Source organism: Aplidium turbinatum, chromosome 2 (genome assembly GCF_918807975.1).
Source record: "Aplidium turbinatum chromosome 2, kaAplTurb1.1, whole genome shotgun sequence".
NCBI lineage: Eukaryota > Metazoa > Chordata > Ascidiacea > Aplousobranchia > Polyclinidae > Aplidium > Aplidium turbinatum.
This window is the reverse complement of record NC_137473.1, coordinates 46,400,065-46,472,153: the sequence shown is the minus strand read 5'-3', so window position 1 is coordinate 46,472,153 and position 72,089 is coordinate 46,400,065. Positions and strand designations below refer to the sequence as shown.

Below are 72,089 nucleotides of genomic sequence, written 5' to 3'. Positions count from 1 at the left end.
AATGTCCTTCACATCATTGAAATACTTATTTTATTACCTTGTCGTCATCGTCAACACATGTCGAACGTTATTTTTCGTTGCTAAAAAGAATTCTAGGGGAGTGGCAAACTTCTTTAAAATCAGCCACATTGGAGACACTCGAGCGAGTGTCGTTAGATAGTCCCGCAGTACTGGATTACAATCCCGATTAAGCAGTTATTGCGTGATGCAACGATTTTATTGTAGGACGTCGCCCAGACCCAGACTTCAACATCGATAAGTGATCATTTTAGCATTGTTGCAAGTTTAATTCTATTTACTTGTGCTATCATTATTTTTATTTTGTATTTTAGTCTCCAAGCACGCAGATTTAGCCGCCGAGAAGGAGCTCCGGTAGGCCACGATGGCTGCCGGAAAAAAAAAAGCGAGTTGTAAGGCCTGTACTGTGTTGCAAAATTTTGTGCCGTAAATATTATTTTGAGGCAAAAATGAAAGATCATAATTTGGCTAAAAGCAAATAGCAGAAATTGTTACATTGCAAAATGTGCAGTAGTTTACATGACTTTAAGAGGGCATCATTGCCCCCCTTGCCCCTCCATCTGCAGAAAAATTGAGGGCAGGGGGGGCATCCGCCCCCCCTGCCCCCCCGCTTCCGGCGCCCCTGATTCAGGTAAGCTTTAGCAAATTTAATACAACGGTGGACACTGGACAGCCTATCGTGTATGTAGTTTAAGAAGGCTAAATAACCCATTCATACGTTGGTGATCTGTGACGTGATGTGCCTATGCTGTGTCACAAATTGACAAAAAAAGGTAAAGATTGTTGAACAAAAATTTTCCAATGTTTATCAAATCAACGTTTTAAAACATTATATTGATGCAAATATAAGCGATGTGAGGGCGTTTAGTTTTACATTCTTTCAGGCGCCTTCTCCTTCCACTTTTGACACGGTTTGTTTTACAATAAATTGATTAAAGAATTTCAAACCTCATATCCCCCTTCAGTCTTGTAGGCGCTTTCTTCTTTTTGTTCCACCACCTCACACTTTTCAAGTTTTCAATTACATTATAACAACGTTTTCAATTGTAAACTGCATGGAATAGTATTTTCACAACGGATTGTCACTCATTCAAATTTCACTATGTCTCAGACCTTGTAAAAAGTGATACAGTATTCCAAGCTGCTGACGAAAGCAAGGGAATAAGATAGACGGCGTCAATTGTGCCGTCTATTGTCTAACTGCCATCCTATTACCACCATCGTCGTCAGCACCGGTCAGGCGGTCATTCAGCTCCATGAAAAGGTGTCCTCTTTCGTTTGTCAGTGGGCAGATTTGTGTCTCTTGTAACAAAAACCAATTATTTGCAAATCGACATTGTTTTAAAGCAAATTTTATCACATTCAGTTTAATGACTGATGATTAAATAATAATTATTAGTTTTAAGCGGACAGGAAGGAAAGAAAAAAAATCTTTGTGTCTTTTCTCCGGATTTTTCAATAAAAAAAAAACCCTTTTTGCATCATTAATTATTTTCAGACCAAAACTAAATTTTGTTTTTATAAAAATTCGATAGCCTGATCATCAACACTGCACAAGCCAATTTTACAAAGCCAACAAGATCAGTCCGCAATAAACATTCAATGAATGTAAAAACTGATCGTGATGGCGTGGAATTACCGTATTTTATGTTCTGTAAACCTGTGATTTTGAATGTTTCAAGCGTTGCTGTAGAGTTAAAGAACTTTGAGATGAGTGAGTTGAAGTCGGTTCATCAAGCGTTACGGAGTGAGGTATACCTTGGTGAATCCTATAACCAGGGACTATGGAGTCAGAATTAGAACATCGAAGAAATTTTTATGTTTTTGAAGTCAGCAGCTAAAACAATTGCAGAGTCGTAGTTCCGAAAATAAAATGTTGAAATGATTTCGTTACAATTTGTTAGGCAAGGCATTTAAAGATTGAGGCAAGGAAAAGATTTTTTAGCCTGGCTATTAATGCTGATCAACTGTTTTTTTGATTTTCAAGTAGGCTACGAATACGACAGCCTATTTGATGGAAAAGCTGTAAGGCCTCTATGAGTAGGCTTACCATACGTCCCGTTTTAGGCGGGACAGTCCCGTTTTTTAACGTCTTGTCCCGGCGTCCCGACCGGTCAGCCAAGCGTCCCACTTGGGCGTTCAGTCAGCCAGCATAATACACGAACATTACCAGTTAGCATGTTTTCGTTACTGTTGTTGCTGTGTAGCGTACAGGTAAAGCATACTTTGCAAAAAATACTTGAAATGTTTGAGGGATTGAAAAGTTACTTCAACTCCCAAGAAGGTTGTCCTACTCTCATCAAAAAATGCTTCGAAGAACTAACACAAGAGCTCTATTTGAAATTTGTTCATGGGCAGTTGAAATACTTCAATGAGTCTATTCTGGATTCGTATCTGGATCTTTATGATGGTTCTTATAAAGATGTGCTTCCGCATCTTTGGATCAACCTAAACAAAAAAATATCCTGGGTGCGAGTGTGTGAGTCTGCGGAAAAGATCAACATGATGTTTGGGAAGCAGGTGATCAACAGCGACTCTCTTTTCGACGAACAAGTACCAGTGAAATGGCACATGTCTGAACGTTGTAACGAAGAGAGCTGGCAAAATGCGTCTTTGGAACAAAAGTGGCTCGAGATGTTCAAAGAATTTGAAAAAAAAATACATTTCAAACTTTCAAAAGCTGATAGAGTTCATACTGTATTTTGTTTACCCGGAACATCCGCACCCGTTGAAAGAAATTTTTCCATCATGAAAAGCATGTGGTCTAAGAGCAGAAGCAGGATGCTGGAGCAGAACGTGAAAGCCGTTATCACATGTAAAATCAATACTGATTGGTCCTGCTCTGACTTTTACGAGAATGTAAAATTAAACAATGTCTTTTTGAAGAAAGTGTTATCTACAAAAAGGTATGATTGCGCGAATAAGTAAATTCGCATACGCAGTGTTGGGTAAATTCAGTGAAATTGGGAGTTATTTATCGACTTGAAAACCGCAGGTTATTTTATTATTCTTTCTTCCTTTTACTTTACAGAAAAAACCTAAATTCGAATTATTTTGTATCGTTAACGTCAATTCCTTTATATTTTTCGAACTGAAATCGATATTTAGACAGAGAATATGCGCATGAACTTTCGATGACAATACGATACGGTCAATGAAGACAGCCGGGATGGCTTTAAATGTAAGCCTATGTAATAATATCGGAAAATGTAAAGTTAAAAAATCACAGCTAAGTGGTCTTGGTCTTTGGAGGCGTCCCGTTTAAAAGTCACAAAAATATGGTAAGCCTATCTATGAGTGAACCTGATCTTTGGTCTTTTTCATCAACAAAACAAAAGCCTTATCGGCCTGTCGGCAATGTAACTACATGTTGCCACAAATAAAGAGATTGTGATTATGACTGTCATAATTTCACTTGTAAATATACTTATCGTTCTCTGGTGACATTGTGTGAGCAAATTTACAAAAAAATGGTTGGCTCTACATTCTACAACAACATAGTCAGGATATACGGCGGTATACGCAGTATACCCTCTGCTTTTTTGAACAACTATTAGTAGGCTATATCCTATGGTTTTCCAAAGAGAGTGCTTATGCTATTCTTACTGATTCTTGACAACTACTACCTAAGCGAGAGAGATGAGAGAGATGATTGTTTATTTGCCTTTCTAATACGAGTCGAGAAAAAGAAACACAATTACATACAAATCAAAATATAGCAATAGAAAGGTCTGGCAGCACCGAACAACCTTGCGGTTAACCAGTCAAGGTGCTGCCTATAATTGTCAAGGTGCTACCAGTCAAAGTCCTACCCAACTACTTAACCATTTGAGGACCAATGGTACACGGGTGTACAATAAAATTAACTCCGTACCGAGGTACAAAAACAGGTACATAAACAATTTTGTACCTCTCGTCCAATTTTGATGTTGATAATTCATGTTATGGTAGAATAAAGATAAGTATTTTGCACGTTGTGTATTTTTTATCAATTTGGCAAATCTGACAGTATATTCTGTGCTTTTTTTACGAATACAGCACTGAATATAGTGTAATGTTTTGGGGATTGGATGTTTTTGATTGGTAGGGATTTTACTTGCTATGTTCAAATTTAATGCAGCCTATGTGCACCCCCATTAGGGTTTGACGCAATCTTTCTCAAGAAACACTTGCAGTAGTCATGACAAAGCAATTAATACATTGTAGGATTAGTCAATGCGCAATAAAGCGGTGCTATAAACGGCATTCTGGTGAAAATCCGATACTTGCAGTGTTGACAGGATGTCATGACGTTAATGTGAAAAATTCACTTGACTTTCCTTCCACACTTTTAAAGTTGAAATTCATAATTTCAACACACATAGTCTATCCCAATAGTTTCATAATTAACCTATTGCTATTAGTAAAACAAAAGAATTAAGGATACCTAAGCTCTCCACCAGTGTGCTTGTGGTTGTGGATTTAAGAAAGTGACGAGGCGTTAACTTAGTAAATAGTAACCCAAGCAAATTGCAGCCTTGTTGGTTGAGCATCGTTGTCAAAGCTAAGTTTTTCGTTGTGAGATCTACACTTCCATTACTAAAGCTTCTCCTGTCTGACATCTACCGGAAGAAAGATTATTTTTCGGTTTCATCTGGAAATATGTGGCAAAAAGGGTGTTCCCTAAGTCTTAGGCTCATATCAAGTCCTCATATCTGCTGGTCTATAATTCGTAGTAAGTTGGTACCGTTTTAAATCTAAATTTATTCCCTTTTTTTTTAATGCGGGATGATAGTTTTTCCTGTCCTGGCCGCTCGGGTCTCCAGATTTCACATCCACTATTTCTTCTTGTGGGGAGTTGTGACAAAATTGGTAGGTTATAGTTTATGTGCCCACATTTTCTAAAAAAAAAGTGAAGATTCGAATAACAAAATATGTTGCAATGATTGACAACGCAATGTTGAAACGCGTTTGGCAAGAATTGGACTATTCATTGAATATTTCTCGTCGGACTGGAAAAGTCTCTTCTTTGAGAGCTTAATTATGGCAGTTTTGCATACTTGTAGAGGCTTTCAAGCCATGTCACCTAGATTGACAAAGTAAAGTTTCCACTTGTTGTTTGCGAACTACTCCGTCTACTTGTTGTCGCTGAATGGAGAGCAGTTCTAAAATGCGATGCTCAAGGCGCACACACCAGGAGTCGAACCACAGCAGCGACGCTTGATCTTGAGTGGGCTCTAAGCCACTGAGCTGACTGTCACTTAATGTTTGCTGTGTGACTAAAGGTGATCACATTGAACATCTTTGTACATTCCACAAAAAAGCTTGTCGCCTAAGTACAGGCTCTCAGAATGTAGCATATGCGTTTTAAATTTATGTCCTTATGATAGTTTTTGAAATAATCAGTGTCATAACGAGCCCAAATTTTTGGAACACCCTTTTCGATACGGTAATGTCATAATTCAAATTACTCTTGAACTAATTGACGTCTTAATGGAAAAATACGTTACGGTAACTGCACATGTGGCTTTGTCAGGGCTGTTGAAAATATATTTTAAGCCCAGTAGGAGAGTTGTGTGATTTTTAAACCAGTGGGACCTTTATAGCCTACAGGGTACAACCACCCGAATCTTTTTTAATTAAATGTTTTTGGGTCGAGATTGTGGCCACAGTGGAGATTGTAACGTATGATTTACAAAAGATCATATCAAAGAAAAACAAAAAAGTGATTTTTTTACGCTTTTCTGTTTTGAACAGCCAAAGCCTCAGCTCACCAGATTTTTGTTTTTTAACACTTCCTCAGTGCTTTTTTTGATTAGAAAGTTTTGAAAGGGGTGGGAATCGAACCCACGTCATGGAAATGTATTTCTTAGCCTTAACCCACTAGACCACGCTGGCTACGGCGGAACGTTAACTGATTTTTTTTCTATCAGAAATGTTTGCATATTTTCTCTAGCTATTACTTTTTGATTGGTTGAAGCGCTGTTCCTGTAGCCTAACTTCTGATTGGTCCAATGATTCATTTGTCTTACCAAAAATCATAAAAATGTTTATATTTAAATGCCTACCTACCGAAATGAATAAAGGGAGCTACTTTAACATGACAAAATTCTGTCACAGCCATTGAAATCTCTTGTCAGAAAATATTCTGTCTTCGGTTTGGGATAGGCTAATATTCAAAGACGTCGAGAACAAACAAGGTGATTAAGAAAATTTTAAGTTTCGAGAAAGAAAACTTTTTTTAATTTTCATTTTCAATTTCAATTTTCAATTTTATTTTTTGCTGCTGGTGCAAATATGTACAGAACGACAAAGTAAACATACGAATTTGACACTAACAAAAGGGAAAGATGGCAAAACCCAAAAGTTTAAAATATACATCGATAAAACAGTACTAGCTAAACTTAACTACCACTATCTTAAAATTGTACTCGAAGGAAACAACCCGTCCTGGAAACCTGAAAACATCCGTGTTTTGATGGAGCAAAGACTTTTTCAGAGGCGCTGCGAAAAGCGCAAAGAAGGCTTTGTCAGTACAGTGCGAGGATAAAGATTTAAAACCAATCAAATGTGTCTGGCAAGTGGCAACACTGGGTGGTTCAAAGCGCGCCATATCAGAAAATAAAGATTTGAGTTTTGAGGAGTTAGAGTACGGTAAGTTTTTAGGGAAGTTGTTAGTTGTCCCTAGATTGTCAATTTCATGCCTTACAAAGTTAGGGAAATTTCTTGTGGAAATTTGATAAAATGGACTTATTTTTGTACATCTTTTTGAACTGATCCATCTACGTCATTCTTCTGCAACATTTTCTCCAAAACCTGGACTGTTACCGGTATGCAGTAATATTTGGATTACAGTGGAGACTAGACCTGGAGCATTCTTATTGTCAAGCATAGATGTGATTAAGCATTTCTGACCTTTTAATCAATATTACGGCAACACTTCACCAAGTTCTTTTTGTAGTTTTTTTGATTTAGCCTAAGTAATTTTGAGCACATATTTTGGGCATTAAATTACATTTGCATTTGTGATAACACTGGACCATAGAGTTAGTTCAATTGGTTATATTTTAGGGATGAAGCATAGATTACTTCCGGTAGAAGTAGGCTACTGTAGAATTAGACATGCTGAGACAAAGTTCTGGACAGTAGGTCGATCATCCAGTCTTCTACGGTACTTGTGAGGAATATTTTTCTGTTCAATGTAACATTTTGTGTGAAAAGTATCTGCAGACTTTACTTGAAATAGCACCTGAATGACCAGGCGCCACAGTGCTCTACACCTAAATATCCTGACGCCACAGTGTGCGGGACGCAACTTAGTTCATACCCTGAACAGTTTGTACCCTCAGTTCGTACCCTGAAAAGATCGAGAGAAAAAATTAAAAAAAGCCGAAGTCGCTGATCGTAGTTTCCGCAAACATTTTTCCGCAGTTTTCGCTAACCCTAACCATAGACTAATCTATGCTGTAACCCAGGGGCGTGCAACTGTTTACAGGCCTCAAAATTCGTTTTTGTTAACGGCGAACAAACGTGTCCGGTCTGAGCAGCTGTCTCGGCGGACAAATTAAGTCTCACGGCGGACACACCAGTTTTAACGTCGATCGTCATACTTAATCACTTACTTAAATACTTAAAACTTCTACACTAACGCGTAACGCTACTATTTTCTGATGTGCAAAGCTTCACTACGCTTTTTTCTTTAGGTTTATTTTTGCGTGTCATGTGAGCGAAAGTGACGAAAAGAATAAACAAAACATTAGAAAAAGCGCAATTATTTTTTGCCCTCTCCGTGATGCGGTTGCCTCTCCAAAATAGCATCAGTATTTCACGAGATCACGGCAGGCTCGGGATTATAATCAGCGCAGTCGGGGCCTTCCAGGCATATGCGCATGAGAGCTTCTATAGTATCGTCCTTCAAAGACGTGCGCCAATCTCCACGCAATCATTGCTTGCCGTTAAAATACGTAATACCAAGATCTCCTCCGTGTCTTTTCTCCAGACTGGTTAATTGAGGGAAGAGCGTAAATGCGCACTCTTGTTTAGCGATAAAATATGCGATTTCAAACCTCTTCATTTTGATTTTTTTGTTGTCACTCATATTGTCGAGGGCCTTGATGATCGGAAATTAATGGCTTGTGGGGTAAACGATGTGTTGTGATTATTGACAGAACTAATCCTTACATTCGTTGTTCCTTTAATATGGTACATGCGTCTATCACCACTAAATTTCCTAGTAGTAGATTCATCGCCCTCATTCTCACTTTCAGAATTTTCCTTGGGCCTTTTCTTTCTTACTGTAATACCAAACCTTAAGTTTTGCTGCATCTTGCTGTAGTAGCCTACTCGTATAATCTAACTTTGTAACCAACCTTGCCTTATCAATATTACTCGGTCGGAAATCAAAGCCAGACATTGTGACATAAGACTTGAACTGTTGCCCGTGATTAGTGTAGAAGTACCGGTACTCCCACCCATGCTTAGGGAAGAATCCACCTTTGTTACGCTGATTCAATGTCATCAATCGTTGAAGCAACGTAAAAATCGAAAGTTTTTCTTCTCGCATGGAAGCTAAGGGATACACCGATACAGTATTAACTTTTTCTAGATGCGCGCTATGCGAATGCGATAATTTCGCATTCCCAGCGCAAATTATATTTTTGCAACAATTGTTAGTGCTATGCAATGACGATTTGTATCGCTAGTTCCTGCGTTATTTCTCGGCGGACAAATATGACCGATCTAGATAGTGCTTCCCGCGGACATCACATGCTGTGACGGCGGACATGTCCGCCGTGAATTTCGAGGCCTGTGTTTATCGCAATGGGCCACAACGTACAATTATAATGATGCTGAGGGCCAGTCTATCGAATAACACATGAATTTATATGAACAATTTATTTAATGGAATAGTACACACAATCAAGTTACACATTGAGTTTCAGATATCTTGAAGCTCAGTTTTGTAACAAGCTCAACGTCTTTCTTGTCACCGTGAAATACCTCTTGCTGTTTGCTCAAAGACTTTTTCAACTGCTGCATTTTGTCAACCCGTAATTGACCCACAATGCTATCATATTAGCAGAGTGTTTTGCACAATAGTGTCGCTTGATATTGTACTCTTTCATTACTGCTATAGTGTTTTGACAAATCAGGCAAACAACATCTTGATTGTGTTGAACAATGAAGTAATTTATACAGCACTCATTGTTGAACTTCCGCCTTTCATAATCAACCTTCCTTTTCTTACTTGTAGACATTTTTACTATGCTAAGCTTTTTGTAGAATAAATATTAATATATTCACCACACTGCACCCAAAAAGTAAGATTTATGTTACTGAATCATTGGTTCATTGCCAGAAGAACAAGGCGGTTTTCTACAACGCTTACTAATGACGCAACAATAATGCTAATGATGCAATAATGCTAAAGTCAATAATGCTAATGATGACGTTACAAATAACAACATCCTCCGATCTAACAGTGAAAAGTATTTAAAAGGCAGTGGCTATTTGACCGGCGCCGGTCTTTGAATCTAAAACACTATTTGACCGTCATTACGTCATTGTCCAGTCACTTTTTTTCTTTTTCTCTTTCAAAGCAAAAGATGAGAAGCGCGCATATAAGTTCTGAATCCAACCATTTTATTCAACTCGTTATGTGGCGCGTCTGGTACGTCGCCGCTTCCTGTTCTAGAGGGACTGAGTTCGATACTACCCAGAAGCGTTCCTTTTTTTTAACTAAATTTTGACCCAAAGTGCATTTTGTTGAGAGCAAAAATGTATTGCTTCGTTCGGCAAACACGGTCACATCAATCAATCATTTTATTTTTCGTCATTAACGCGTCCGGGACGAAAAAGATACTAACTACAAAAATCGATACATATAGACCTCCCAGCACGTTAATGAACGGGAAGACGTGGCAAAACCTTGAAAAGTTTAAAACGTGCCTGAATTGAAAAATTATGTAGGCTATATACCGTATCAGTAGTTAGCACGGCCACAATCGGAAAATTACCCAGAGAAATTCTCAAATTCCAACAAATTAAAAAAACTCTAACTTTATTACTCACATTTGAAAAGACATAAAAAATGATTAAAAACTGACTAAAAAATGCACTTCGTGTCAAAATTTAGTTAAAAAAAAATAAATAAAAAAAAAGAACGCTTCCGGGTAGTATCGAACTCAGTCCCTCTAGAGTCGGAGGCGGCGACGTATCGCATGCGCCACGTTACGAGTTGAGTGAGATGGTTGGATTTAGAACTTATATGCGCTTCTCGTCTTTTGCTTTGAAAGAGAAAAAGAAAAAAGTGACTGTATAGTGACGTCATGACCGGTCAAATAGTGTTTCAGATTCAAAGACCGGCGCCGGTTAAATAGCCACTGCCTATTTAAAAACAATGAGCTACTTGATGAAAAATGTGCGGGCCACGTAAATGGGTACCGCGGGCCGTGCTCTGGCCCGCGGGCCGTATGTTGCACGCCTCTGCTCTAACCCTAACCTTTGCTGACCGCAGTTTCCGCAAACATTTTTCCGCAGTTTCCACTAAACTTTACCCTAACCCTAATTCTAACCATAGAGTAATCTATGCTCTAACCCTCGCTGATCGCAGTTTCCGCAAACATTTTTCTGCAGTTTCCGCTTACCGTACCCTAACTCTAACAATCGAGTAATCTATGCTCTCTAACCCTAACCCTCGCTGATCGCAGTTTCCGCAAACATTTTTCTGCAGTTTCCGCTAACCTTTACCCTAACCATAGAGTAATCTATGCTCTAACCCTAACCCTCGCTGATTGCAGTTTCCGCAAACATTTTTACGCAGTTTTGCAGTTTGCGCTAACCGCAGTTTCCGCTAACCTTTACCCTAACCATAGAGTAATCTATGCTCTAACCCTCGCTGATTGCAGTTTCCGCAAATATTTTTCCGCAGTTTGCACTAACCCTAACCATCGAGCTTGTTTGCGGAAACTCCAATCAGCGAGTTCGGCTTTGTGCTATTAAACTGCAATCAGCGACTTCGGCTTTTTTTAATTTTTCTCTCGATCTTTTCAGGGTACGAACTGAGGGTACGAACTGTTCAGGGTACGAACTAGGTTGCACCCCAGTGTGTGCACCTATTTGACCGGCGTCTAACTAACTGAATTTTGCTAGTTTGTAGTGAATAATAAACTCTATAGGCTACATAAACAGCTACTGTAGGCATTTCGTGTGGTGAGTATGAAGTAATGGCTGCGTAGTTAGTTACAAGCAAACCTACTAGCTAGCTAGAGTATGAAAGAAAAATAATGAGGTCTCATAATCCCAGAAAAGATTTTATGTTGTACTTTCAAGAGACAGCACATACAGTAAATCAATCAATCATTATATTTTTCGTCATTAAATTTATTGAATCTATGTAGCTAGCTGTATATTAAATAGAGAAGGAGTTGGAAATGCATCTCTGATATGTTCCTTTTTCATTGTTAAATTAAGCTGTATCTTCCTTTGCTGTTCAAACTATAGCTTCTGGATCAAGATACAATCATTTAATGAGTTCCAACAGGTGTATTGGTGTCCCATGTCCTCCAGACAGGGTGTTATGTTGGATGACATCAATAGTTTTTAAATAATTTGTAAGACACATGTAAAGATATTTCTGGTATCCCGTGTTTGTTTACACACTCCATCTCAGATTTGCAATGTGATTTGCCTTTTGTGTATTCAGTGTGCTTCTCTGGAATTTCTCTTTTGATAATTGTACTTATAAAAGAATTTGCTTGCTATCAAGGTCTGAGCAAAATTATATAACTACAACTCCGTCCTTGGTATATAACTGGCCGACTCCGAACCTGAGTTTTTTTTTCTTGCTGAGACTTTTCGGTCATTTGTCCCAAATGACTTGAAAAAATTCGGTCATTTTTTCTGATGAAATTCATTCCTTTCAAGTAGCTGATTGGTCACAACGGTAAACCATAATCTCTTCGTGGGAAAATTGTAATATAAGATTCCCGGATCCTTTCGTCTGTATGTAATGACCGAAAGAAACACTCATCTGAAACGTCTATTCGAGAATTGTATTTCTGTAAAATTAGCCAACTGGTTGTCGAAATCGGGATGCAACACCGTACACCACTAAAACTTGTCACCACGATACAAACTACTTAGATAAAGACGGATATTTCGTCCAGCTGGCAAGCACCAAGCAAACAGTTAAATATGCAACCAACCTTCAAATCAACAATTTTAAAATGACGAGAATAATTTGCAATATTCCAAATCGCACGTAAGCAACTAAGCATCTTATGTAACGTAATAATGATAAGTAATGATAAACTATTCAATAGGGTGATTCAAAAAAAAAAATTTTTTTTTTCATCACTCTCACCCCTTAGATATGTGATGCATCATGCAAAAACATGTATTCCAAAAGATTTTTGAAATCAGACGTCATTTAGAGGTGGCACAGCCCATGCAAAATTTTCGTGGTTTTTCTATATGCGATACACTACAATCGTCTTGACCAAAACCACAGAAATTTTTAGTCAAGATGGTAAGTGTAGAATATGTCAAAAACTGGATAAATATTACAAGTACATGGTAATAATTTCGTAAACCAGAAGAAAGAGTGCCTAAAAAAGTCATCACTTAGTCTTGCAGCTGCGTTAGATCGCATAGGGGTCACTGACTGGAAAGCCGTGTATATATCAGCAGAAACAGTGGCGGGGGTAGGTGGAGACCCTGCTCAATTCAGGCTAAGTTCTTCTACCATAAGACGCCATCAACAAAAGTATCGACTAGACATTGTGAATGAAATAAAAGATCAGTTCCATTCTAAAATCCTAATGAATCATTAGCAGTGCATGGGATGGCAAGTTCCTTGAAGATCTGGTAGGCAATCAGCAGTGTGGACCGTTTACCAATTACCAGTTTCCGGCCACAGCATTTCCAAGCTTCACGGGGTATCAAAACTTGCTTCAGGAACTGGACACATGATGGCAACTGCTGTTTTTAATGCACTTGAAGAATGGGAAGTTAGTGGGAAAGTGAGGGCCCTGTGCTTTGACACAAACTGCCTCCAACACCGGCCAACACGCTGGTGTTAGCACTCTTTTGGAGCAGAAACTTGGAAAAAGTTTGCTTCACTTTGCTTACAGACATCACATTATGGAACTTATTTTAAAAAGTGCATTTGAAGCAAAGTTTGGTATGTCCTATGTTCCAGACATCAGCCTTTTTAAGCGGTTTCACGAAAAATGGAACTTTATTGATCAATCCAATTACCAGCCAGACCCAACTGATGCACATGTCAATAACTTCATCTAGCCAGTTTGTGCAGATCTGTTGACATTTGCAAATGAACAATTGTCTGCAAGACACCCACGGGATGATTACCGAGACCTGCTGGAATTGCTTATAACTTTTTTAAGAGAACAACCTCACAATGGGGTTGCCTTCCGCTGTCCAGGTGCATTCTACCACTCTGGATGTCCAAGCCCAAGGTATTGTACTGTTACAAAATTTGGCTTTTTCGCAGCCAATTTAAGCCAAGAAAGAAGAGACCGGACTTCGAGATCTACTGTATATATGCCTCTTTGCTTCATTAGTATATGTGAAAGCATAGATTACTTGCATTTTGCCAAGTGAGGCTCCATGACAAGATCTTAATTTAATGAAAGAGCTCTTAGGGTATAAACATATCTGCTCAGGTCTTTCAAAAGCTACTTTAAATAAACTTTCACACCACATATGGTACGTGTCAGAAGAATTAGTGGCTCTGGCTTTTTTGATACCTTGGTGAGCTTGGAAACTTAGAGGAAAATGATGAGCTCTCTCAGAATGGAACAAAACCTGGAGGGCAAGAAACAACCTCCGTCCAGAATCGTTGAAAAAGAGCTGCGGGACTTTGTGTCAAAAGACATTCTTAAACTTTTCCATAAGCTTGACATTCCACATGAGCTCCTTTCATTAGATTCGACTACTTGAGATGACAGAGATGATTATGCCAATGCTAAAACACAGGTGCTGGCTCTAAAAGTGTTTCATGATCATGCCGAACAAGGTGTGACCCTGGTACAGCGGTTTAACAAGCTGCTTTCGAAGACTGAAGAGCAATTTCAGTTTCTTCTTCAAGAGGTGACTGAGCAACAAAAAAAATTTCCAGACAGTGTAAGAATACCATTGTGAGCCAGATTGAAAAACAATAATGTGCATAAACTTTATGATAATGACTGAACACATATCTACATTACAAAATAACATTTCTGCATTCATTAAATCTTTGTAAATATTTGATGACTTTTAAAGACAGTGTTTTTGATATTTATCAAGTATTATTGATGCAACAAAAATGCCAATTTTTTGTTGTTTGTTTTGTGCGTGTTAATTTGTCAGGCTATATTCTAGCTTTACATAGTTTTTTTAGCATGTATTTGTGTTTTAGGTATTGTTGTTCCTTTGTGGAATATTGTGAATCAGTAAATCCACCATTTCAATGGTATAATAATAAATATGTTATTTTTTAACAAATTCATCCGATTTGCAAAAGTTGAAACTGGATGTGCCACCACTAATCCTTTGAGTAGGACAAAAATTTTTTTATGTATCATGTTATTGCTTTACTCATCACACTTTTAGGGGGTGAGAGTTAAAAATTTCAAAAAAAAATTTTTTTTCCTCAATTTTGAATCACCCTACTATTCAAGCACCTGTTTCAAGTTTGGCCAACATTTGTTCAAGTCTAGCTCACACCTGCTCAAGTTTGGCTTACACTTGTTCAAGTATAATTAAAGATTTAACGATGATGTAATGCTATGCCGCAGCTGTAAATTTTTTACACGTCTTCCAAACGATTCTGCAATCTGCTCATTTTTAGCAATAATCCATTACGTCAGACGCCAAGATTCAGTAGACCTGAACGGCTTTATATGACGTTTGATATGAAAATTGTCCGTAATACTGATACAACATTTTTTTTTCGGATATTTTAACCGAATTGACTATCTATTTTTTCGGACATTTTGACTGAATTGACTATTTTTTTCGGACATTTTGCTAAAAAATCAGTCAATGACCGATAAATGACCAAAAAAAAAACCCAGGCTCTGAACACACCAAAATTCTTCTGACTCCACAAATCCGACTTCACAGCCCTGATTAAGACTATGGTTTGATAGTTTGAACAAACCCGTTTGTTTCCTTTTTTGTGGCGGGATAAATAAAATATTGATCTTTTCCAATGTTTTGGCCATTCTAGTCAATGTGTGAAGTATTGAATTGAAAAATTTTCGGTTTAATCTAGAGTTGGATAATTTGTACAGAATTGTTATACTTAAACAACAATGCCAAAGAGAGGAAGAGTATGGTGGACACGTGAAGAAACAAGGAATATGTTATGCATTCTTCAAAGAATGAATCTGTTTGAAAAAATTGTTAATAAAATTTCAAAACCTCGTGACTTGTACAAAGAAGTGGAAAAACTGATGATCTTGAAAGGTCATACTAAAAGGTATAGTGAGCATTATATCTTACTCCTGTTCTATAATTTGCAAATGGTTCCAATTTGGAACCAGTTCTAAGGGATCCATGCTCTGAAATGATTACTGTTTCCTTATTACACTGTTGATTTTTGGGCCTGCCTGAACCGGTACACAATATCTGGGCATAACCCTCTTGGGCGAGACCATGTGGGCAACGGACTTAGGGGTGTTCAATTTCGATTATTTGAATATTCGAAATTCAATTTATTTTCAGACGTTAAATGCCATGACCAAAATTATGGGTACAGAATCTGTATGGCCGTAATGTTGGGCACTGTTGATGAAGATCTCGAGCTTCTCGAAGTTGGAGGACTTTCCCATGCAAGGTGGCTGACCTTGGCCTGTCGCATACCCCGTTTCTATGTTTCTATACAACGACCAACCACAACATTGACAACAATCGCAGAATTTTGCATTAGAGTTTACTTTCCGGCATAGTTTGAAATCAAGCACTACCACACGATCACAGATGGACCGAAAAACTTCTTCAATATGCTACAAAGAGTCGTCAAATTTCCGAACAATAAAGTCAAGGAGATTGCACTGGATGTCCTTAAGCGAAATGCATTCTTTGCGCACCAAGAAAACATTCTCTTGGGGACATAGGCGTCATTTCAGGGGTGCGAAGGGTGCTTGAGCACCCCAAAATGAAAATCTGAGGTAACAACATAAATGCGAGAGCACCCCTGGGCCCTGGTTTGCATACAAAATACACCGATTCGAATGGAAATTTGCATTGCTAAATAACGTTTTTTTTTTCTTTCTTGAAAGTCGTTTCACCAAAGCGCAATATTTTCAGTGTTTTACATTTGTGGGTGGCACGCAGCGCCACACATATCAAAGGCAGACATGATTGTACTATTGCGTAACAATTAAGCACAAACACGCGCACTGCGTCAAGAAGTGCTGTTTTCTACTCAAACGTCTACAAAAACATTCTGCAAACGGCGTCAGATGCAATCGTTAGCCGTTTCCCTTCTTCATCATACCGAATGGCAAACTTGCTACTAGAGCTGCTAGAGCAGTGGTTCTCAACGGGGGCGGTACCGCCCCCCAGGGGGCGTTTTGATTTTGTAGGGGGGCGGTATGATTATATCGGCTCAAGGGGGGCGTTTTGATCATTAAGGTGCATTCTGGTTTAACCCATCTACCGCCCAGCGTAACGATTTTGTCAAAGAGCTCGCATCTTCGTGGTAGCATTTCCTACTTAATACCTGGTGGAAAAATGGTTTAGCGGTGTTAATCTGCTACATACCAAACAGCGAAACCCACTTGACATATCCATAAGAGGTGATCTTCGAATGTTTCTCACTGGCTTTACCCCGGATGTGAAGAAACTGGCACTTTCTCACCAAGCCCAAAGTTCACACTGACTACCAGTAGCCTAGGCCTATAGCCTACTGTTTTCATGCTCGCAAATATATATTTGCTTTTCGTTAAATAAAGTCACTAGTCTCTAAAACCCTTACAGCCTGTTTCATCCTAAAAGGGGAATCATCAAAAGAGGAATCATCAAAAATCTATTTGAATAAGGACCTTCTGATAATCCCCCTTTTAGGGTAAAACAGGCTGTAAAGGTTTTAGAGATTGGTAACTAGCCTATGTTTGATGTAATTCGTTCTGCTTGGCTTTTTGCTTGGCATTGAGCACTTTTTGTAGTATTGATAGTAAGTTATTCATTGTTTTATATTTGCTTTTTGTAATTAATCGATTTTGTTGGGGGGTGGGGGGGCGGTAATATTTTGCCAGTTTATGAAGGTTGAGAATCACTGTGCTAGAGAATCCCACAATGAAAGAAGCCGATGTTACGAAAGTAAGCAAATTTTATGATGGTGACTGGGAACGCAAGGATTTGCTGCGTGAACGCAAACAGTGGTTCGCTTGTTGCAAACGTGACGGTGATGTTGTGACAGTGAATACGCTAAGTCAGAAATTCATTGCACAGCCGTCAATGGTCGATATAATGCCAAATATATATGCAGCTTTGGTAACTTACATTGTTATGCCGACTTCTTCCTGTGAAGCCGAACGTTCCTTTTCGTTATTACGACGCTTGAAGACCTACCTTCGCAGCACTCAAACGCAACAACGACCGAACAATTTGGCCGTTACAGGTAGTCATCGCGAATTGGCGGAGAAATTAAACATGGAAGAACTTGTCACGGAGTTTGTTTCCAAGACAACGACCCGCAGAAACAAATTTGGATGTGATTAATTTATAGCAAGCCGCATTATAAGGCAGACGTGAACAAATTAAAGTCGAATATATTTCAATATTCAATGTAAGATCACTTTCGCCTCGCATGTAATACTTGTTTTCATTTCTATCTGATCGTTTGACATACCGCTGCAGTCTATTCGATTACACATACGACAAAATTATCTTCTTTTATGTTGATTCGACGTTTCATGACGTAGGCTAAACATGGTTGAATTTACTATTAGATTGAGTCATTTGTTTTAACATTTTCCATCGGTCAGGTTTTCAATTGATTAGCCTATATTGACAATTTTCATAAGATAACTTAGAGCACCCCTAATTTCGTCAAATTTTTAAAAAAAATTACGCCAATGCTTGGGGATGTTGGCAGATGAAACAGTTCGTCATTTAGCTGTAAACAAAATCCTTAGTTTGAGAGGGGTCATTGAACAATTTTCAATCGAAAATGAAGTGCCTGAAAGCGAAGCAGCACCAGTCCAAAACGAGCCATCCGATGGGGAAGAATCCGTAGCTTCTGTCCATCTGAAAAAATTCAATGTTCCAGCAATCAACCTTCATGCTAAATCTTACTACAAACTTGTGAACTTAAATTCTGACCAAACCAACAAACCACCAGCAACTCGACACCTGAGTAACTGTGACATCGAAAAAATCGGAGAAGAGCAAACAAATGTAAAGATGGTTCGGGCATTGTAAATGCTTTAGATTAAAAGTTATGAAGACCCAAACATGGAGGAAAATGTACAATTGTACATGTGAACACATTTTGAGGGACCTTGGTAACTTTTGAAGGGCTGTAATTTCTAAACGTCTTGAGATAATGAGCTGAAATTTTTTTTGTGTTCATTATACATCAATATGAAACTTTAGTGTAAATTTCAAGAAAATCTAAGAGGGTCGAGCTTGCACACCCTGTTGAGTTGACAGGGAATGACCCATTTGTGTATTATGTGCAGCTTTCAAAGTCGGTAGCAACCTTAAAAATGCTTTCGATTGCCCTAAAAATTTGACAGGATTATTTTTTCAGCTATTGACACGATACAAGAGGGTGCCCCATTGAATTAAAAAAAAAAATCAATTTCTGAATCACCCTAGTGTGGCCTGTCATTTTAACGTCGCTAAACGTTGAAATCGTGTAGAAAAGAGAACTTTGATGACTAGGATACGTTCAGAAACTGAGAAACATTCACAGAAGCCCTTCGATACGTTGCATTTTTATAATAGCCTAATGTATTCAGACGTGGAATCAATGTACAAATGAACTGTTAGGCTAAATGGGTTCTTGGAACATATCGAGGGGCTTCTGTGAATGTTTCCCAGTTTCAACGTATCCTAGTCAGCAAAGTTCTCTTTTCTACACGATTTCAACGTTTAGCGATGTTAAAACGATGTAAAAACGGCAATTTCCGCTGGTTGGGATAACTAGGCTACGGTACCTGATAATTTCCTTTCAATCCAAGCTGTAGGCCACACATTTGTTGATCCAAACTAATCATTTTAACTATTCAAAAGTACTAACTTAAAGACATTAAACATTTTTTTTTTTTTGTATTATTTTCTTTTTTTTTATTTTCCCTTCATTTCTTAAATTTTTCTGAAGGTGTTGCGACCGTGCCAAATTTCTTTCAACTCAATAACTTACTTCGGTCACAAGCACGTTTTAACGTTCGCGTTTTGTCGCTTCTACCTTTTTCTACACCTTTACTATGTTGACGTGTATTGTTTTTGGTATCATGATCAAAAATAAAAACAATTGAACTGACATGACGAATTCAAGCACGTTTTAACGTCCGCGTTTTGTCGCTTCTACCTTTGCTATGTTGTTTTTCATATGATGGTCAAAAATAAAAACAACTCAACTGAACTGACATAACGAATTTTAATGTAATAGTTCAAACATTTTATTTTTATTCGTTTCTGCACGATTTCAACGTTTAACGATGTAAAAACGGCAATTATAATTAGGCTACGGTACCCGATAATTCCCTTTCAAAAACAAATTTCAAAAACTCGCCGAATAGGGCACTCGCCGAAAAAGGCTCTCGCCGAATAAGGAACTCGCCTAATAGTAGCAGACCCGTGTTCTGTATACTGCTGATGCGCCTACGTAGCGTTAAGAGCATTCGGATTCAGTAGGCATAAGTCATAATTTCAGTAGGCACAAGTCATAATTTTAACGTGGGCATTCGAAATAAAATTATTTACTGCAGTAATAGCTACTGATTTGCATGTGGTTAGTACAACAAGCTGTGTCCTCTGCTACTGAATTTTAACTGACATTTTTAAATGGCAAAGCCAATTAGTAATAACCAGGGCAACCAAAAGTCAATAAAGTCAAAATTTTTCTGCCTTGTTCAAAGTTTATAAAACGTCCATAAACTAAATTTCAGGCTGACACGATGAGAGGTTTCAAAGTTATTAAGTAAAAAAAAGTCAAGTTTCATGGTTAGGTCAAAATTTTCTTTCAACGTAATTTTTCTTCTATCTATTGATATTTTATTAAACCTACACAGATACTGATTTCTTGTTGCTATTCTGCCGTAATAATCCATTTGTTACAATTTCTGAGGTAATAATCTTGTTTCGCCCACTACTGACAATAGGCGTGGAAGGCAGATAACGTGGTCTTTGCTCTTGGCTAGGTGAATGCTCAAACCATTATACACATAGTAGGCTATTGAGTTTTAGCTTCCTGATGTTCTCAAATTTGTCTTTAGCAAGCCAATAAATATGCCTAAGGTTACACAACCAAGTTCTTCTAAAGTTCGCAATACACTGCTTAATCAGATAATTACACTTCTGAGTTGACCTCAACACCTAAAGGTGAATGACAGAAGAAGACAGGAACTTCAAAGGCGATAATGCGAAACATTACTTGGTGTTGAAGTATAATACTGCAGAACCCTCTCAGTAATGTCGGGATATTTAAAGACACTCCATATTTATCTTTTGCAGTTTTTCGAGTTACTTTCATTACCTGTTCGTTAGCTGTGGACTGTGGTGTTGAGTCTTCCACATTTTTTTTTATATTTCATTAGAAAAAGAAGATATCCTTACCTAACGGTTTGATTTCTAATATGCTTTGTATTTCGCATCTGGGTTACAAACGCAGAAAGTTATTGGTCAAAATTAGGTCAAAATTTGTAAATTATAAAGTCAAAATTTCAAGTTTTAAGGTCAAAAAATTGGTTGCCCTAGTAATAACACCTTCAGAAATCCACATACAGCAACTTTACATGGAGATTGAATGCCACTCTCAAAGAATACAAAGTAAAGTTTCTTTGTTTTAAAGACAAGTGTGAAATTTATTCTTAGTTTCTCGTGCAAATCCCCTAATATTTGGCTGCACACGTCACAAAGCCATCTTCATTTTTTTCTTGTACATGTAGCTTTTGTATTGTTTGCTTTAATGTTTTCCAAAACAAAAAATCCAATCTCGCATAGGTATGATGTGGAAAACTGTAGTAAAATTACTACTGATGCTTTTTATTCAATGCATGAATACTTGATTTCAAATTTTTATCGAGAATTCATCGAGTGGCACCTTCCTATATAGCCTAACAGCTTCATGTTGCCATCGTTAAGTATGTCCATTAGTTCTTCCTCTTTAAGGTTCAAAATTAGAGTCTGGTGGTAAAAATGGATCTCCCACCTACGTTTTTATTTTTTTCTACCAAAGATTCGAGATCAATGGAATTATTTCTTTGTTTTTTCGAAAATTTAAGGCTGATAAAAAGTGAATATGGAAAATAGTTTACTTCACTCCCAGAGTATTGTTAATGTTAGGGATGTTCGATTAAGGTGATATTCGAAATTCGTTTTTCGTATCGGCCATATTCGAAATTATAGCCGCCCTTTCAGCTGAACGCGGTTGAAAGTAACTCGAGTGGCGCGAAATCTGTCTTGTTACATTTTGCAAGCGAAAAAAGACTTCGACGCATGCGCATCGTCGATCACGTGACTATCACACGCTCTCGCGGGTCCAACGGCCAGTCCTGCACCAGGGATGCCAGATTGGCATTTTTAATGCCAAATTTCACAAATTTCTCTCAAGAATGAAGATAGCTAGGTTGTGCAATGGCAGAAAGTGTAAGCTGAGCTTTGTCGCAGTTTTATCCATTTTTTACCGAATCCATAGGCACCTAAGCCGTGGGGACAGGGCCGTAGCCAGACCGCAGAGCAAGGGGGGTCAACTTTTTTTTAGGGGGAGGCCGAAAAAATTTAAATGGTTAAAATCATTATAATTGTAGCTGTTGCTCGAGAATGTTGAGATTTTTCCAAGGGGGGGGGGCGAATTTTTTTTCAGGGGGGCGAGGCCCCCCTGGCCCCTGGCTGGCTACGGGCCTGCGTGGGAGCCAGGCCCCCACGCATATTTCTGTGTGGGGGCAACTTTTTATGCTGTATTGATACATAAAACAATAGATGAACTAGCGATCAGCAGCAGGAAAACACTTTTTGAATGCCAACCGCAACAGCTTCGCGATAAATAATCACTAGAACGAGTTGCGATGCTACAATCCAACAACAGACAACAAAATCTGTCATTTTTACATTGATTTAATGTCTGCAGACGTTGAATCAATGTAAAAATGACTGATTTTGCTGCCTGGGACATAGCAAAAATCTACCATTTCGTGTCGATTCAATGTCATCAGATGTTGAATACATCCAAAAGCAAAATAATTTGCTACGTAGACGGAGTGTGCGTTTAGCTTTATGCGCTTGAAAACATACTCGATGTCGCTTTCGAGTCGAAACCTCTGCAGTGAAATATCGCGGCAGTGAATCGCTCGCTGTGAAAATGAACTTGAAGTGTTTGGGATCCCAGCGACCTCGGCTTCAGCGGAGCGATCGTTTTCAAAAGCTGGCCTGACCGTCACGAAGCTGAGATCCCGACTGATGGGTGACCATGTCGCTTGTGTTTTTAAACACCAACATGGGCCTGGAGCTGTAGACGTTCTTTTGTGTTCTTTTTTCGCAAAACTTCATCGCATTTTTTCGCGTTTTCTAGCGAATTTTCATGTCGTTTCTTTCAATAAAATCACATTTTGCAGTATGGTGAATAGTTGTGATATTCGAAATTCGGAAATCGAAAATAAATTGAATTTCGAATATTTAAATAATCGAAATTGAACACCCCTAGTTAATGTCACCCCAGAGTGCCGCTATACTCTGGTTGGGAGCCACTGATATAGACTATGATGGATACCTTAAAACAATGAACATTTTCTTGGTGCATGTCATCACAGCAATAATCTCTATGGCCTTGAAAATCGTAGTCGATTTCGTTTTTATTTGTGAATATGCATTGTTTGTTTACCAAAGTACGGCTAGATGCTCTTCGTATAAAAGTTTAAACAGTTTTTTTTTTATCTTTAATTGATTCTGAAATGGTTAAATTCTGTTCTAATAAGTTGTTTTTTTTTTTGTCCAGTTTAAGCCAAATCAAGAGAAAAATAGAAAAAATGAGATGGGACTACTTTCGAAGATTTAAAAAAAATCATAAAAACGACACAATCCACAAAACAATAACACCTTATGACAATGAATTGCGACAGTTATTCGGCACCAAGGATAAAACACAAGTCAGTGATCGGTCTAATCCTGAAGATTCTCACCAAAACAGCTCAGGTACACATTAGATAGCAAAAATCGAATGCATGACCCATCCCTGATTTATCGTATGTAACATTTAGAGTAAAATATGTGAGACGAAATTTTATTTTACTTTTGAAAACACATCAAAAATTTAGTTTAATTAAAAGCTTATTTTTCAAAGCTTTGTGGTACATAATATGTTTATATCAAGACTCTTAGAGGTCAATTGGTTATAATTAATTAATTTAGGCATCATTCAAAAGCTTATTTTACTGTATATGGTAACTTTCCGGTAAGCTTTTTGTATGACGCAGAAAACAAGCACGGCTTTTTCCTCTTAGCTTATTATGACATAGAGTTGGTTGTTTGAGAGCCAACACATCAAAGCGTTTGCCATAATATTGTCATTAGCATGTTCAGCATCAAACATTTCAAATTAAAAAAAGCTTTTATGATGTTTACAGGTGATGAAGATGCATTAAATGTGGTGAATTTTGTCAAACCAGAACCAGTCTCATCATCGTCCGCTTTTGGAAGTAGGTGCAGTGAAAACCAAATAATGGAGATAGTTAATATCTTTTATTGTGTCACTAATACAACTTTGGTTCAATGCTGTCTTTTTTGGTTTGCAGATGAAGCGTACACTTCTCCTGTGCAAGACGAAAGTTCTTCTCCGCGCTCAAACACACAGTCTGCTATTGGTTAGTGGTTAGAGGTTTCTCGTTGTAAACTCAAAACATTACTTTCCACAAATCTTCAAGTCATACATACTTTTGTTATGAGGCGTTGCCAAGTTTTTAACTGATTGTCTTGTATCGGTCTCAAGCACATTAGAATATTCTTGATTTTTTGCTTCTACCTTTTTCTATACCTCTGCTATGTTTGGCATAACTGTTTTTGCTATGGCGATCAGAAATAAACAGAACTGTACCAAATGGCATATATTGTATATCAGAATTTTTTGGGTAATTTTTCACTTCTCTCTCTCCGTTTTGCTGCAAGGAAGCCTGGTCTTCACAACATCAGGATCGATGAGTTGTTTGCAGTGTTTTCACTTTGAGCCAGATAAAGCATTTAGGCTTGATAAAATCATATTTATAGGGCTTTAATAAGGTGGTCACCTTATTACTAAAGTTTCTACAATGCAATTGTGCTAGTGATGTACTTAGTCACTTAAAAACAAATTAATATGAAACGTAATTTCACGCATATAAAACATCGGCCTTACAAGCAACAAAAGTTAAGGCCCGACTCCTTACTTGCATTCTCTGGGGCTAGAAAAGTATCGAGAGATCTTTGTGTCTCTGCTAATCCTTTCTCATGTTCAGAATTCGATCTCCCCGAAGCTCCGGTCCAGTCTACCCTTAACCTGCAAGAAACGAACGACGTTGGTGAAGTAGGTTCGACAGTTTCAATTCCTCCTTCGCCGCATAGCACCAGTTCCTTAAGACAGTCAGACGAAGGTATTTTGTTTATAAAAAAGTCTATTTTAGTTGAAGATTCTTGAAGCAAAAAAAACTTGCCGCATGCCATTTACCGATTCTATTCGTAGCATAAACAAAAGATTAAAAAGATACTTCTAGCATCGGCCTCTCTTTTTTCTAACAATTTGCTTGAAAATTGTGCTCAGAAGGCCATTTTATGATCGACGTTTTTCTCCCGCCTACGTCACGACATTCTAATTGCTTTTTTTCGTTATTATCATCGTAACAAATACAAGTACAGCAGAGAAAACTTAGTTCACGGCATAAAACTTTGCCACCGACTGCAAATGTTCTGCCATAATGATACGCAGGATATGTAATTAATCGTAACTTTCTGGTGTCTTAGAATTAGACGAGCGGAAACGGAAAAAAGATGAAAAGAAGAGTTGGCAGCGGTTCTTTACAGAGCATCGAGCGTGGCAGGAACAACTCACGGAAAGAACGATAAAGAAACAAGAGAAAATATTAAAAGAAGCTATGGATCAGCAAAACGAAATGCTGTTGCAAATGACCAACACTATGTGTGTAACATTCTTACAAGGCTTGCAAATGGTCTTTGCGTCACAGCAAAATGATATCTCGAATCCAGCTACTGATTTATCTTCCCCGGAAGGAATTGAAAGGAATAATCCAGATGCAGAAAATTTAACTGACTTGGAAGCTTGAATTTTAACTTATTTGTTGTTTTCAACTTTACTGTATGTGCTTCGAAAAATATTTTTGTGGCATTCAGGTTTACGCCCAGTAGTTGCAGATTTAGGTGAAGTGGACTGGAAGGCAAGGAATCCAATCTTCATGTCCACCTTCAGGAATACCTTTATGTTTAAGTTTCTTGCCAAAGACACAGCCACATGCTCTTGAGTGGTGTGGAACCAGGACCTTCATGGACAAAGCCGAGCCTGGGCTCTCACTACTCGGCTATGCTTCAAAATGAAAGTTTTTGTATTCACTATGATCTAATTCAGTTAGGGAGTTGGTAAAGTTTGCATGAAATGGTAATAGTCATCAACTGTCGTTTTGTTTTGTAAGTTTCGCCAATTAAGTTTGATTTGTTGCATCTTGGGCAAAAGAGTGGCCTTTACATCACCATGTTAACCGTGATGTAACAGTTTTATAAGTCAAGGTGTATATTGTTTTACTTTCAAACATTTGTAAATTAGTTTCTTATTGATTTTGTCGTTTGTTCAAAACAGCGAGCTATATATTATACACAGGCCTTGACAACGTCCGAACTGGAGATCTGACTGAAAGCCGATGTAATTTCGGTTTTGAACTCGAAGCTAAATTTACTTTATATCCCTTTGAAACGACAGTTTTGAGATTCCTACACTTCCAAAGTGTGATCACTGAATCTCAAATCACTGCAAAACTCTTAATTTTGCGTTAAAAAATGATAAATATTTTCCTATTATCAGTGTTGCCAGACGCTTCAATAACAGGGAAAAAGAAACCAGGCACCATGAAACAAATGCTTGTAGAAATCACCCAAAAATCTTAATTCATGAACAGTCTTCCCTTTAAAAAAGCAATGAGTTGGTTTTTCATCCTTTTTGTGAGAGTCTATAAAGCCGTCGTTCTTTTGTTATAGACAACTGTCACTTGCGATGCTTATCAGCGTGGCAAGAATTTGTTGATTAACAACATTTTGCAGAACTTGCTTCGGCAGTAGATATACGGTACTAAAATTGAAACGATACAGAGAAGATTAGCATGGCCCCTGCCGGCCCGCGAAATTTTTTTTCCCACGAGATTTCTGTCTCATTGATTTTAGTCACTCTAAAAGTAAGATTTTCCGAAAGTGTTTTGAGAGATTGGTTGATTCAGATTGCGAAATAACTATTTGCTAATGAAATTCTGCAATGATAATAAAATATAAGCTTTCCCTAACCCTACTTTTTTTGAAAAGCTCTTGTGCACCGCAAAAATTAATGTAAAGAAAAAAAAAGTTTGACTTCGACGGGCGTCGAACCCTCGCTCTCACGATCACTAGGCAGGGTATGAAGCCAACCGTGCCAACGAGAAAATGTTGCATTCACACGGTTTTAATACAAACTTTTACCAAAATATGTTAATGAGACAGAAATCTCGTGGGAAAAAATTTTTCGCTGCCGGCCCTGCGCAAGGAAGACACGCGAAATCGTGAAGCGTTCCATATTTCTTTAAAAAAAAAAAGAAAAAAAACATTTTGTAGTAGGGGAGACTCAGGTAAGTTGGCCCACTCTAAATATTTTTTTAATTACAATACCGTAGTTATTGTTACGTATTGTACGCATACTGAGAAAGTGCTGTTGAAACTACCTTATCACCAGGTTGGGAGGCTCTAGCAAGCAGTATAAACATGTGAGCACACGCTTTTTGTATGAAAAATTATTTTTGGATTTTAGAATTTTTTAGATGTCGAGTGAGTTTTTTCTTACTATATAAGAAAGGTTATTATTTAGTGAGTGCAGCGCTAGAGTGATTATTAAGGCTCACTTTGACGGTGAAACCGTTGTTAGAAGCTCGATAGTTTGACAAATTTTAGTTTTTACAATATGGTTGCCATGCAGGGAAGTTGGCCCATTTCGTGGGTGGGTACGTTGGCCAACTTGCCTTCATGGGTATTATATACAATGATAATAATTGACTAATTGATACGATGACTTATTTTTGCAAGATTGAAGTAGCCTATCATCAAGTAACCAAAGTAAGTAAATCGCGGCTTTAAACGATCAATAATACACTTCCTAACATCGTTTTTATGCCACAAATTGCGACAACTTATTCCTAACCCATATCATGGTAATAATAGTAAGTAATCAAGAAAACCAATCGCGGAAATGCGTATCAACCACTTCTCAAGCGACGGTCTAAAACGTACCTCGTTTCAGAGATAGGTACATTAAAAAATGTTCCGATATTGGTACCCATACAAGAATGGGGTTTGTAGCCTATTGCATTGCAACCAAGATCCTACCTATCAGTATCGTTAAGATGACCAGATCGTTAGGAATAAAGGCATGCCGTTCCAACTACATGATGTTTGATACAACCTTTGTTATTTTCGAAAGCTTATTTGGTGTAGGCTACTCATGTAAAAAAAGTTTACTGAGGTAAAATACAGCATTATAGCCCAATATAGTAGATTATATTATAAACCATACATGAATGCATACCGTACATAGATTAAATTATGTAGCCTAAGGTATGTATACCTCCATAAAACCAAGAAATAATTAGAAAGAAAATAAAATTGGGGAGAAATAGAACTTTTCCACTGTTTAACATACCGTAGATGGACATGTTGCCCACGTGGCCAACTTACCTTCCATGGTGGGCCAAATTACCCGCACAGGAAGGCAAGATGGTCCATTTTATTTTTTTTGGAAAACTTGAAAAATTATATACCTAAGAATGTTTGTTTGATGCAAGAATATGTCCACTTCTAGAGTGATGAATTCTCTACTCTTCAATAGCATTCGCTTTAACGTATGTTTTGTTATTAGCTCACAAATTCAATTTTTCATTTTGCTGGGCCAACTTACCCGAGTCTCCCCTACTAAGCTAAATATTTTCATAATACAATCAGAAAAGTCTTTAAATTTATATGTAATATTTTGCCAATTTATTATATATTAAGTTGGCACACCGACCTATTTTGCCAACAAAAACTTGCATAAAGAGAACACTGGTCGTGAAACGCAATAACGGTGAAACGCACACTAGTGTTTACATGACATTTGCAAACTTAAAATAAGCAACCCCATGCTCGACATATCCGAAAACAGACGTCTTAATCAACCACTGGGACAGTGTGGCTGGACAATTGGACATCGCATTGGAATAGCTTTAAGCAACCCCCACCTAGAACTATAATCTGATTGGTCGGTTGGTGGAATCGTATGCAAAGCGAAAATATGCTTCCCGGAAAGCATTTTTTGCCTTCGTGCTCTTTAACTCCTCAAGCAAAGTAATTTTGGTTATACTTGTACGCTGATACCTTCCGCGGGCCGCAGCAATACAGCGTAGCGGGCCGCCATTTGGTGACCCCTGCTATAGACTAATCCAGTCAGGTTTACTGTGTACCACCAAACTGACAAAAGTCACACAGAAAATACAGTAAACAAAGAAATTGTTTAAAAAAAATAACCTACAGCGAAAGGTACAGGAAATTTACGCAATAGGGGAGAGTGGGGCTAGTTTTAACAGGGGCAAGTTTAAACACTGCTAATAGCTCCTCTCCGAAAGTAAATGTATCGAAGCTCCGTTGCGCTATCTATGCTTGCATACTGCATATTAGTTACTGAGTACCAGCAACGATTTTAGTCGAAATAGATTGATCATGCAACTTTCCAGAAAGTAAAGACTGTTTTGGGGGGTAAAAGTAAACTTTATATTTGTTGCTTGTAGTGTTGTAATGCAGTCTGCAGTAAAGTTATTTAAAGCTTCTTTGTAGTTTTAAAATACCTACTCACTGACTTTCAGATGGCCTATCACTTGAACTGATAGCTTGGTAGTGAAATTTAAATAAATGTCCACTGGATGCTGTGGGGGCAAGTTTAAACGTGGTGTTTAAACTTGCCGTGGAGCAGTCATTGATGATGTGGTCTGCGGTCTGTTCCTCGGCACCACATTCACAGGAGGAGAAAGAGGCCATTCCTCAGTGGTGCATGGTTGAGCGGAAAAGCCCGACGCCCGTACGGAGACGGTTAAGGCGCACCCATGCCTGTCTTGGTAGTGTTAGACCGATGGGGCGTGTGTCGGCGTCGGAAATGAACGAATAGAGTCTGGTGGCGGTTGACTTCCATTCAGAACTCCATTTATGGTCCGCCCCAGCAGCCGCAGAGATGTCTTGTACATCAGCTTTGTTGATAAGAAGTTGAGCGGCTGGCACGAATGGGTGTCTTGATTTCAGTAGACGGGGTGCTCGTTTGGGAGAGCAGAGATCTTGTGGTGGAGAAGGTGGTTAGGCTCCAGTGCCCGTCGACAGAGTGGCTTCTTCGCGACGAAGCTCAGCGGGTTGGATGCCAGCGAGAATGGGGAGATTGTCCAATGGTGTGGGACGCAGGCATCCGGTCACTGTGCGCAGGGCGCTGTTTATGGCAGTGAGCACTGCGGCACCAAACAGGTGCACAGTACTCTGCTGAAGAGTAGACAAGGGCTAAGGCTGCTGTACGCAAAGTGTCAGCCCTCGCCCCCCAGCTAGAGCCTGCCAGGCGCTTGAGTAGCGCAGCGCGGGATGTGAGTTTCTTGCGCAGTGACACCAAATGGTGGCGGTATGTGAGCGATCTGTCCAGTGTCACCCCAAGATATTTTGGTTCGGGGCAGAAGGACAGAGATGTTCCGCTGTTCTGGACGTGTAGCTCACGATCAGCTTCCCGATTATGGAGGTGGAAAGCTGCTGCCACAGTTTTGGTTTCGCTAAGTTTCAGTCGCCAGTTCCGGAGATAGGCTGAGAGAGTTTTCATGTCCTGGCTCAAGGTGTCTTCTAAATTTTCCCACGACTTTGCGGAGTGGAGAATTGCCAGGTGGTCCGCATAAGCATATTTTGCGGAGACCATAGTTGGCAGGTCGTGGGTGTAGATGTTGAAAAGAAGTGGAGTCAGGACCGATCCCTGTGGGACGCCGTTTTTCAGGCGTCTCAGTCTGCTTCGCCGTGAGCTACCGGTGGTGAGTGTAAAGCTTCGATTCCTAACAAGTTCCATAATCATATGAACCATATGTCGGTCAGGAAGCAGGTGAAGCAGCTTGCAAGTAAGGCCGCGATGCCATACGGTGTCATAGGCAGCTGTAAGATCTAGAAAAACAGCGCCGGTCTTCTTTTTTGCCTCAAAGCAATCTTCGATGTCTTGGGTTAAGAGTGTGACCTGATCTATGGTGGATTTTCCGCGCCGAAACCCAGCTTGCTCTTTTGGAAGGAGCGGGTCGATGATTGGGTTGACGCGTGCGTAGATCAGTCTTTCGAGGATCTTGAAAAGAACACAGAGGAGGGATATTGGACGATAACTCTTTGGGTCCTCTGGTGGTTTTTGAGGCTTAGGGATCGCAACTACTAAAGTTCTTCTCCAGATTTTTGGGATTGTGAGGTGGTGCAGGCAGGAAGAGAGGAATCTACGTAACCAGAACTTTAGGGCATGGCCAGCATGGAGCACAAGCTCAGGGCAGATCTTATCCAGCCCTGAAGACTTGTGTGGTTTCACTAGGCGGAGGGCGGTGGCGAATTCCTATGGGGTGAAGTCTCCAGAGATTGCTTCCTCTTGTGGTGTTTCCACTCGCCAAAGGGAAGATGCTTCCTTGGCAACAAGACGGGATGCCTTGCGATCCTTTGTCTTGTAGACCCCGTTCTGCACTAGCTGGAAAGCGATGGCATTAGCAGAAACGGGGCACTGACGAGCGGAGTTTGCTGAGCGCCCAGTGAGGTTGTTGACGATGCTCCATGCTTTGCGGCTTGAGTGTGAGAAGTCGATGGTTTGGACAGCTTCGTTCCATCGCTCAACCTTCTTTGTGTCCAGCCGCTCAAGTAGTCTGGTGGCGGCGGTGTTAGAAGCAGCGCCACTTGTGGCGCTTAAATAGGAGCGATAGAGAGCTTCACACTCAGAGTCCCAGCATGGTGTAGGCTATAGCTGGTTCGATGGCCACGTGGTATTGTGGCCTTTGCCGCAGTTAATATGGCATTGCGGCATTGCAGAAGTCCTGGTATGCCTCGTCTGCGTTGCATGTTTCAGGTAATGGTAACTTTGTAGCAGACTCATTGGTCAGGAGGCTGTATTGATTCTAATCGGCTGTTTTGAAGTTCCATCGCTTCACCGGTGAACTCGGGACAGGAGCCACAAGTTTTGGGGCGATGATGAGGGACGGCCGGTGTTGGTACCGCGGGAACTTCTCAAGCACACGTCTGTTTGGAAAAGAACTGTCGACACTCGCGAAGGCCAAGTCAGGGTTTGTCCCTGTTACCCAGCGGCCGGAGTGGAAACTGGCTGGTTTCTTTGGGTTGCATAGGAGGGCAAGATGATTTGTAGAGGCTCAGTCAGCCAGCAATTCTCCGTCGCTGCTTGTGTTGTTGTAGCCCCAGTCGATGTGCTGGCAGTTGAAGTCGCCAGCGTAGAGACTGGGGGAGGGGAACGTTGGAAGGGATGATGGCAACATTCGCGAGGGTGGGGGCTTGTAGATGTTGACGATGTTGTAGTCTGAGATACATATGCACACCCACTCAATCTCGGCGTCAGTTGGAGATTGGTCGACAAACGTCCACTTCAGGCTCTCATGCACAAACGTGGCAATGCCGTGCTTCCTGCTTAAGGTAGACCCGGCTAGCGTGTAATTGGGAATAGCTAGCCTATCTGCAGAGGTGCAGTGGGTCTCCTGGAGGAGGATGACGAGTGCCCGGTTGGTATGGGCAAGCTGCTCCACAACTTTGGTCTTGCTTGTTGTGTAGCCTTCTATGCTGAGCTGCAGAATGGTGGGGCGTCTGAACTTATCAATTGCCCCTTGCAGCTGTGCCGTCCGGGTGGAGGCTCTTTGTTGACAAATTTCGTTTTTCATCTGGTTGAAGGCAGATGGTACTCACAGGATGAGGCACGAGGAGCCATTTGTCGTCCATCCCAACTGAATTGAATTACTGAATTGAATTCCCGAGACGTGCAATTATGCTCTCAAAGCAGAACCTTCTGGACAAATCTAGTGACGACAGAACTCTCTAGCGCTATGCCAAATGCCTATGCCAAAAGCTCCAACAAGGCAAAATGCAGGAAAAAGAAGAGCAGCAATCTTGACAGATACCCCGGAAAAAGAAAAACTTGAAGAAGAGCTAAAAGGAAAACAAAGAAAACCAACAAAACCCTCGAAAAGAAGACTGGGATATCTAACAAAGGAAACAACCAAACGTAAAGAGATGTTGTTCTGCCTGGTGTGCAGCATTATTAGTTATAACTTAGTAAAGGTAGCTCTTACACACGAACGGGCAAAAACTGCAGCTAAAATTAGAGAACACCAAAAACCCAACAGAGTAAGCGATTCTGAAATTGCTTCCACAGATTAGTTATAACAAGCATAAATCGCGTAAACTTTGCGAGATTTACGATTTGCAAAATTTATTGGTGTCTAAAACAAGTCATGGGGGGGTGTTAATAGCCAGATGTCTTGGAAAACGATATAAGTTTCTGCAAATTTTATTATATTTTCAACAAAGAGTTCAACTTCGGAAACCAAACTGAAAATTTGATAGGGGGCATGGCCCCTTTCGCTCCCCTGGCTACGCCAATGGCATGCACTACTATTTTAGGAAAGTTTTCAGGTCTTTGAAACAATCATTGTAATGACAAGGAAAGGCGTAGGCTACAAAAAACCTTCTCGGACAGTAATGGGACACGGAAAAGAAACAGAAAAGATGCTTTCGTATGTTTGCTTTTTAGGCACTAATGAATAATGATGCTCTACAGTAGGCTAGTAGAGCGAAATGCATATGCCTTAAATAAGGCTCTGCTGATTCTCCATGCATTTTTAATGATAAAAAAATACTAAACAGAAAAGGAAGTTAAAACAGAAACAAAGTTTGGTGCCATGTCTGCTAAAGCGCAATTTCTTTCTTGATCAAGTCATCTTTCACGTGAAGAGCCTTAACTTGATCATACTGAGGATGCTGTAATGGCGAAATCGATTTATGATTAAAAAATGAGGCTGGTAAACTGTTTGTTGCGTTGAGTTACAAGGCTTATAGCCTACTAATGATACGAGACAGTCAACCGCTTCAAGTAGACAGTTTGCTTGGTTGGTTCACAAAAACAGAAAGGTTTTATTGGTCAACTTAATAAAAAAATGTCAAGTTATATCGAACGCTCCCCGCCTCTTTTCTCCCAGTTCTCTCCTGCGTACGTATCTGAACGTACCCTCAATATGCGTGGTTCACTGGGGAGTAAGCTAACTACGTCGTCTAGGTAAAACTTCATATGCGACGTCAAATCAAGAGTGTTATGTCACCAGGCCAGTAGCCAGTCGAGGGCCAGGGGGGGCCTCGCCCCCCTGGAAAAATCCCAACATTCTCGAGCAACAGCTACAAGTATAATGATTCAATTTTTTCGGCCCACTCTAAAAAAAGTTGGCCCCCCTTGCTCTGCGGTCTGGCTACGGCCCTGTATGTCACAATTTTTGTTTTTAATACCAAAATCTATCTAAATAAGTAGGCTAAACTAGTTGCTGCAAACTAAAAAATTATCGCCATGCAAGCTGAGTAGGGTAGGCCAATCTTACACAATGTAACTTACTGGTTATTATTTGCAAATGGGCGTGTTTTCAAATCGTTTTAGTTTCGATTCGAATGCTCCCCAGCAGTGGCGTAGCCAGAAAAAAAATGGGGGGGGGCAAATATTTGATGAATTGAAGAGAACGACAAAGTGTTGAATTTAAGATATCGTCACCTAATGTGCAGTAGCGTATTCTGGTGGGTTGAGCAAGGAAAGCAATAAAAGTGGTGAGGGGTTAGAGCATGCCGAAGGCACGCGTATTCTAGGGGGTCCGGGGGCATGCTCTCCCGGAAATTTTTTGCAAAATTACACTCAAATATTGGATTATAGAGCTTTCTGGAAACACTTTTAGGGTAATATTTGTATGAAATTTATTAACAGATAAATAGCTATTAACTTATTAAAGACGAACAGGCAAAAACTGCGGCTAAAATTAGAGAACACCAAAAACTCAGCTACATAAAAACTCACAAACTACACAAAAACCTAACCGAGTAAGCGATTCTGAAATTGCTTCTACAGATTAGTTAAAACAAGCGTAAATCGCATAAAGTTTGCGCGATTTACGGTACGATTTGCAAAATTTATTGGTGTCTTTCTGTGTGTCTAAAACAAGCCCTGGTGGGTGTTAATAGCCAGATGTCTTGGAAACGATATAAATTTGTATAAATTTTATTATAATTTCAACAAAGGGCTCAACTTCGAAATCCAAACTTTGAAAATTTGGAGGGGGGCATGGCCCTTTTCGCCCCCCCCCCCCTGGCTACGCCAATGCTCCCCAGCCTCCTCCCCCCCCCCCTTGATAAAATTCTGCGTACGCCACTGGATCTATGTTAGGTTTTTTGAAGCATATTATGTTAATTACATCTGGTTCTATTTAGTCGTTATATAATGCTTAGGCCTGAGATGTTAATACACAAACTTGATTCAACAGTTACAGGAATGAAGTTGTGTGTGCGAATTATTTACAATGTAGGTGAAGTTAGAGTGTGCTGAAGTAACTCGTTTTAAATGGCTTAATCAAGTTTAAACCATTAATTCCGGTGGTAACTTTTTGGTAAATTTTGTTCACATGAAAATTTATTATTGCCAATTTACTGTATGACGTAATAATTCATCTGTATGTTGATGTCATATGCAACAATTACTCTTAAAGGCAAAGAGGTTAAACATAAAGTTTTTATTTTCTTGGAAATAAGGTGTTCAAAAAATTTTCCTGGGAGGTTGAGTATCAAACTTGTGTTTCTGTTGGTTGTGCGTAGTACTTTGATAGCTGTTGCCACTTTTTAAGCTAGTGTCAACAGCCAATATTTGTGTGAAGTTAGCTTCTTAGAGTTGGCTGAACATGAACACAGTAAAAACACTCGCTTTAGTTTGTGTTTTGGTATGGACCGACCATGGAGCAAAAGGTCAACAATTTGCTTCGGATGAAAGCATGAAAGATTACGGAGTGTTAGCCGCTGGTCTTGGTTCCCTCATTGGTGGAATTGATAAAGATGACAAACCAAATCTGAAAGGGATGACTAGATCTTTAAACAGAATGGCATCTATGATGCAAGGTGTAACCGGATCAAATGGTGCTCCACCCTTTGCAGACGACAAGTACTTTATGGAGATCGAAAAAGTGTTTACAAGAATGGGACCTTACGTTTGTTTCCTTCCTCAAAGCACGCCAAAAAAAGCGTCTGATTTATCTCCTGTGCTAGGTGGTGTAATCGGAGGTTTGATTGGTACAAAAGTTGCAGAAGAACGATTGCGGAGACAAAAGGATGCCGATAGCCAAATTTCTCTAATAAGTGGAGTGGGAACAATTGCTGGTGCTTTGGGTGGCTTGTCAGGATGGGAGGTAGTAAGAGGGAAGTTTGGTCGCCCCAATGCAAGCGCTATTGTAGAAATGATTCCACAGTTTGTAGAGAAAATGGGTGACATGAAAAGTATACTGAAAGGATCTTTTCAACCCCTTTCTGAGCAAAAGTACAAAAATTTCAAACTTCTTGTTGAAAGAGATTTATCAAAAGCCCTGGAAAAAATGAGTAACTTTTTTGTCGATGCAAGAACGAGTTTCAAAGGAAATCAATCTGAAGCTTCCGTGAAAGCTAAGTCTGATGCATTTGACTTGCGGTTTAGAGCTATCAGTCCCGAACTAACTGAAATAGCAAAATGTGTCGCATCAATGGCTGGGGTCTACGGTGGAATTATTGGATACGTTATGCCTCGTTACGACGAAACAAGGTTGAATTCTCCAGATCATATAGGTACCAGTGGTAAGCTACCTGATCCAGGTTTGAACCACACTGTCAGAGACAATGTTACAGGAGTAAAAGAAAGTTTGAAGAAGATGCGTGCTTTCGAAAAGGATTTGTCAGGTCAAGCTAAAAATGATAAATGGGATGTGTTTGGTGGGGCTCTTGATGATATCGCAGACTCGGCAGGAGAAATAGGTGGATATTCAGGAGTGATTGGGGGAATGATGGCGGAAGTTCTTGCAAATGGTGCTGCTGCACAGGTAGGAAAATTTCTTCACTGGGATATAAATGAAGAGGATGATGATGATGATCCTCATGGTCCAAAAATAACCAATGAAGATACTTTAAATAAGCTAAAGCAAACTCTTCCTAAGGATGGATTAAATCGACTCGATTATTTCCAACAGAAATGCATTCAAACGGTAACTGTAGGCTTAGAACACTTTGGAAGATTGCATAAATATGGTAACATGCATCCGGGTGCCTTGCACTTTAACGGACCTTATGGTGACGAAAGCAATGGCGTTTCCACCATTGGCATGCAAAAGCATTTAATGGGTAATCAATGGGTTGGAGATTGGGCTAAACTGCCAAAAAAGAAAGAGCTTGTAAAAAGTGTGTCTGTACAAGATTTAGAGACGGTTTTGAAAGAAAAACAACTTAATAACGCCATAGTTTTGTTTGTAAACAACATTGTAGCGGATGCAGGTGAAGATTCTGGAGTCATGAAAGTGCTTACAGGAAAGGTTGAATTTAAAGACGCTCAAAAGGATGATGTACAAGCTATTTCAGTAGAAGTGCTAGCTGCATTGAAACCAACCGTAATAGGAAATATGTCTGCCTCAAATCTTGTAGACATTTTTACTTCGCAGATGCCAGGAAGAAATCCAGCAATGTTCAAAATATTTTTGAAATATATTTCAAACCAACAAATTAACGACGCATTAGACATAATACAAACGCAACAGAATGAAAACAGATGGTCCATATACAATGGTATTGCCATGGAGATATCTGAGGAGCTGGTTCATAGATTTGGTTCAGATGCTTTTTCTAAATTGTGCCCTTTTGCTTCTGGAATAACTTTAAGTATTATTAAAATGGCAACTCCAGAACATTTCATAAATACTAACATCTTAAGCTGTATGAAAAAGTATAAAGAAGATCTGCCAAGTAAAGTTAAGGAAGCCATCAAAGAAAAAACAATGCAGTCTCCAAATATTACTGTAGAACAAATAGATGCCATGAGGGGTTTCACTGACCAGTTTGAAGATATTTTGTGGTTTCTAGTAACACCTCAACAACTTACCACTTTAATAAATACTGGACATTTTTTGGCTTTGAAAAATTTGTCCCCACAAAAACGTAAAGAAATCATGAATGCAATTAAATTCAGAATGAATATTTCTTCATCTAACGAAAACAGCACTCAATATTTAAGGAACTTGGGAGAACTTATTTGCGGAATCCCGCCGTATAAATTAGAAGAAACTGTTCCGTCTGCTGATTTGGAAAGTGTAAGAGCGAATTGGACCAAAGATTGTATTACTGAGCCCAATAAAAAGTGGAATCAAGATGCAAAGGACTGTTTAAACTATCCTGGCGAATTAAAACGAAATAAATGCAATAAAGTTCGCAAAATGATGCTACCTAATCTTAAGCAAGTTCTGAATGCCCATAGATGGACTAGAAGCTCCGTAGGAAAAGGACTCAGCAAACTGACTGGTAAGCTTCCACTAGCTGTTTCATATTCCCTTAATGGTCTTACATCTTCTGAAATATCAAAAATTCCTAATGCGGTTTTGCATGACTCTTTGGATATAATAAGTGAAAATTCAAAATTATGTTTTTCTCAGCGACGAGAAATTTTCAAAAAAGTTGTAGAAGCCGGACAAAAAGTAGATAATGTTGACGATTTACGAAAGATTGGAAGTTTGTTAGCTGCAGTTGATTTATCTAATGAGAATGTCAATTTCATAAATACCGTGTTGACAGAAACACCCACCTTACTGATGCAGTTTTCCAAGGTTAAAATGGTTTCTTTGTTGGATAAATTGTTTGCTGACATGTCTGCTGGAGACCTTATCAATTCAAAAACTCCTCTTTCTCCTTTCATTCCCACTTACAAGCTCCGAGCGCTTTCTTCTTTAAACATGGATTCTATTGCACAAATGCGATGGACATCCTCCCAAGCTATAGAAATTGTGGATCGATATAAGGCTTTGAACGACAAAACAACGTTAGATATGGGTGATATTAAAATACTTGGAAAGGCAGCATCAGGAATTACATGTGATGACGTTGCAAACTTGCCACTTTCGTCCATGGTTTACTTGTCTCGCTTAATTGACTATGCAATTGGCAATAAAATATCATCGAGTTTAGCAAACTGCATTGCTACTAAACTATATCTTTGTATCAAAATGGATTACGTAAAAGGTTCTCAATTTAACAGCCTGATGAGCAAAAATATTCCGGGAAATATATTGATTTTTCTGCCATCCACAGTTTTAGCTCACGCTGCTTATGGCAAAGATTGTGTTTCTCTGGTACGCAAGCTAGGCCAAGCCAATCTTGACTTGCTTTCTCCTGGTCCAGGTCATCTTGCGATTGAAGGGTTATTACAAGTTGCTAAAATTTGTTTTGATTCTTTAGAGGAGAAACATGAAACAGCAACTAGCGGTTCTATTCTTTTTTTCTCCACAAGTGAACATGGCAATGGTAACCAACACGAACACAACAACCAAATGAAAAACGGAAGTCAAGCGATGTCAAATGGCCACAATGCACCAAGCCGTAGACGACGAAATTCTAACAATTCATCTAATGCTCAAAACATGAAAAGTCATAAGCATAATCTACAGAATGAACCTCTGTTATATGCAGAAAACGTCTTTACTCTCGGCAAACTTGCTTGCGGTTTAAAAAGATTTAACAACACCGTATCAACTAATGCTATGGTACAACTTGCCAAAGTGTTCCCAATGTGTTTCGATAGCATAACCCAGAAAAGAAAGGAACAAATTAACGCCATGTTTGAAACAAACATAGGCGATTTTGATAGAGATTATCTAAATTTTTTGCATGTGTTGGCTCCGCTGCTGCCTCTCATTGATCCCAAATACATTGAAAACAATATATCAAGCAAAGCTGCTGCTATTTTGATGCAAAATCTTCCAGTCAAAGCGTTGCTGATGCACAACAACAAACGACCATTAGTCGGTGACTTATCAACAAAAACGTTGACATTGGAAGATAATCTTGCCATTGTGATTCCCAAAAAAACAACTGAACTTGATCTTAATTTTAAGCTTTTTGACATGCGTGCCTTTGCAGATGCAATTTTTCCAAAGCTTATAGAATACGTAAAAAATAAGAACAAAACAGGAAAAGACCCTGCAGAGATAAATTTTATGCAAGACTCAGGGTTCGGCGAGGGACCTGACTACTCTCAATCACAATATTCGTATAACTATTCAGATAGTGATTATTATGAAGATTCGCCACCGCCTTCAAGAAAGAGAAGACAAGCAGAAGCACAAAATGTAGAGGGATCTTCCGATGCAAGTGGTGCCACAGAATCAACATCTAATAGTGAATCTGAAAGCGTGAGTGTATTTCCCGATAATGGTGTGACGTTCGAGCTTCTTATCCTGGCAGGCCCTGCCATTATTGGTCTCAAGTATGAAGATATTGAATGGATGGACGAAGACATGTTCAAAGATTCTCTTCCACTTATGGGAAGATATGAAGGCTGGACTAATGCACAACTTGACAAAATTGAATCTAAGATGATGACTATATATGGAAAGTCACCAACGTGGTCAGCTTCTTTGTTGCAAGATTTAGGTCATCTTTCTGTAATGCTAGATGCTATCAGCATAGACGGATTAGAACATCTTGATTTGGAAACTCTTGGTTCAATGTCTCGTGTTAAATGGGAAAGTAATGATATTCAACGAAAATTGTTGTATCGTTACATCCAGTTGAAGAAAATAGAAGTTTCTCAACTAACCGGCGTCGAATTGGTGGCTGCTGGTAATTTATTGTGTGCGATTGACACATCGGATATACCAAACTTAAACGATGAAGCCATAAAGTTTGCGCTTGCTGCTATTGGGAAAAAAAGATGCTTTGATGAAGAAAAGCGTTTAGCGTTTAAAGATAAAGTACTGGCTGCTCTTAATTTAAGTGTCAAAAGACCATCTCTTCTTGCTGAACTTGGAATTTTAGGAGGTGCAATGTCTATTGAAGAATTCCAATCTATCTCACCAGCCAAGTCTTCCTTAGTTTCCTCTGATGCATTACGGGTCGCGAAAGCTGACAGCGTAGTTAAGGGATGGAACGAGTCTCATTTTGCTCTGATGGGTAACCAAAATGGTGCTGCTATAATGGGTAGACCAGATATTTTTAAAGACCTTTCTGACAAGTCTAAAAATGCTGTCTTTAGAGCTGCTTTTGGTGGAAATGCTGGCATGATGTCAACTCTGATCGATTTAATGAAACATGGAAAGCAGCGCAGTTTAGCAGCGTTCACAGGAATGTTTAATAATATGCTGCAAAGCACAGCAATGTTATTCAGCATTGCGCTTCCGATAGACACGAAAATACCACAAAGAGCTGGGCCTGGCTCTGTGTACGGCCTTGTAGATTCTCAAACTTTTGTGAAACCTCCTCCAATGGATTTTTCGTTTGGGCTATCCAAGACAGACTTCGTTGGGTCTTTCAGTAATACATTTTTAGAAGACAACCGATTTATTACCTTCATCAATAAAGTTGCTTCAAATCTTTTTAGCTCCAAAATATTAGATGTAATGAAAGGTGATATGTCCTTCAACGATCTTGCTGATAACGAAATTAAAGATGTCCCACCGACAGTGTTCGTAGGCTTAAAAGTCTCACAGATACATGATATGTCACCTAAAGTTGTTGGTTCAATATTAGACTCTCCGAAGGCTGCAAGGGACCCTACCAGTATGACTAAAGTAGTTAGAAGACTTGAAACGTCACAATTTGAAAACGCTATGGTATTATTAAACAAAAAAATGAAAGAAGACAATGGAAGCACTCCTTGGAAGCCTCCAATTAAAACTCAAGAAGTAATGGCAAAAAATTACCTTCAAAGACTAACTACCAACAAGTCTGTTAGCGATGTAGAAGTAGTTGATAAATTTATCGAAAATATTTGCTCTATTGTAGCTGGTTTGCCTCCCACTATGATCAATACAATTCCTATGGTAGAAAGCAAAAAAAAAGAAGCTCTTGACTGTATGGGAGCATCATACAAAGATCTTTCTCCAGTACAGAAGAAGCAAATTACAAAATGGGCCATGCAAAAACCTAATTCTGTAAAAGGAAGAACGGGTGATAAAACAATAGCCATGCCTTCCTTACAAGATATAAAAGATTTAGGAGGATTTATGATGGACATCCCTGTTCGAAGCGTTCAAAAAACACTTTCAGATCCACAATCCGCTTTAGAGCTCGTAGAAAATGGAAATTTACAACATCTGGACAACCTTCATCCCAACTTTGAGAAAATGAGTAAAATGACCATGAAAAAATTGGTTAACAGCAGCAAAGACAAATTTGACGATCAAAGCTTTTTAGACAAACTTGGACCGTCAAAGTGCGAAATCCCACTGAAAAACGTAAAAAACACAATGAGTAAAGATACCTTAAAATATTTAGCAAATTATACAATGACACAATGCAAAGACAAGGAGACATTGCTAAGAGAGTCTCTTGACGAATGCGTAGGTGAGAAAGCCTTGAGACTACAAAGGTGTCAACTGCTTCAAAAACAAGCTAGTACAACAAAATTTAAAGTCGAGGATTCCTTTGTAAAGGAAGAAAAATGGCACCGCGTTGGTTTAAATCGGTTCAACATGATGAGAGAACTTGCTGATTCACTTTTATCCGGCACTGACTTCAGCAAAATGAATGCAACGGAAATAAAGAACTCAGCAGGAGCTCTTGGAGGTCTTAGTCCTCTGGACATGGACAAACTACCCGACAGCTCGGTACTTGAAGCTATGGATGTAATAAAAGATAATACAAATCTCAGCCCAAAGCAAAGAAAGATTATGTTCCAAAAGGCTCAAAGCGCTGGATTTTCTTTTGATAAAGAATCAAGCCTTATGGATCTTGGTGGGTTGGTTAGTGAAGTACCAGTTGCTGACTTTCTGACAATTTCTGCTGAAAATATACAAAAGAGCATGAAAAGTTTAATGAAACGGGCCCAAGAGTTTTCGAAATCTCAAAAACGAGCTATTGTTGGAAGATTAGAAAATGTTAGCATGGATGAAATGCTCGATGACAATTTGGGAGCGTTTGCAGCGGAAATTCCATTGAAAAAGCTTAAGACCTTGAAAAACGTCAACTTTACCAAGCTAAAGGACAAGCCATGGGAAAGGGATCAAGCTGCCGAGTTAATTGACAACTATCTGAACTCAACTGACGATGGTAAAATAGACGTGGATCTCCTCAGTGAAATGGGGTCTACGGTTGTCGGACTAAAATGCAGTAACGTCATGAGCATGGAATATTACGAAGCACAAGAGGGGGCAACACTGATTGATTCCCAAGCGGACATGGAGCCTGATATGGATGAGTGTATACAAACTAAACTTGACTTTTCCAATCAGGTCGAAATGGGAAAAGATTACATGACAAACGATACCGGAGAAGCAGACTTAGAGACAACCCTTGAAGCTGTTCCCAACGATCCTGCTGTATTTTACGAGCCGGAAGTAGTTAATGCGACCCCTGATGCTCTTTGTAACATTATTTACCGAAAGATTGGAGAAGCGCAGCTTAGTTCTCTTCCACCTGGACCTAGTGATGGGAGATTGGTAGAGCTTGCTGAAGGAGCTATTGATTGTCTTAAACGTGATCCTGACCGCGATTTTACTGTTCTCGAAGAAGACGATGTTGAAATGCTTGGTAAACTTATTTGTGACATTCCACCTAAAAGTTACGTAAGCATGTCTTCAACAGCTTTTGACACAGCCTTGGAAAATATGCAAGAGTGTTTTCATCGATTTAAAAAAGATCATGTTACGGAACTCCATGTGCTAGTTAAAACTCATTTGGGAGAGGCATCAACTTGGGATGAAACAACTTTGTCTTCATTGGGTTCCTTGATGGCATTAATGTCGAAAGAAGATATTCAAAATACCATCCAAGAATTCTTTGCAGAGAGTTACGATGACATTGTTCCTCCAAAGATTGATTCTTCTTTGGAAGCTCATTCTTTGATGAACTACGACGAATTTTACGCGAAAGCTCGTGAGTCTTTATCTGAAGAAAGTGAAGAAGAACCAGCCGCAAGAAGAAAAAGAACAACAACACGAACCCCTAGTTATGACAACATTGTTTCATTGGGTCCAGGAAATAGTGGGTGGTCGGTGGAGGAGCTGAGAAGAATATCGAATGATGATATTCTTGCTACCATCGACGTACTTGGAAGCGTAGAAGACTGGACATTGTCAAAAATGGAAGTTTTAATACAAAGAATAGAAGAAGCTTTGTCTCAAAAGATGCACGAATGGACGACATCAGTTGTATCCGATGCTAAGCACATTCTGACTGCCCTAACTGCTGATCAAATATCCGGCCTTGATATTTCTAGCCTTGAAACTACAACGTCTTTGTCAGATGTAAAGTGGAGCTCTGATAAACGTACAGCGGCTTACAATGTTTTTATAACTAAAACTTCAAAAACTCCAGGAACATTGTCAGCTGAAGACATTGCAGGGCTGGGAAATATTTTCTGCGGCATGAATAACGTTAAGATGTCTGATATTCCGTCATCCGTGATTAGCAAAGCCTTGAAGGATATGGGAAAATTAACATGCTACAGCCAAGATCAAGTAGATGCCTTGTATACGCTGGTCTACAACTCAAATACGTTTCAAGTTCCTGCAGGAGCTTTGCTGAACTCGATGGGTTCAATTGCGGCAGGAATGCCAACTGATGACTTGAAGCAGATTGCTGTGGAGGACATGCCCATGCTGAGCGTGTACGCCATTCAATTAATGTCTCCACTGCGGTTTAAGGATGCAATGACAAACACACATCTCGCCGCTGCTGGTGTGACCAACTTGGCTGCCATCATTCGTAATAAGCCTGTTTACAACGCATTGACCACTGAACAACGAAACACGGTAAACAACGCAGCGTATGGAAGTAGAGCCGTAGCCGAAGAAGATCAGACCACCCTCGAAAACGACGACGACGTTGCCGACAATACTGTTAACACTCCCCCAAACGATGATCCTAATAACAATCAAGATGACAACCGAAACATTGAGGAGACAGTCACCACCACTTCCAAAGCAACCACCACCAGTGGGGGAAAATATTGGACTGCCAACGTCTACGCCATTCTAATATGCCTTTACCTGCTTGTCCTTCTGATGTGATTCTAACATTAATAATGTGCAATGAAAGTAGTGAGCCTTTTTAAAGTTTTTTTGAAGCCTTTTTAAAGACACAAATCTTGTTTTCAAATAAATAAAAGTGTTAGTCATGATACGTTTGTGTGAGACGTTTGAAAATATCTTTACATTGCGCATACCGTCCTCATGCCCATCTCTCGTTGAGGCTTCTAGTATGCATGGTGTGAAAAATTAAAACAAGAGTTTCAAAACTTTTTGCTACAATATTTTATTATTTGAAAACCTACCGTTGGTTAAAACACTGAAAAACTGATCAAATAAATGTTAAGATAAAAGTCTGATTTTATTCATTAATCAAATAATTTGTTTGCTCGAAACATTCACTGCTAAAGACATTAAAAAAGACTGCTACTTTCACTTTCTCCAATTGAGGAGCGATTAAGCTATTTTTCTTTAAAATTTAGTGGGTCACCAAATTTGTGGATAAAATCTATACAATAGAATTTGCTAGAGACGCAACATCGGTAGAGAGGTAACATCGCAGAAATTCTATATAGGATAATAAATTGTTACATATCGTAGAACTTGGTAGCCTACAGAATAGGACTGTTCGGAATGGCAACAGACTAACTACACTGGGCAACAATTTTTTAGAAAATTTTTCTTTATCATAATTTTAGAATGTTTTTGGGTCGCTGAATTCAAAAATGGCATTACAATTTTTGTAATGTTAATGGTTCTATCAGACCAGGCGCGGATTTATGGGGGGGCCGGGCCCCCCCCCGAAATTTTGTGAAAAATTGTATGTTTCCGCATCAAATGGTTTGATATGCTTCTAAACAGCTGATATTAGTCCCTCGGCATCACAATTGATGAAAATGGTTGTTTTAATGTCTGTTTTCTAGCATATCGTAGTATCATTGTTCATATCTGTTTAGCTTTTTCTTTCTTTTTAATTGATTTTCAAATTTTCTGGCCCCCCCCGAAAAAAACTCTTAGATTTGCGCCTGTATCAGACATTATTATTTTATGAAATTATGATTTCAAGGTAGTATGTAGGCTATTTCAAATAGGCTAGCTCTTGCACATGGCGTAGAAATTGGGTACCGCATTTCATAAAACACAATAAAAACATAAGACAAACAGCAGGACAGTATGCATTCGTTATTTCTACAGCCATTGACCTCGCATTTTGCAACTTTTTTCAAATTTCGCTTCAAACTTTTTTATTTTTCAAGAACAAGACAAAGCCCGACTTGTAGAGTGTAGAGTTGCACCAGATGACTGAAGTCTTTAAGAGTGTCTTAGACGCTGTTTCGATTGAGGTGAATTTTCTGGCTGCTTGGTGATTATATTGCCTTTACATATTTTAGGCCTGATAATGCTTAGGAGTTAGGACTAAAACTATTGTCATTAATTTTCGTTTTTTTTTTAGCTTGGTAGGTTAGTGCTTTACATACAAAAAATTGTGATGTGTAAATCTATTCATCAATAAGTGCAATTAAAAAAACAAAATAAATTTAATCAACATGCACCACTCACATCGCTTGGTGCCACTGCTGGCGCTTACCTGGCAATCCTGACATACACCTGCATCATGTGTGCTACTACAAGTTGTGCACCAAAAAAAAGCAAGTTTTTTTAGTTTACGGTCTTGACTGATGACCGCCAGTGATGTACGCGCATACAAAAAATATTGACGCCGTCAGCGCAAACGTTCGAAAAACCATACGCCGTATGCGTCAACGTAACTTGTAAAAAAAGTTGGCGGCGTCAGCGTTAGCGCATACCCTAATGTAAACTCATTTAGTTTGCTAGGTGCCAAACATTCACACGGTATAAACCACTCGAAACAAACAAGTGTTATTTTGAATTTCCACAAAGAAACACAAGCATCTGAAAGTGTTCATCTGACATTTTGCTGTGTTTTGGTTCCAATATGTCTTTGCCCATTGAAAACATTCTTTCAACTGCAGCGCTGGAAGGTATTGGCGTGTTGTAGCGAAAAAACTACATTAAAAAGTATGCGATTGACGCTATGCGCTAAAAAACCGCGAAAACTTTACGGCGTAGCCTCAAGCGCAAACTATCCAAAAAAATGTTGCCGCAAGAGTTAGCGTAAACAAAAAGTCTACGCCACAAGTATGCGGCGTAGAATTTGCGGCGTATACGTACATCTCTGATGACCGTATATGGTCTTTCGCGGCCCTTGGCGAATCAGATTGAATTCTTCAACACTTAACGTACTTATTATGCATTCCTTTATGTTTGTGAATTATATGTTATTGTGAGATAAGCTTATGGTGTACAAGAACTATCAAATCTGATTGCCGATCTGATTGGCAAATAAAAAGTTAAGTTATATCATAAACAGACATAACCCAGCAACAACACTACATTTAACATTATAAAAAAATAAAAAATAAAATAAGCTAACGTTTTCGGCTAGTCATACAGCTCTTTTCAAGCCTATAAGAGCCTATATATCTTATAGGCTTCAAAAGGGCTGTATGACTAGCCGAAAACGTTAGCTTATTGTTTTTTGTTTGCTGATTGATTGGTTTATTTTGTTGTGCAATATTATAACAGCAAAATCATTAAATGATGCAGCACGCTTAACGAACACAATTGAAACAAAGAAAAATAACAAATGTACACTTCATCTTTGATGTAAATCACAACGGAAAGCTGCGAAGTGACCATGACGGTCTTCGAGTCAAGCAGCCACCCTCAGCCAAGTCGATGATAAACATTACTCTAAAATATCTACACTTACAACAAAGAGTCAAGACAGAAACAAAGTTGCATCCATGATATGTCAAAATGTCAAGTTCCAATATTAGGTGTTTTTTATAATCTTAAAGTAGTGTTGTTGCTGGGTTATGTCTGTTTAATGTTTATGGTTTAAAAATTCTCTCTACCTAAATTAAAACCTGTATTAAAAAGTTATATCTCTCTGAAACCATCAACATATAGAAAATTTAAACAGGAACTGAAAGAAACCTTTTTTGCACTATCAGTATCAACACTGTGTGTTTGTGTTTCGAATACTTTATTACAATTCGTTAAGTCACTTATTAATAGAATGTAGAAAGGTTCGCAAAGAAAAACTTCGCGCAGCAACACTGCATTGATGACGTACATTCACCAACCACGCACAAGCAACGAAGGTGTTACCGTCCCAACTAGAAACATTGGTCCTTTTTACATTGATTTCGCGCCTGCAGACGTTGATTTATTGTGAAACGAGACCAATTTTTCAAGCCGGAAACAAATTGACGAGTCAGGGCGTAACAATGAAAACTAGCAAAACTTTCATATAGAAAGTGTACAAAGGTTTAGAAGCATCAACTCACCAGATAATGTTGCTCCAAGAGAGAATTGATGCAAAATCTAGACTGGTGAGATGAGAATTTCCTTGAGATACGTATTATAGCAATGGAAGAAAAAGTGTTACAGCAGCACCAAGCGGTAATCAAGCAATTAAAAAAAAAACGGAAGCCCATCTGCTCTTTACATTTAAATAAAAATAAGTGGAAGCTCTGTTTAAGACGAAAAACCCCTAGAAAGCAAATCAAGCGTTTTTTACATTGATGCAAAAGACGGTTGTTTTGCTGTCTGGGTCATACCCACACCACAAAAGATGGCGACATATTATGCACCGTTTGGAAAGTTATAATCAATAACAACCGAAAGCAATAAAGAATTCGTCAAAACAGGCTTCACTTTCAGCATTCGTTGCTCCCCAGACAGCACAATCCGTCTGCAGACGTTCAATCATTGTAAAAATGACTGAATGAATTAAAAATAACTGAATGAATTTTTCTGACTGGGTCAGAAGTGATGGGTGATGGGCAAAAAGGTGTTGGTAGGTTTATGGACCCTGACAGACACCGATGAAAAATGCATCATAGTCGATATTCAACAAACCAGAAACATCCAAGCAAACAATAGCAATTTCTGATAAGATTTGTTACAATAAGATTTGTCTACATAACTTGAACGTTTAGTAAACGTAATAAATACGTGCTTTAACAGGCGATAACAAGATATGGTCTGTTTTTGCGAGACATATCCATCAAGTTCTAAGACATTTTCAACAAATCCTAATCAACAATAAATCGTGTTCATTCAAACACGATAACACGAGAATGTAGCTATCGATCTTATTGAAGGCTCAGAAAGGCAGAGAAAGTGCGTGATGCTGACCAGACCACCCGGTCTTGCATGCAACTTTGTGGGAAGTTAGGGTTTCGGTACAAAACAACATTCAGAGAAAATAGACAATTTTCTTTTCTCTCGAAAGACAAAACAATTTGAAATATTCAGAATAAATTTGTGAAGGTTGTCGGATGTCTTGACATGTTAAGTCTTTTAATCAATTCGAAACACGTTTTTTAACATTAAATAAAAGAGATATAAAAAGCCATTTAAAAATAAAATCATTTTTAAACGGAACACCTCAGGTTTTAATGTCAGTCATACTTTGAGTTGATTTATATTTTCTGCACTTGATAAATGTCTCATCATCTAAGTTCCTTCCTCTGGTCGAAGGTTGGAGGCAATAAAGCGCCAAGTTTCTCTGTTGTGAGATTTTCTATTTGCAAATTTGTAATCAAGTCCTGACTAGTTTTTAATATCATTAGTCCAAATTTTTGGTGGTCTGCCCCCCTATTTCGTTTTCCATAGATAAATGTCCATAAATACCCCAATAAATGTCTAAAAACATGGATTTCCTTGAATTGGTTTTCTCCTCCAATGAAAACAGTCGCACATCAAAAAGCTATTAAAAATAAAGCAAAAATGCTCTTTTTACATCGTCTTCAACAGCGATAGATGTTGAAACAATGTGACACCGACAAAGCTTGTTAACTGATGAAGTCACAATAATATACAGCAAAAGTTACAATATATTAACATTAGTAATAGAAGAAACGTTATTGCAAAGGGTGTCAATATTTCATTATTCAGGGATGCATTTGATGTAAAATGACGTCAAAACAATAGTTTTCTTCGGTCGCTAACCAGCCACGTACAAAAAAAGTAACAGATGAAAATAGAAGCAACCAAAACGTATTAAAATCGAAATGAAACACGAAGAATCCCATTTAAAGAGTCAAAAAGGAGCAATACATTGTGATTGTGTTACCATGCATTAAGACTGATACCTTGTTAAAATAAGCATAAGCAGATTAGATAGGATTAAGAACATACTAAGAACTAAGCTTGAATTTAAAGCGTGTTTGACCCTTAATTTATCATCAATTTCCTTTGAGTTGAGGTTGATGCAGCTTAATTCAGTTCAAAATGACACGATTTTTCTTGCGAGGATTTTGAAATACGAGGTGTCGTGACAATGGTCATGATGTCAACAAAATCGCGATTCGCGTTAATTCAACGTCTCACGACTGAAATAAAACAATCGCTTAAAGTTACCAGAAACAAAAACTAACCGATAACATTGTAAAAATCGAAAGTATGAAAATATCTTCACGTCGCCTCGTCGAGATAAGACTTCATGGACAGTTTTGTCGGGATGACGTCACGTCATCGACATCACGACGACGTCATTCCGTTGAGGTCACGATGACACAACGGCAATCTTGATCGCTCACACAAGTTTGAGTCACAAAACAGCTTTTCTCGAATATCCACTCTATCAAGTGTGCATCCTTTGTGAGTATACGGGGGGGTGCATCGGTTCCTTTAACCGTGGTATGGAAGTGACTTGGTGCTGCTTTTGTACGGTGCCCCTCTGGTACTCGGTGGTGCCTCTTGATGGCGAACCGCAACAGACTTTGTGCTTAAAGTATGTCCACGACTCCACGGTTTTGCTCGACCAAATCCAAAAACCAGACGTGATGCCTGAAAAAATAAAACGGGGGGTCTTTTAAAAAGTTGAAAAAATTAAACAGAAAAAAATCGCTGTTAAAAATCAACTTCAATCCATTCACATCAGATACTGGATGCCAAGTATTACATAAAAATCAAATGCTGATCTCTCCAGTAGGCTTTTTAATGTAATGCGAGAAACATAGCCAACCATAGAGTAGTTACAAATACAGTATATCGATGCAATCTGGCACTTCTTTTTTGCTTCGTTCTCGCACACTAACTCTTTGGAAACGCACTTCTTGGTTGCAAGTATGTACAAATGCATTTTGAAGATAACCTCAACCAATCAGCCCCAGTTATGTCGAGGCCGAACATGAGGGAGACTTTATTCTTATCTTGTCTCTTCCCAATTTCCATTCTTTCAGTTAGTGAGAAGGGCTACGTAACATCTTCAATCCATCACATACTTGGTCTTTTCATTTTTGACTTGTGTTCCCCCGCATAACAGCGCTACGTTGTTTTTCCCACCTGGGTGCCTTGCTACATGCCCGACATACGAAATTACAGCGAACTATCACAGACTCAAAAAAAACCTTGAAGAAAATAATATACGCAATACAACAACTGACACAACCAAACTCACCAACAATCAGCGTCATGAAGTACTTGATGATGAACACAATGAAGTCGGGCTTGCTTCCTTTGTCATCGTTGTATTCACATGGGCAAGGTATAGAGTTGAAACTAAAAAAATATTTTATTAATTTACTCAAATCACATGAAGATTTGTGTCATGATCAGTCGATTTCACATTAGAGAGAAATAATTTGGTACGGTACTTATTGAAGATTAGATGCATTTCTTTTGTGTTGTACATACTCACACATTTTAAAGTTTAACATCTCATGTTTCACACACTGCCAGGGTTGAACAAACAATAATACTGCGAACATAACTCAGCAACACTACCTTTAACATAAGAAAAAAACAAAAAAAACAATAAGCTTTCGGTTAGTCATACAGCCCTTTTCAAGCCTTCAGGCTGTAGAGGTTTTAGAAAGTATTTTACAATTAATTACCTCATTAAAAATCTCATTCTGTATTTAACAAAACCTTTCAAAACATACATATCAGACATTCAGAAGATACGCAATAGATAGAGTTTCGCTTTTAGCAGCATGATTGTTGTTTACTTCACAATGTAGATACAAACGACCTATTTCAGCCTGATGCTGCGGGTTCATCATTGCATATGACTAAGGAACTGTGTTCCGAAAGCTTGTGACATACTGCTACCACAACTGCAAACCCGCTAAAACAGGTCATTTGTATCTAAAAGGTAAAGGGGGATCCCATACTTGATTCAAGAGTCGGGTATGAGAAGATAAGGTTCTCATTGTACTAAGCCTTCGGCACTAAGGAGAGTAGGGCGGCCAGTTCCTTTCTCTCGGCCGCCTTTACTGCAGCAACTACGCCCACCCAATTTATTACACCCTGGGTAGAGGTGAGCGGTGTTTTCAACAACCAGCTGAAGCCAGGAGTCGAACCAGGTTTGCATAATTGGAAAGCCAACGCCTTAACCGTTGCGCTATCCCACCGCGCCATTTGTATCTATTCTACACTTGTAAAATTCACACGATACCTTGTCGTGACTAGAGATGTAAAAAAACGGTTTTTTTTGTTTTTAAAAAAAACGAGCTCGTTTTTTTTGTTTTTTATCGTTTTTTTTGTTTTTTATTCGTTTTTTTTGTTTTTTTTGTTTTTTTTACCTATTTTTTTATTAAATGTCACAATATGCAGCAATTAGGGTAAACTCATTGCAATAGCGTCTCTTTCAACAAAAAAATAGTCTCATAACTCGTATAACATCTTTCAAATGAGACAATATGTCTCTCAAGTCTCAACACACGAGCCATAAAGGTTTCTCATCGTCTCAAATAGTAACACAGTGTCCTATGGTTGGCACATCTCAAGTATTGTCTGTAATTTGGTTCAGCCAGTTGTTAAATGCAGTACCACACTCGTGTACAGTTTCGAAGCCACCTGCGATTTTGGTTAATGGGCATGTTACGTTAGGACCAGGTGGTCAGGGTCCTGTTTCTCTACTTCACAAAGGCACTTTTCACCAGCACACCACACCATTACCAGTACAACGTCAAGAGATTGTTCCAGTTGATGTGCATTTGGTGCAAACGTGATGAAAATCACACAAGCGGTTCTCGAGTTATAAGTGAAATAACCTTAGCCACTAAGTGGCTTTATAGATAAGGAGCAATAGAAAAACGGCCATATCTCAAGAACCGCTCAACATATTTACATAAGTTTTAGCTCTACCCCCATGTTTTATGGGGTGGGCTATCTGTTTATGAATATTAAAACAAGTTTTGGCTACTACTTTTTGAGCTAAAAAGAAATTAACCTCTTGTCGTTACGCACCAATAAAACCATGGTGCGTAAATTTAAAAAAAAAATAATTGGGTAGAAGAAAGATTGATGACAAGTTTGGCAAAAGCAGTGTAGTGCTAAAGTCCCAACTTTTAGCCCAAATCACATTTAAATGTAGTGAAAGATGGAAACGTTTTGATGTTTTTTTATTTTCCCTGAAGAGATTCAATAATCCTTTGTGACGTCATAGTCATGTTTGTTTTCCCTTAATCACACCATTGTGCTGTCATAGACATGTTTAAAAGAAGTATGGTTATTGGTTGCACTTAATCCATCCAATTTGAACTAGTTTGCAGAACTTTGAGACTTTAGCACTTTTTTTTGTTTTTGCCTAACGTTTCGTCAATCTTTCCTCTGCCCAATAAAAAAAATTAAAGTTTGCATCATGGTTTTATTGGTGCGTAACGACAAGAGGTCAATTTCTTTTTATCTCAAAAAACAGTAGGCCTAGTTCTCAAATAAAATAAGTTTTCATCTTTGATGTTTGTTTTGTATCTTTATCCTGCATTGTGGGAATATGGGTAAAACTTTATTCTTGTCAGGAAAAGCATTATAAAGCATTTATTCACTATGTGAACACTGAGCACTGAGCAGTACTGAAAAACTCCACTTTAAAGGAAAAATTTCTTCATTCAAGGTTGGTAGAATGGTAGTTACTAGCAATAGTCAACATGGGTGGTGGGCATTTGAAAGGAACATTAACCTAAACCTTTTCTGACAAATCCACTAACTTTTGACAGCTAAAAATATCAGTGATAAGGTCTCTTGCATTATATGTCACAAATAATCTGCAAGAAGCATCAATGACGAAGTGTCCAAGATCTTACAACACACGAAAAGAATACTTCTGTTTCAACATTTATAAAGCACATACATCGTTGGTAAGCTATCAGTTACAAAACATGTTTAAACAAACTATTGGCAATAGCTTGCATTGGTAAATTACCACGTCCACAAACAAGCTAAATGTGTGTACTGAATACTGCCACCTTGTTTTGCCAAAATTTCCTCAACCCATTGAGTGTGTACAAGAATAACCAGTACCACAGTATACTAACATCATAGGCTAACTTCCATAAAAGGAAAAAGAAATTAACTCATCTACATTATGTCATGTATCAAATTTCATTAATTCAATGTTTGTCAGGTCTACTGCCACAAACATGCCAGAGAATGAAGAAGAAAGCGAAACAACATAGGTCCTCATAGGACTATGCAAGAACATAATATGCTGCCAAACACAAACACTTAGGAATTTCAGCACACCAATAAAACTATTTTTAGTAATTTAATGTTTTTCAAGAGCACTATAATGAAACTAAGCTGTAAATTGCAAAAAAATTGCAACTTTTTCAGAAAAATATGAAAAAAAACAAAAAAAACAAAAAAAACCAAAAAACGAGTGTTTTTTTTGGCTCAAGTTTTTTTTGAAAAAAAACACGTTTTTTTTTTAAAAAAAACGGTTCGTTTTTTTTGCATTTACATCTCTAGTCGTGACCGTTTCATTGGCATGCGAGATGTCAAAAAAAAATCAAAAAGAAACGATATCTTACCCACAAGTCCTCGCTAACCAACCCCGCTGCCATGACTCTCTATTGACCAGCTCATAGAAGTAGCAAGCTATGGTCACGGTGGCAGGCACAGTGTACAAAACACTGAACACACCAATGCGGACCATCAGGCGTTCCAGCTTTTCCACACGGTTTGTGCCTCCGTCGTGCTTGACAACGTTCCTGCAGTGAATTTTAAATAAATTTGTTTTTCTATTTGTGTTGTGTATAACGCATATAGTAGTACCATGGTAGTACCTGATGAAATCAGGTTGTTGGCTTAAGGGGGCAGTTCTACTTAGAAAAAAAATTTTCAATTTTTATTTTATTGATATATATTGGAAATTTATCGTAGATTCCGAATATGCAGTCAGTTTTTACCTTGTATTTTCCCTTACAAAATCTAATAGTGAATACGCTAAATAGCGCCACCTTTTCAAGAGGTTAACCAAGTTTATTGAGAATCATTTAAAGTCAAAGGCATAAATTTACCTAATTCTATTTTTCAAATGCGATTCACTCAAAATCATGTTTTTTGTGCGCTAAAAATGTTTCTTCTAGAAAACTCCTTTCAGAATTGGCTAAAAAACTTAACAGATGTACACTGTAGACCCTTACGGACATAATGATTGAGTTTTGTTTCAATATTCACAGTAATAAATATTTTATTACCAAATCCTGAAGTCAAATTTGCTCTCGATGCTTAGCAATTATGAAACTTTTTATATTTAAAAAAATAAAAAAGTTAAAAGAAATCTCCTCTATCAATTTATGGCTAGGATACCCTACTAGATCACCAATCACCATGCAGTTTGAAGTCCCTACCTCTAGCCATTTTCGAGTTTTTAGGGCTGCAGACAATCGGTTAATTTTATGTACAAATTTAAAATGGTATAAACCCTTAATGGATTGCCCCAGCCTAACAAAGTAAATATTTTTGGATAGCTTGTTTCTTCCTTTTTCCAGCAATATATGGTTTGTTGGGGTTTGTGGGTGAACTTTTGTGTGTAGATTGTTATTTATGACAAGTACGAAAAATGCGATAATAAGTAGAACTGCCCCCTTAATAGGAATGGAAATAAAAATCATTGAATGATATGATTTTCAAGGGATTATTTGTAAGAGTACAGAAATCCAGGTTATTACTATTATCATAAAAATTTCGCTTAATAAGGTCTAACAATTACACCCAAATAAAAGTTGATTTGAGCACCCGCGATTAAACAGTAGTGCACGTTTGTACGGTTTAACAAAGCGCGGGACTAGTCTTGGTCGACCTCTAATAAGTTTACCCAAGCTGGACAATGCCAGGTGCTTTGGTTTTTCACTTGCCGTTTCATTAAAAATGTCACTTTTCTTCTGCTTCGTGTTTATTTCAAGATAAACAGTAACAAAAGAAACTGCAGAGATAATCGTGACCCGGTGCGGCCTACACAACAAATAGTTCGATACATTTCATAAACTTAAACGTTCAAAAAGAAACTGAGAAAAAAAAAATGAACGCAACTCTTCATGAGTACCTTTTAAACGTAACGTTAAAGTTTGCATGAAATGTAATTGATTAAAATAAACTCTGTCTAAAAACTTAGACGGAGGGAACTTGTTTTTAAGAGTTCCATAGATAAGAACGACTTGGGGGGTCCATACCATGTCTGTATAGTGCCACAACATTCGAAAGCAGCTGAGATTCAACCATAAACAAACTAGGATTGAATTGCATTCAACTGTCGATAAACAGGAAAACAAACGTTTGGGATAAACAACGTCGTCTTACGTAGATTTAACGTAAAACTATCAGAATTGTGAGAATGAAACGTAGAAAAGTTGAAATGTTATTTTTAACGTCCATTTCATGTAAAACGACAAAAAAATGGGACAACAAGACTGACCTGATGTTGAACATTGCGACAAATCCAGCTATGAGAAAAGCAGTTCCGGTGAAAAGATACAGCGATAATGGCACCAGCAGAGCCCATAAAAGGTGTGTGGTGCTGTAGATCCCCACAAAACAAACCTGGGAGTGGATAAAGTTTGAGGTGTAAGCTTTGGATGTTTTTCTTAATAAATGCCACAACTATACGTCATCCAGTAGTTATCGCAACTCGTATTCATCCGCTTTAAGAAATGACACCTTAATTTACAATGGCGTGGTTAAAACTACACAAAACTTGTAAAATCATTAACCGTAAAAATAAAACAATTATTAATTTTTAGCTAGTAAAAAGCAAAAATGACTTAAACGCCAGTTTTTCACAGCCATTCAAACATTAGTTTTGTTGAACTTCAGGCAATTTTCATGCTGATCAGAGCAAGAATCATAAGTTTCCACTTACCCCACTGAGGATGTCCCCATCAATTTGAGAAGATATCAACACAGCGATGGTCTGTAGCGCTGGCAGGGTCCATGCTACTGCGTGGAAATATGGACTTTTGGCCTCAATCGCCTCATTGCCCCATTTCAAACCGGCGGCCAGGAACCAAGTCACGGTAAGAATAACCCACCTAAAAGTAAAGACCGAACAGCAAGTTAAACACGGAATAAAACAATTTGACATTTAATTCATGTTGGCCGTATTGCAATGTCCATCAAAAAATCTAACATATTCAAAAAATTTAGATCGTGGAAATGCCAAATTTTACTGAGAATCTTAAAGCCGAAACAACCACCACTTCATTCTCAAAACAGTTTTCGCGACCCAGAAAACAGTTTTTGGTTTCATTCGAAGATGACTTCAAAAAGTTAAACAAAAACTGCCTCGTGTATTACCATATGGAGCTGGCCATGCTGAAGAAATAGACGATCATGAAGAGTACAGTGCATCCCGCATCACGAGTGCCTTGAGTTACCACCTGGAATAGCAAAAATGTGAAATGGAAACACTCTATCAATATGTCGGGATATCTCGTGACATTTTGCTTAACTTGAATAAAAAAGTGAGTAAGTAAGGAAGTCATCTTTCGTGAATATTCACCAGTTTTGGAATGGTGAGCAGGTTGAGCATTTTCAATAAATAGCCTATTATGCCTGATTCAAGTTATAGGATCTATACAAAATTGTCATGATTGTAATATCACTTCTACTCAGTTTTTTTTCAAGAAGAAAGCTGTAGTGCGCTATGTCACTGATCGGCAAGCATCAATAGAAAACGGAAGTTCAACATTGAACTGCCAATTGCCAAAGCACAAGATTTTTAAGATCACGACTTCAGGTGATTTTGATGTAACCAAAGAAATTATATTCTCAGCAAAACTCACCTTCGGGCACGAACTTGATGAGCTGTCTAAGTTGCAGTAAGCAGTTTCAAATTGCTTGCAAGATATGTTGTCATTGAGAAAAAATCCAGCTATGTACGCGATGGACATCAACAAGTAACAACCTAAAAACAGAAAGAAGCACCGGGTTACCGAAAGGCTTCTCTTTACATCAATCGGCTGTTACAGGACATTGGAGATACAAAAGTTAACCTCTTTCAAATCTTAAAAAAATTCCAGTAATTTTTGTCAGCAGAATCGCTGCAAGGAAAAAATCGGCTACTCCCACTGGTGTAGACAAAGTCGCAATTGTGATCAAATAAAGGCGTAAAAGGGCAGTGGAACCGTTCATATTCCACGAAGTGAATCAATGTTGACATGTGCTGAGGATCTCAGACGTTTAAGGTGGGGGAGTGTAACTGTGCGTTTCGTAAAAATGAAAACAGAAATCGTGAATAAAAAATATTTCAAACAGATATAATCGCAACCTTTGCTGTTGTGCAACGATGTTTAGAGAAGGCGGCTGTTGCGCTGGACTAATCCCACTGAAACAAAGGACAGGAAGGCTAATAACGAATAAACACAGGACAGGAGACACGACACAGCCGTCTGCAGACGTTAAATCAATGTGAGATCTTTTATTTTTTAATCAAACGACAATTGGCTTGCTGGGTATAAGAGTTCGACTGTGAATGCAAACAATGCACTGAAACGGCAGTACGACATATAATCAAGGAAGATCTGCTAAACAACAGATCAAAGACTGTCTATGAAACAATAGATCCACATGGGACAATCCACAACCAAGACGGAAAGTTTTCTTTGTGCGTCAATTCAACGTCTACAGGCGTTGAAACGACAAAGCAAAGCCAAAATTGCAGGCAAGGTTCAAACCGTTGTGATCAAAAGAATGGTCTTATTCAATCAAGATTAGCAAAAGCCACACATTTCCATTGGTTCAACATTTGTAGACGTTGAATCAAACTAAAAAGGAGCTTTTTACAAACGGGGGATTATTAGCCGCCATTTCAGTAGTCCAAGACATCTGTCTGGCCACATTGTTCTATTGTTTGCTGCGATGCATGAACGTTGTTCCAAGAGGCGATCAGGCGACTGTGCAGTGTGCAACTAAGAATTGGCAAGCTACAACAATCGTCTCTTTTGTTTATGTTATTTTAATGCAAACTGGAACAAAATTGACGACTTCTAATTAGATCAATTTGGGAGAAATGAAGAGCGGCATGATGTCCCGTAAAACAAAAATCAAATACCAAAATAAAGTAATTTACAATCCCTTGGGAAATCAAACTGATCTTGAAGACCAAAGTTCTTCAATTAAACAAAATATTATATACGGTACTATAATATAATCGCAGATGTTGTTGTGAGACACATCTAGAACAACGCGGTGCTGAATGCTTCCTTGAATAAATATACCGGGGAATCTCCGTGATTAACTCAACACCTCTTTGCGTTTAATGCGAGCAAAAAACAAAAAAAAGTACATTACAATCATACCGTTTTCAAATGCAAGAATGCATGGCGAAGAAAGGGAAATTTCTTTTGAATATTGAAAATGAAACAACGTCATTCATACAACACAACTACTTTGCAGGTATTGAGCAGCAGCAAAAATGTTACCATTTTGACAAGCATGATTTTTAAAGCATTTGATAGGTAATGAAGCAATGTATTCACAACTCCAGTCGCAGGCGTGACAACCATGTGCAAACCCAACTTATGAAACTTGTTCTCTCGAACCAAACGTAGGTTTGTTTCAACCGTTGACGTCAACTTTTGTTAGCTGAAAACAACCGAGATGATAACAAATGAGATCTCCAAATGGAAAACCCAATCTGGGCTTGGAAAGGAAATGATTGATGGCAGAGTTGTTGAGCATAATCTTACAGTATTTAAAGTTGATTTGGGATAAATTTTTGTATTTCATAACTCAAAATTAATCGCCATGAGACAAAAATCAACATCATTCTTTTATATAAAAAAAAAAATAAAATAAATAACCTGCAAGCATAACAAATAGTATTCCGAGAATTACTGTGAAGCTGAGAAAGAAACTGGACAAAAAGCACAATGGATCGTAAAGTATATACCGAATGACATACCAGATAATAGCAATAAACAATTACATTCTCATAAACATGATACATCATGAACTGTACGCAAACGGTGCACTTTTGCGACTTTTACAAAGTTATCTGGTGCAATCCGCTGCTGGTTATTTCTCTCATGGGAAAGTATGTGCTGGATCTGGTTCATGCAGCAAAACGAAAAACGGGTTCGTCTTTTCAAACAAACAAATCACTAATTTTGTAGCACCAATGATTGAGTAATCTCTCAGCCTCAGAGATCAAATCGCATACAATAAGCCCTAGAGCCCTTAAACAACACAGTGACTAAGTTTTGTTTGCTATTAACTGATAAACCTACCATTGATATTGTTTTTAATGGCAACATTAGCTAATAGCATCGCACATGAAAAGTTGTTTGAAAATTGTGGCCAAGATTGCAACAAAGCATAAGCTACCGTTGTTTTAGTAAAAACATTGTTACAGCTATCTTGGAACATGACGCGTTGCCACCCAAAAAACTGGCGACAGAAACCATGTACCTCTTTTTATTAATAAGAAATTACTTTTGTAAGCTTACACAAAAACGAATTAAAATCACGTAATATCTTCGCTGCTACATTAAACCTTATCTGTGGTCTATCAAAGCTTACGAAAATTCATATAGAATATTCTCTAACAGCAATGGTAGGCTATGCATAAGTTCGTTTTGAAGGTGGTCGTAGGCTACCATTAGGCAAAAAAATGTGTCTTGTTGCAGATAAAAGCGCACACCACATGTGCGTTTAAGTTATTTAGAAAATTAAACATTGTAGGCCAATCATAAGCAATATCCAAAAGCAGTACAGTATTTATACGTCAGAGAGGTAGACAGTGCTTCCTCGCATCACATCAGTTTAATTAAGATGTTTATGGCATCTATTCTCTCGGGATTAATAAAAAAAATCAGATTTGGTGAAAGAGAACCAGCTGTCAATCAATTTCGTCAACTCTATTCACCATTAGTCACATGATTACGGTTAAATACGTGTGCGATAAGACAATGCATCGCAGTGTAAAAAGAAATGACAAACGCCAGACCAAGATATTCTCAGAGGGAAAAAATAAAAGTTTTTGACCTTTTCGGCAGGACAAATCTCGCACCAAACCAGAACTTAAACTAATAAAACGAAGTACGTTGTTTCAATTTAAAAACATTCTACAACGTAGACATGAATTAAATTGTTTGAAAATTATGACGGATTGTGCTTATTCAACGTTAGAACTCCTTGTTTAAAACTATCAAGCTTTTTTCTGGAATGTAACCCCGCCTTTCGGAACAGACTTCCCGTCCGTGCAATTTCTATTGAATTTCAATTTCCTATCGATTGGAAATTACTGCCCATTGCGGATATGAAATAGAAAAAAGAAATCTTTATTAAATGCTGAATTACATGAAACAACAGAACAAAAAACTTTATTAAATTTTCATTTACATGAAGAAAACAATTGTGAAGGAAAAATTATTAGTCTACCAGCTTGTTTTGTGGTTTGACTGGATTGCTACATAAAGGTATATGAGCTGTTGTTGAAAAGTCAACAAGTCAAAAGTAATACGACTGTATTCCTGGAACTTCAACAAGAGCATAGCGTACTTAATGCATCCAGCACAGTGTACACCAAGTCCAAGATCCATGATACGCTCTGGAATTCTCAAAACATAACGTTGTGAGACGTTAAGGTTTTCGGCGTGAAAATTCTAACAGAATCACTAATATTTGTTTCAGTTTCACGATGAGTTGATGACAAATTCATCTATCACGATGTTTCACGATGTTTCCCTATCACGATGATATCACGATGTTTCCCTATCACGATGAGTTGATGACAAATTGGCTAACCACATTACAATGCAGCAAAACCTACCCAACTCCTAAAAAAAGATTGGCAAAACCATAGAATATAACATGCACAACAGCATAAATACGAGAAGTATCACAGTGGCTTTGAGAACGTTTTTATCCTTCATAACCATCGAGCCCGGAATGAACATAAAACTAACACTGCGGACAGGACAAGCTTTAGCATTCCCGATAGTTTTGTTTGTTTCCACCAGGGTAGCATTAAGCAGTTAGAAATGTGGAAGGATGTCATTCACACCCTGCAGTCACAGTGCAGGATATGAATGCCAAAATATTTACAAGAGGCTGAATGATGAAGATAACAATTAGCCAATTACTTAACACTGAAACGAGCTCACACACGGTTATCACCAAACATAAACAGGTTTGCGATAAACACCAGAAACCGCTGCGCTTGAGGCTATTATCCAAGCGCCAACATAATCCTGAAAAGATAATTTATCTAGTGAAAGCTAATAAGGATATTTTACCAAGTACTAGTGTAGATGGTCAGATAATAACTCAACGTTTCTGACGATATCGTCCCCCAATTGAAAATAAAAGGAAATACGGCTGGAGTTTTAAAAAATGAAACTAAAAAGCTTTGAAGGATTGTATTCCGCAGTGATGTAATATACAAACGTGTATTTGTCAGCTGTCCACGCCCATAAGCCTACAAGTACCAACCAGTCATTAGAATGCTATTCCATGAAACTCTGGTGGCCCAAGGCAGATGTACAGTACATATTATACTGAAAATCTAGCGTCAAAGATACCTTCAGTGCTGCTGTATAATTGCTCTATGTCTTCGATTTTTTTTCAAGCACTAAATCAGCGTGTGAACGGTTTTCGTAACACAGACTTTGACGTGGTTAGGACAATAACAAATGTTATAGCAACGTAAAAAGTGAAAAAATAAGCTTTTTTAAAGCACTTTGGAATTTCAAGAGCACTTCAAACGAACGACCAAACGTTTTACAAAAACTTTCTTAGAATTACAGCGAAAAACAAGGTCCCAACACAAACTGTTGTCTTAGTATAAAGTCAAAAGGAACTGTTTTACCCAGCCGCAAACCACAATTTTACGTTTACAGACGTTGAATCAGTAAAGGGCTGATTTACTAGCCGGGTTACCACTTCAAGCACACGCTGAAAAAAACGATCATTAAGTATGACAACCACATGTAAAAGACCCTGATATTTTTGTGTACACAAAAACAACACGACACTAATCAAAGGCAGGCAGTTTTGTTGGAATTATGAAAACAAATAAAATGTTGAGAAACGGCAAGTAATTAGTCATGAAAGATGCTGTGATTACACCGGAATGTGTTCATACAAACAAAACAACCCGTGGGCTGTGGCGATCTCTTATTATACGTTGATGATTCTAATTAGCCATACTCTAGCTCCAGACAGAAAGGCAGCACCAGCAGCCACCTTGGTCGACACAAGGCAACATTCGCAAACTATGACCAAGCGACTTGCAGGCGATATGGTTGTGGCTATCAAGGATCTTACTCAGAAACAAGTTAATCGACTTATCGCGCAAGTCAATTTTAGCTGTCAGTTTCAATAATAGTATGATAGCGCTAAAGTAATTGAAGCTGACAGCAAACGGCAACAGTCGTTTAATTAAAGATAAGCCAATTTAGTGGAATAGATTAATGTTCATCATATCAAAATAAAAACTATGGTCTGAATTCGATAGATTAAAGCCGACTGAGTGATTCAGCTACGTTAAATGATGTTATAAAGAAACTTACAGTTACTAGACCCAGATAACCTTTAATGCCAAAGCAATTTTTCGAGAAAAAAAGTATATACACAAATGCTATACGCACAAGAAAACAACGAGGTGACACCACCGCACTCAAGACGGAAAGCACAGAAATGACCCAACCCTGGAGTACCTGCGTCAGTTCAAAAAATTCTCCTTACTTTGATGACCCAGGCACCAAATCCACCACTGTTTGTTCATTCATCATTATTTGACGTAAATTTTTAATAAAACGAAGCAGATTTTTCTTAATTTAGTTTTCATAACTTTACTAATGACTGGTTTTAACAGATCAATATCTGTCGTTTACACCAACTAAGGCAATGTACAGGAGCCCAAAATATTCTAATGACTAATGGGTAGAAAACACAAAAAACAGGATATGTGATGTTTTATTTTCATAAAAGTACAAAAGGATAGAGAATTTATTTCGTCATCGAATCGTTGACTTTTCCTTTCTAATCATCGTTGAACAAACAAAGTATGAGCTGCCGATGACAGGATAAGAAAGCGATGGATCTTCTCGAAATTCAAAAGCTGAATCTCATCAAGTTTGAGACACACCCTTGAAAAGGATTTAGCGACGAAAAAGACAAACAAGTGTACAAAGTGCTCAGCAAAACGATCATTTTTTATGGATCGGTTTGCGAAAACTCAAACATACCATTCCTGGCTACCGCAAACTACATCAGCATGAAAAAATGTGTTTGGTCAATACCGGTTCACAGTCACATTAGCAAGGTTTGTAAGCGTTGAATCGATGTAAAAGCGACCAACTTCGCTAACTGGGCACCAACCGTGCTTGTTGAATGTCACATCACCACAGCAGCTGCTCTCATGCACCTTGTTGAAAAGAGACAAACTAAAAACAAAAGTTTGTAACTGTTCCGTAAATCCAACGTCACTTTACGTTTGGTGAACCATGATTAAGAATTCCCATTTACGTCAAAATGTCATACGACACGCAATGGCAGTCTGCTTTCCAGTGCATATATGCAACTGATCACTCAAAAGTTAAGAGAAGGTCTTTTAGGGAAAGAAAACAAATAAATGAATGAAAGTCTTCAGGCTTAGGTTCATAAAAAAACACAACTCCACAACTTGGAAGCTACACCTGTGAATTGCTTTGGCTGTTCAAACCACAATGAAGTGGGAAAACTATAAAGCTGCCAGCACTAGCAAACATACAATATTTACGACTGTTGATATAGAAAGTTACTTAATACCACTGTTGACAATAAATCACATCGCAACGACAAATACACGTTTAAAAACGTTATGCTGTAGAAACTTTTCTGTATAGTATATAGGCCAAGGGTCTCAAACTCAAATTGCTCTGAGGGCCAAATGAACACTTGTAAATCGACTCGAGGGCCGCACCACACATTTTAGGACTGCTCCCCATTCAGCGGCACCTAATGGATGGAATAATTCCCGACAACAACACTTCAACAATCGAAAAACTTCACTCTGCCAATCTCGGCAACCGGGCCTGCGTCAAAAACCGCTACAGCCTACAAGTATGCGAAACTACCAGGAATAACCTATCAAGGCTTTGTTAGTCCGAGGGTAAAGATTCAAACCAATAAACAAAATAACACAGTGAAAACGCAATAAAAAAGGTACTGTACAGTAGTAAGAACATACCAAGAACGTTAGATCGCAAGAAAAATTAGTAAGAACAAAGAGATGGAAAACACTGTACCAATTAGAGATGTACCGATATATCGGTATCGGCATCGGTATCGGTGATATCGGCCATTTTTTGAGTATCGGTATCGGCATCGGTATCGGCAAAATTTGGCCGATACTGTGGCCGATACTAAACATGTAATAAAAAGGCGTTTGCTGCGAATTTTCTGCAGAAGCAAAGATATAGATTTTTTAAAGTAGTAACTAACGTCACATTGATGTAGAAAAATAAAAACCTGTTCAAATTTTTGATACCTCACACTCCCATGACTTCATGCGCACACCTTTTGGCATTGTTTGCTTACAGTGATTCTTTCACTCAAACAAAACGTTTTGTTTCAGAAGTTTTGCGTTGTTCGATTCTTAAGTTGTGATGAAGACTCAATTTCTCCAATATTTATCATTTGTGTTTCGTTTTTACTCTCAACAGAGGATAAAACCAGGCCAGGACTGCCCAGGTGGCGGAAATGTGTATAATTTTGCATCGTTTTTGCGTTGCTGGACGTTTGGGGGACCCGTGTAACTTGGTTCTTTTTGGTGGGCTGGTTCTGTCGGTTTGTGATTTGGTTTCCGCATTTAGTTATGGTGGACTCGCCAAGCTTGGGCAATGTCGTGGCGGAGTGGGTGGGAGCGGTGAGACTGCGAGTCCTCGCTGGGCTGGTCAATAAGTGGTCTTGTTGCACCTGGGATGGCGGCCTCGTTATAGGGAGAGCGTTCTTGTCGGCGCGGTGCTGGGCACTCACTGGTGTGGCGGGCTATTGCAATTCGCTGGCCATAGCGGTGTGGCTTCCACGCTAGCCATTTAGACCATCCAATCAACTATATGTTTCTCGGCAGCCGTTTTGCAGCAAGAATTGACATCGACAAGAATTGAAATGGCTAGTGTGGAAGCTGCACCGTTGTGGTTGGCTGGTCGCAGCTGCTCGCTGTGCTGGTGGGTGCTCGGCCTTGTGCTGGTGGCCGGGAGGGGCGCTCCTTTCTTCGCGGTGGGGTTGTCGTCTTGGGCGCGGCAGGACCGTTTTGATTGGTTTGGTGAGGATTCGTGGTCCCATTGCTTTCGTGTTGGGCCTGCTAGTTCTGCCGTGGAATTGTTTGGGCTTGGTGGGTATGTTGCAGCGAGGGGTGGAAGTTGGGTCGCGGACTGGTGGAACCGGCTTGCTGGGGGAAGCCGGGTTGCATAGTTTTTTTGGACGTTTAGCAGCGTGGGGGCGATGCGGGATTGTGCATTTTTGCTGCCTGGGTGGTCTTGGCCTGGCAAAAGCTTTTCAACCAAACGACAAGCGCCCTTAGGTTGCATATTACTTGTCGAATAGTTTTTGTACGACTACACAAATCACTTGGTTTACATTTTACATCTTATTATCAATTATGATAGCCTATTTGGAGAGTTTGCGCAAACACTTTATTGAATTTTTCAGAAACCCCAATTATGATGTAATGTTTCTTCCCTTATACCCTAGTCCTCAATTATGGTGGCCTTTCATTACTAAAACCTACTATTATGACACAAAAATGCGGTTGAGATTGGATTCTTGAATCTTTAATAAATTATACCAATTGAAAGCTTTTTTTAATAGTTTTATGCAAATAAGGTAAAACTTAGCATTTGATATAATACCTTGCAAATACCAAAATTGCATCTTTTTGTAACACCAAAGTATCGGCCAAAATATCGGTATCAGTATCGGTATCGGTATCGGCCTAAAAAAGTGATATCGGTATCGGGATCGGTATCGGCCACAATATTGGTATCGGTACATCTCTAGTACCAATGTAAAAAAAAGAAAAAGAAAAAACACGCAAACGAAACGACGGACTTGGAAAGCTAAAATCTTGCAATCAACTTTCAAAAACGCTGAAAAAAATAAACTGTTGAAGAATTGACTTCAGCAAGTGCCAAAGTTACTATTGCAATTATGACACAATGAGTGAATAAGTAATGTGATTGCGATGTAACAATACGAGTTTCCCGTATGCAAACATGGTGCGACAGTAGTGTTAAAAAGTCGTGTGAAGTTTGATGGGCATTTTCAAGGTTTGTTGAGCATTTTATCCTTTTATATAGAAAAATATGTACTGTGATTATGAATTATTTTAAAGTTTAAAAATGCATCGCGGGCCGCACCAAAAGTTCTCGAGGGCCGCATGCGGCCCGCGGGCCGCGTGTTTGAGACCCTTGGTATAGGCTATACCATTTCTGATTTTAAAGATCTAGACACAAAGCTAAAGCAAGAAATTGCATTGTGATAAAGTGAATGAAATATATAACTTGGTTCTGTATACCAGTTAAAGACACGCCTAACTTAAAGACACAAGCATAAAATAAAACTGCTACCGATGTTCATGAATGAGCCATCACAGTAATTTGTACTTGACCATTCAAAGCAGGTATTAATGCACATTCAAATTAGGTTTGCCATTTCAGACTTTGCGGTCAAAGACTTCGGTTTTCGACAATTTTAACCCCTTTTAGCGCCTACTTTCCGTATTGATGAAAGATGGCAGTGCCAGAATTGCTCACCTGACAAAAACACGATTGGCCTTTCAGGGTACAGAAAACGAGGCATGTCTATCAAGTAGGTGGATACCGTGAATAGAGTTGAAATGAGACAGAGAATGGACCAGCATCCGATCCACAAAACTGAAAACTTTCGCTGATCCCTGAAAAAGGAAGCGTTTTAAAAATGTTTGTTCTAACTCCACAGCAAGTGATTAATGGATGCAAATTTTGTAATAGTATGAAGTGGGTTGACAACGCACACACCAAAACACTTACTTTGTCCAGTACAACAGTCTGTCTTCGTCGCAGGGAGCTCCGCAATCTTTGGCGCCCATAAAGTTGTATCCTATCACAAAACAGTCATAACGTTACAAACGGGCGCAAGCTGTGACATGCGACGACTATAGCTAAAGTAAAGAAGTATTTTTGATACTGAGGCGTCAATGCTCATGCGGACGTTTTAAGTTCAGGCTAATCGTACACTTCTGCAGCAGTTCCACCACAAAACCGATTTCTGATTCTACTTGGCAAATCTGGATTCTTCTAATAGAACGAGTACTTGGGCAGCAAAGCATTGTAGACAACTAACAAAATTATTTAAGTCTAATCTGGACCAATGCTTCTGATACAGAGCTTGTGACAGCACTTTATATTATTTTGTATATTATATTATTTTCCAACCCTAACGCTGGTCTATTACAAAGCTGTTATTGATTGTAGTGCCATGTAGATCACATTGTACCCCGGCAACACTACAAGTCTAATGAATGAAAAGTCCGGCGACTGTTAATCTAACCTACCAAGGTCCTTTTCTTCCGGCACAGCCATATACTCGGGGCAGGTGAATCCGACATTGTATCTGCAGCGACGGTTTGACGGTGGCTTGTACTCTTCGTCAGGCCCAAAACAAAGTTCTCCTGAACGCTTATCTGGAAACTTTTCACAGTTCAGAGCATCTGGCCACTTGATGTCAACACTGAAAATGAATAAAAAATATTTGAAAATTTACGTAAAAGTGAAAAGCAAAAAAATAACGTTTTCTTGCACCAAACGTACACCTGGTAAGAACCCCTTTCTTTCAGAAATAATTTACACTAGGCATGGTGGCTATGCTTTGCTTGCAAGTCAAGGCCGTCTTAATTAGTGAATACTATTTGTCATTTTTATATTGAAGTAATTCATAATAAAGTTTGCACACTTTAACAGCAAGTCGGCAACATTTACTTATGGCTGTCCACGACGATGCATTAAACGACAAAACGGCAAAGCTGTCACACCTGTTCATTATGTCCGCACATCCATCCCTGGACTCCTTGCAAAGATGGCGACAAGGTGGGAACGCTTCATTGAGATTAGAACACCATGGTACGTAGACGCTACATAGGAAAAGGCGGAGATTGCGAGCACAATCCATCTGCAATGGAGCAATTAAATAAAGTTATGACTGTTGTTCAATGGAAGCAAACCAGGTCACATATCTGGACTTGATTGACTTATATACTTGATTGAATAAAGAATCAAAAATGATTGGAATTTAGCCTCAAAAATTTAGACCGTAGAGTTAGTCAGCTGGAGGTTAATTTTGAGCTTTTTTCAACTTTTCGGGATTTAGCAACTTTGCCTGCTACGAAATGAGGTCAATAAACCAACACAATATCAACGTAATTCATTGTTGCGAAACATACCTCAACAAGAGGGTAAAAGTGGTTGAGTTCCAGGCCAGCCTTTTGTTGGTCCCGATGACCCAAGACGTTGGGAAAGATTGTTTGGTTGTATCCTGGAATGGATTGAGTTTATATTAACAATACCATGTTTTTTTTCGACATTTCCTTTAGGAAACACAATTCAAATTCAACTTCAAATTGCTCATAGCTAATGTCAATAGGTTAAAAACGCTTGATCAATTACACAGAGTGATATTTTTTATTCGAATTCATTGTTGTGACGTTTGTATGAACAACCAGTAGAAAACTCCAGCCTCTGTTGTAATGAAGCTGTTATGTAAATACCATTGGAACAAAATGTAAGAATTAATCGTTCGCTGAAGATGATTTTGTTGATTGGAAACGGAATTTTTGACAATTTACTGACGAACACCACCTTGAGTTAAAACAAAACCACAGCTATTTTAATGTAGCATGACGTTGAATTAACAAGAAACAACAACTTTGCTACCGTGAGAAACCACTGTGTAATAGAAACTCCAAGTGGCAGTGTTCGGTTACAAAATCTTAACATTATTTCACGATGACACATTGCAGCTGATCAGTTTCTATTCAAGGTGAGATAAACATTTTCAGATTTTAAGGTTTGGCCTTCTAGCTTTTGACGTAGTTGGTTATGCAAGTAATATACTGAAACACAATACAATGCTGAAACACAAGATGCATCCAATAATATTGCCAATAAATTTGCTAAAATGTCGAAAATGATGAGTTTTTTTTTGTTAAGTTGCGCAAAAAATTTAAAAAAATTAAAAGTATATAAACTATATATTTATAGGGGTGACGCGATGCATACTTCGAAAGTCATGCAGTGCATATTCACTGAGAAGTCAATCGCACTGAATGATGAAACGTTAGATAGCAGCTCTACCCAGTCAGCCACCGAACATACAGACAGATACTTGGATACGGTTATATTTTGCGATACTTACTGATTTCTGTACATAATGACAGGGTGATGGGCTCGCATTTCTGTGATTTTGCAGGTAAGGCTTGAATGACTAACAAAAATACTCCAAGACAAAGGCAGAAAAGCAGCCGTTCCATTTCTAGAATTTCTGGAATTTCAATTAGTTCACTATTCACTGTTTGATCTAAGCTATTTAAATTAAGTTAAAGATTTCCTGTAAATAAATTAAATTATAACTTTGGGAAAAAAATTAATTTTGCTTTGCCATAAACGAAATTGGCCACAAAGTAATTGGGTTCAAACAATTAAATAAAACCTATCAATATTTTTGCTGCGGTCTGCAACGTCTTATTTGAACATTATAGGTTAACACCGTATCGTTGATAAAATTTACACCTATAACTAGTTAACTAAACATAACCTCACAAAACAATAGCAGCTGTGGACTTGACTTTTACTTTAGGATATACAATTTTCCTTGCTTGTCAGCATTTCCTACCTTCAACTAAACCAAAATAATATGCTTCAAGCAAAACTTATCATATAGCCTACAGACAGTGTAACAAATATTTCGTGAGCTAAGGCATCCATATCAAGTCAGCAACCACTGAACTGTATAAACAAATCTAACGAAGCCGTGACACAAGAGTTTCAAAGCTAAACCATCGGTAAACCTTCACATCACAAAAGGTCTGTTGTTCTTCTTAGCTGCTTAGCGGAGAAAGGGTTCAAAAAGTATTCAGAAAAGCATTGAGTTGTGGTTATACAGCACTTTACGTTTATTCAACGCAAAAAACGCAACCTTGATACTACAGCAAGTCGTGATTGAGTTAACAAATGACGACACTATGACGTAGGTCGTAAAAAAACATCACTTGAATTACGAAATCAACCAACGTCTGTCTCGTCAAGGTCACCACCGTTGGACAGGTGAAACGACAAAGTAATTTTTATCGTAATTTTTATTTTTATGGTAATTTTTATCCTCCATTTCAAAGAAATTTGACAAAAATGTGTCATTTCGTTCTCAATCACGCATGAAGTAGACTTAAGGAATAAATAAAAACGTTGATGGAAAGTTCGTTTAAAGCACGTTTAGAGAATACATGAACTAGCTTAAAATAATTAATCTAACATTTTTCAACTTTAGTTAATCTAACAAGCTTTTAAAATGAAGTTATTGAACGATTTTGGAAATATCTTTCTTTGCAAGCTGAGTACGAAAAAAACAAGTGGCTAGATCTTCAAATCAAAAGTATTGAATAAAAATGCAGCATTTTAAGAAATCATGTCCATGCCGTCATGCACCGTTGAATTGCGGGACACAGGAAACAACACAGACTTGAACATCATCGGTTTGCGAAAATTAAACAATAAGCAGAAAAAAAACTTTTTCCAGACACAAATACTCGGAATGATCGTCTTACCTGGTAAGAAACATCCATCTTCCAGACTGTGGTTTTACAATCATGACTACAAGCGTCCGCCTAATGTCGGTAGTAAACGCCACAAAAACAGGTAAAAAAACGACAATGTGAGAATCTAAAGCCGGAAAGCTGTTTTCTAAGCCAATGTACGCAAAGATATTTTGTAAAAGAAATTTCTTGAAGCTAATCAACATACAAACAAGGTTATCTGACCACCACGCCTTCTGTGAAGGAAAAGGTAAGCAGTACTCAATGCCACAAATGTACTGTTGTTTGAACAGAGGTTGTGAAATTAGTTTTGGTAAATAAACCTAACGAAACGTCAT

General features: G+C 38.5%; 3 protein-coding genes and 1 non-coding gene across 4 annotated transcripts; 3 read left to right on the top strand and 1 right to left on the bottom strand.

Moving 5' to 3' along the window:
• Positions 1-15,233: 15,233 nt before the first annotated feature.
• Positions 15,234-25,982, top strand: LOC145765075 (uncharacterized). Its single transcript, XM_082576814.1, has 6 exons — positions 15,234-15,481; positions 23,168-23,364; positions 23,796-23,867; positions 23,964-24,032; positions 24,660-24,794; positions 25,162-25,982. Exons 1-6 carry the CDS (start codon positions 15,315-15,317, stop codon positions 25,479-25,481), a joined length of 960 nt encoding a protein of 319 aa, XP_082432940.1. The 5' UTR covers positions 15,234-15,314; the 3' UTR covers positions 25,482-25,982.
• Positions 25,983-26,467: 485 nt separating this feature from the next.
• LOC145765752 (U6 spliceosomal RNA) lies at positions 26,468-26,570 on the top strand. The gene has a single exon (XR_014288628.1). It is a non-coding gene; the product is annotated as a U6 spliceosomal RNA (small nuclear RNA).
• Positions 26,571-35,236: 8,666 nt separating this feature from the next.
• LOC145765207 (uncharacterized) lies at positions 35,237-44,817 on the top strand. The gene has a single exon (XM_082576990.1). The coding sequence runs from the start codon at positions 35,379-35,381 to the stop codon at positions 44,703-44,705; it is 9,327 nt and encodes a 3,108-aa protein (XP_082433116.1). The 5' UTR covers positions 35,237-35,378; the 3' UTR covers positions 44,706-44,817.
• A 2,904-nt stretch (positions 44,818-47,721) lies between these two features.
• Positions 47,722-70,544, bottom strand: LOC145764623 (frizzled-7-B-like). Its single transcript, XM_082576261.1, has 13 exons — positions 70,359-70,544; positions 69,388-69,479; positions 68,980-69,116; positions 68,503-68,678; positions 67,979-68,048; positions 67,724-67,863; positions 57,767-57,888; positions 57,279-57,361; positions 56,845-57,013; positions 56,401-56,525; positions 54,515-54,694; positions 51,160-51,260; positions 47,722-50,546 (listed from the first exon to the last, which is right to left on the bottom strand). The coding sequence occupies exons 1-13, from the start codon at positions 70,471-70,473 to the stop codon at positions 50,341-50,343; spliced, it is 1,716 nt and encodes a 571-aa protein (XP_082432387.1). The 5' UTR covers positions 70,474-70,544; the 3' UTR covers positions 47,722-50,340.
• Positions 70,545-72,089: the final 1,545 nt, after the last annotated feature.

Excerpts from the sequence above, each read along its gene's own strand:
- LOC145765075 (XM_082576814.1), top strand. The coding sequence starts at position 15,315 with ATGCCAAAGAGAGGAAGAGTATGGTGGACACGTGAAGAAACAAGGAAT. Across the intron at positions 23,868-23,963 it reads ATCATCGTCCGCTTTTGGAA|ATGAAGCGTACACTTCTCCT; the intron begins GTAGGTGCAGTG and ends TTTGGTTTGCAG. Across the intron at positions 24,795-25,161 it reads CTTAAGACAGTCAGACGAAG|AATTAGACGAGCGGAAACGG; the intron begins GTATTTTGTTTA and ends CTGGTGTCTTAG.
- LOC145765207 (XM_082576990.1), top strand. The coding sequence starts at position 35,379 with ATGAACACAGTAAAAACACTCGCTTTAGTTTGTGTTTTGGTATGGACC.
- LOC145764623 (XM_082576261.1), bottom strand. The coding sequence starts at position 70,473 with ATGGAACGGCTGCTTTTCTGCCTTTGTCTTGGAGTATTTTTGTTAGTC. Across the intron at positions 57,014-57,278 it reads AGCATGGCCAGCTCCATATG|GTGGGTTATTCTTACCGTGA; the intron begins GTAATACACGAG and ends CTTTACTTTTAG. Across the intron at positions 56,526-56,844 it reads ATGGGGACATCCTCAGTGGG|GTTTGTTTTGTGGGGATCTA; the intron begins GTAAGTGGAAAC and ends ATCCACTCCCAG.